Raw genomic sequence first — 72,089 nt, forward strand, 5'->3', positions numbered from 1 at the left:
TTCAAAAACTCAAGGTCACTTCGGTCTCCAAATCCGCGTAATATGAAAAATTTAAGTTCGAATTTCCATACAAATTTCTCCCCCTTTTTATAATCAAAATTTGATTATAAAACCTTCAAGGAAAGAGAATGTGCTCTATTCGGAATTTTTCGTGTCAAAACTCCCCTTTAACATGTGGCATAAACTTTGTGCTTTAATCCGGAAAACCCAAGAAATATTCAATTTTTATCTTCGTTCACAGATTGCCTTTGACAAAATTTCTCAAAAATGGGTAGAATTTGTTAATTTCAAAATTCTGCAGTGACCCAGCGCGCCCAAAACAGCCAGATATGCAAAACACTCCCCCTTTTCCAAATCTGGGTAGAAAGCGTCAATTTGCACAAACTACATGGGCTTAAAATGCATACTCTTTAAATTCTCTGCAAAAACAGTCCTTTTCGAAAATGGGTATGAACCGCCAAATGTTCGAAACCTCAGGGACTATTTTCAACAATTTTTCCCTTTGTTCTCCAAACATACGAAGAGTACCCCAAAATTCGAAATTTCAGCCAATTTTTGAAGTTGGGTGAAAAGTGTAAAAAATTCAAAACTTCAGTCAATTGTCGAAGTTGCTAAATATTCGAAGTTATAGGTACTGCTTACGAAAGTTTTCCATTTGTCTTCAAAACATACGAAACATTGTGCCAATTCATACAAAGGTTTTAAGTTTTGTCAAACAGTCGAAAGTTCAACGGCCATATACAAAATTTTGATTTTCTTCTTTAATTCATACGAAACACAACCCCCTTCGTACAGAATGATCAACATCCTTCGCATGAATTCTTTCTTCCTTCCCTTGGTACGAAATCTTCAACCCCCTTCGTTAGATTGAATTAAACCTTCGACAATTTCACATCCATTTTTCATTTTCGAGCCGCTTATGTTCGATATTCAAGTAATTAATCCCAAATTGTATCACGACCTTCACTTTAACTATCTACTCCAACAAACCCATTCCTTCGATTTATGTTCCTCGTCCATTATTTTCCACTGAACAATCATGCCTTTGCATATCGCTTTTTCATGACATCAACATACAAGTCATATTTCCCCTTCGAAATCAAAACCATTCAAAGCTAAGTCGATTCTAAAAGTCAAGACCTCATTATCAGTTCACATCTTTCGATCTCACCATATCCAAAAATCCTTATAGACTTCGAACAAACTACTAACAAAAATCAATATTCAAACATCAATTTCCAGCCACTTGAATCGAACAAAAGCAGTCTATCATACCTATATTTTCTAACCCATTTCGATTTCAAATTATAGAAATGCTTGATTAGTACGAATCATGTGAAAAAATATATCATCGAAATTGAAAGGTAACACTTAACTTGAACTTAGAGACAACACTATTGATTTTGACTTCAAACTTAACCAGTCAAATTTGACTTTAATTTCACATGAATGATTCTCGAGTCAGATTAACAACCAAGATCATGAAAATCAAACAAATACTCTCAAAATCAAGTTTGATTTTAAACTTTATTGACTCAAATCAAGTTCGATTTCAATCAAAATTGATTCCACACAAGTCAAAAGCGAAGTATATCTCTTAGACATAATTGATTTTGAACATGAACTCTTTAATATTAAAACTTGAATTAGACTCCAATCAGCTCAAATCAAACGACTGTGAAAAAAAATAGCAACCGACTAGAATAGATTTTCGACTTCAACTGTGAAATGGGAAGAACATATTTATGAAGCTAAGTATTGTGAAGACAAAAATGATCAGTTATGGAAATCCGTGAACAGTAATAGATCAAGCAAATTGGGCTGAATTAAATCCAATGAACAATGATTTTATCAAAATTAGATTTCAAAATGGGCTTATTTGTGAATAACAACGAGTTCTTTTAGATCTTTAAAATTTTGGGCTCTTTGATCATCGATTTCGAAATTTGGATAGAAAATGAGTTTTGATCTAATATCCGAAAAATGACAGAATTACAATGAATTTTTGGACTTAAAACTCGATTCAAATGAACAATTTCTATTTGAAAATCATATCAAACAACAAATAGGATTGGATTTGGACATGATCAACAAACAAAAAATTGGATCACAACAAATGGGTTTTTCAAAAGAAAAATTGATCCAATGAATCAAAATGATCAAAAATCAAGAATGCAACGCACGATTCAATGAGATTAAGAGAGAGATCATAGAGACAGACTCACTAAAATTGCTCCAATTGTGACAAATGTTGCCAAATCGAGAATCGTTCTTCAAAAATCACTTTAATCATTGAAGACCCGCTCTGATACCAATTTTAGTGACAAAAGAACATGATTTGGCATGCGGAATTAAAGATTGCACAATGGCCATGGTGATTTGGGTGTTCAAGAGATGTGTTGATTATGTATGGTGTTACAAAAAGGGATTTAGATCACGTCTACATAAATAACACACACTTACACACTCACTTTTACATCTCTCAAGCACACCTCTACAAGTGGACTAAACCCACCTTATATAGAGGTGTTTACATGTCTCTCTCTCACTCTCTAACTATCATTAGTCTAAAGGCTAAAGCACCACATGCAAGTGGGTTTTACAAAATTCAACACATTACAAAGTCAAACATGAATAATTTTGCACCCCAACAAGTATAGACACTAGTATTAATTTCCCGCTTATTCTAAAGACCTTGAACTTTCAGTTTGTTCAGTCTATCTGCTGTCAAAATTTTCTTATTTTGGTATGATGTAAGACCTACTTCTAGGTCATTATTCCCGACATTGTTACATCATTAATGCCAATATTATCGATAGACATCTAGTCTTTGGGAAATCTGTATCCAAATGCTTTCATCGTTCTACTGTTAGTTCTCTATTTCAATTATACTATCATCTGTTTTGTTGGGCTATCGAGAGTTAGTCCATGGATCACTCTCATTGTACTCACAATTGATTCTTACTATCATCTTCATCTTTTTAATCTTTTAGTTGAAAGATTCCTCCACACCAAACACCAAGATGAAATCCACTGATAACCCCTACACAACCACCGCCTCCTCCACAATACAATCCGACAGCAATCCAAGCTGTAGTGTTTGTGGCTGTTTTGGCAACCTTAGCCTAATTTAGTGCTACTAGTACTAGCGGGAGTGGAACAACAGTTCATTCCACTCATGATGATGCTCCAGTGTACTCCAGAGAGTGCTCGTATAAGGACTTCACCAACTGCAAGCCCATGACCTTTAACGAGACTGGTGGAATCATTTCCCTCTTGCAATGGTTCGAGAAAATGGAATCGATATTCGAGATCTGTTCCTATCCGGAAGGGAGCAAAGTTAAATTTATTACCTGCGACTTCGCAGACCGAGCCCTGACAAGGTGGAATAGCCATGTCAAGTCACTAACTTTAATATTGGCAAATGTTATGGGCTGGGAAGCTCTGAAGGAGCTTATGATCGAGGAATACTGCCCGAGGGGCGAATTTCAGAAACTTGAACGGGAACTATGGAGCCTAACCATGAAGGGCTCCGACATAGTGGGCTATACTTTCAGATTCAGCAATCTGGTGGCACTATGTCCAGGAATGGTCCTTATTAAGGGAAAGAAGATAGAGAGGTATATATGGGGGTTGGTGCCTCTATTTCAGGGGAATGTTTTAGCCTCAAACCCCGCTACCTTCGACAATGCCAAATGATTGGCACAACGGCTCATTGATCATGGAGTCCGTAACCCAACAACAACAACAATCCTAGCCATCTCAGAACCATCCAAAGCTGCTGACAACAAGCAGAAGTTCTGGGAAAACAAGAAAACCACGCACAGAATGCTGCCAAAAAGCAGCAGGTCGTGGTTGTTCATGTTGCGATAACACCTACTGCCACTGCGCCATTTAAGCAGTATGTTGGGAGCTTACCCAAGTGCAACAAGTGTAGCTTCCACCACATTGGACCCACCGGGAAATGTAGTGTGCTAACTGCAATAGGAAAGGACACACTACCCATTTCTGTATGTCTCCAGTAAGGCCAATCAACCAAGTCCCCGACGTTAGTGTGGGCTAAGCTTGCTACGGATGTGGCGAGGTAGCCCACTATAAAAGGAACTGCCCAAAGGCAGGGAATGCCGGTGGAATGGGAACAGTTTTGGCTATAGTCCACGAGGAAGCGGTAGCCGACCCTACTTTGGTCACTAGTACGTTTCTCATCGATAACTCATATGCATGCATACTGTTTGATAGTGGAGCAGAGAGGAGTTTCGTGAACCAGAAATTTCCTCACTTACTTAAACAACAATCATATGCACTTAAAGAACCGTTCACCATAGAAATGGCTAACGGAAAGATAGAGAGCACTAGTTGAATATACATAGGTTGTACTCTAACTCTAGATAGTCATTCATTTCCAATCGACCTCATGTCAGTCTCAATTAAAAGTTTCGACGTCATAATCGGCATGGATTGGTTGAGTCTTCGTTGTGCTAACATCATGTGTTATGAGAAGGCCGTTCGCCTTAATCTACCGTCTAGTGAAACCCTAGTGATCTACGACGACAAACCTGGCACGAACCTTCGTATCATCTCGAGCATACAAGCCTAGAAGTACTTACGAAAGGAATGTTATGCATTCCTTGCTCATGTTATCGATATGAGCCAAGAGATAAAAGGCATAAAGAACATCCCACAAGTATGCGACTTTCCAAAAAACTTTCCATAAAAACTACTAGGATTACCACCAAAGCGTCAATTCGAGTTTAGAATCGACTTAATTCCAGGAGCTACCCCAGTAGCCAAATCTCCCTATCGTCTAGCACTAGCTGAGATGCAGGAGCTATCCTGTCAGCTTAACGAATTTCTCAACAAGCATTTTATTAGACAAAGCTTCTCACCCTGGGGAGCACCAATCTTGTTCATCAAAAAGAAAGATGGATCGTTTTATATGTTCATTGACTATAGAGAGCTGAACAAACTTACCGTTAAGAATTGTTCCCCTCTACCTCACTTAGACGATTTGTTCGACCAACTGCCAGGGTTGCATTACTTTTCAAAGATAGAACTGAGATCCAGGTATCACTAGTTACGAGCGCTAGAGGAGGATGTTCCCAGGACAGCCTTCCGAACTCGTTATGGACACTACGAGTTTGTAGTGATGCCATTCAGATTGACCAATGCGCCCGCGGTATTCATGGAATTAATAAATAAGGTGTGCCATCCCTACTTGGATCAGATCAATATTGTGTTCATCGATGCCATACTTATCTACTCTCGAAGTAAGGAGGATCATAGTCAACATCTATGTTAGGTCTTAGAAACATTACGATCAGAGAAGCTCTATGTGAAGTTCTCTAAATGCGAGTTTTAGACTTGAAGAGTCGAATTCTTTGGTCAGGTTGTTAATGAAGAGGGAATTCATGTGGACCCTTCCAAAATAAAGGCAATTGAGAACTAGCCATCAATGAAGACGCCTACAGAAATTCGTCAATTTCTAGGCCTCGTTGGCTACAATCGCAGGTTCATTCAGAACTTCTCTAAAATCAGGAAACCGCTCACTACATTGACCCAGAAAGGCATGGCCTTTGACTGGGAAGAGAAACAAGAGAAAGTGTTTCAAACGCTAAAGAATGACTTATGCAGCGCACCGATACTATCCCTCCCAGAAGGGATAGAAGACTTTGTGGTTTATTGCGATGCATCCAACCAAGGGCTTGGTTGTGTTCTGATGCAACGAGGTAAGGTTATCGCATATGCCTCAAGATAGCTAAACGCACGAAGTCAACTACACCACACACGACCTTGAGTTAGCAACAGTGGTATTTGCTCTGAAGATCTGGAGACACTACATGTATGGTACAAAAAGCACTATCTTTACAGACCACAAGAGCCTTCAACACATATTCGACCAGAAGGAGCTCAATATGAGACAATGAAGGTAGGTAGAGCTACTCAATGACTATGAATGTGAAATTCGTTATCATCCCAACAAAGCCAATGTAGTAGTTGACGCCCTAAGTCGGAAAGAATACTCTGGTCGTAGAGTTAAATCATTGACTATGACTATCTGATGAGATAAAAACCTTTAAGATCGAATAGATCTTTGAAACAGGTATATAAAGAATGTAAAGCAATACTCAAGAATGGATTTGAATCTGTCGAATGATTAAACTTTCAATCCTCAGCAGAGCTCGATGAAGAACTTCCGTTGTAGAGGATTCTGGGGTTACAAAAAGATAACTTCTATAATTACACCGTAAAACCCTAATCAATCGGTTATGTAAAAGATGCATGTAAGCATCTATAAATACACAAACCCTAGAATTTAAGATACGGATGGAGAGGCCCATACCGCACAAAGAATGGACTAGGAAGCGAGCCCAAGACGCAACACCAATAACCCAACAATCTCCCCCTTTGCGTCAATTGAGGCGAGACTTCACTCCAGCTTGCTTGCCCCCGCAGCACTGGCTTTCTTGACTGTCTTGAACAGGCAGAGGATGATGGCAAGAAGTGTTTGATGGAAGTGAATGTACCAGTTTATCATATCATTGAAGTACTTTTTGTCACTATCCGTTTTCTGCTTGCAACGATTGATTATACCCAGAACATGCTCTAGACAAGTGGTCGTGTAAAGATGTTTGTCAGCCAAAGCAAACAGGCATTTCTGGCCTTCTACTCTAGTGAACATGACTGAGTTCTGTTTCTGGTCAATCTTTCCCATCTTCATTTGGTTTATGTCGCTAGCAGAACCCACTGGAGTAATGATGGGCTTCTTCCTCAGGATATTAGCAATCTCTTGATCAAGCTTAGCCACCTCCAAAATATAGCAAACCAACATTCTCTTGAAATGGTCTATGACCGGACCATATTCAGCTTCATTGACAAGAAGAATGTTGTGCAGAACGATCCAATCGTGAGGGTTGAGGTTGGGAAGATCAGCCAGAGAGATAGAGTGCTCAGATTTTTCAAATCCCCTCAAGACCTTGAATCTGACATTAACAAAGTTACCTTCACGAACAAGCTTGAGTACCCGAACGTTGGTTATCTTCTGTGCGCTCCAAGTTTGGTACTGAGGTTGACCAGTCCTCAGGTAATAGTCTATAAGCTCCCTATCCACCTTCGGGTGAGGATGGGGAACTTCAGCTATATGAGCGAACGCATGGAAGATGAAGGCCTTTCGGGTCAGGGGCATGTCGAACTGGGAATCGATTGAGTTGACACGGTCTAGTGAGATGACCGGTTCTATCCAAAGAGTGCAAGGAGACTCAATGGCTTCTTTGATGAGCACCTCGAGGGTCCAAGGAGGAAATAGAGTTTTCTTGCTTTCAAGGAGATCATGAGCCTCCTTCATCTTCCTCTCCTTGGCCTTGGCTTCCCTGACTATTCGAGCATTTTCATCTAGCTCTCTCTCTCTCTCTCTGGACTGCTTCCTGACCAAGCTGACAATTGGCTCTTGATCATCACTCTCATCACTGTCATCAGCAATTTGTTTAGCTTTGGCTTGAGCACTCAAACCTGATGAAGGACCAGATGTTGTTTTGGGTGCTTTTGGAGGGACAAGTGATGAAAGTGGAATTGATTGAGGTAGAGAACTTGGAGGGGGTTTCTGTTGAGCTGTGGACTTCTTCTTTTCTCCCCCTTGTTTCGGATGGTCCTCCTGCTCAGGAATGCCTTCAATATGGCTAAGAAGGGCAAGAGCAGGAGCGAGCTTCTCTGTAAGACTTCGCCTCACCGAATAGTTGAGAATCGGATCATGGGCTTCAAGGATATTGGACGAAGCTCCGTGGACATCTGAAACACAACTCCTGACCATAGCTTTCTCGGATCAAAGAGAATCGATTTCCTTCTCGGCCTGGGAGAGCTGATGAGTTGCCAAGGTAAGCTCGGAAGACTTTTGGGCAAGCTCTTCCTTTGTGGTAGATTCGGCGGCTAGAGTGACTTGGAATGAGAGAAGACGATCTGCAACCGAAGACACAAATGATTGGTTGTCTTCTTTGAGTTTTTGGCAGAAGCTGGCAAATTGATCTTTTTCCGTCTCGAAGGAGTGAACCAGCTTCTCCACAACGGTGCGGATCTTCTTAGTGTTTAACTCTGAAGCCGCCTGTAAAGACTCCAGCCAGATCTGGGCGTCCTGAAATAGTTTTTCGACTTTTTTGGTCGCTACCGCACTGGCCTGCATGGATTTATCAATGGTAGCAGCAGCTGTGCTGATAGAGGCTTCATGAGCTTTTGTAAGTGACTCCACCATACTCTGAAGAGAAGCCTCTGAAAAGTGAGATGTTGAGGAGGAGGAAGAAGCCACAAGATTGTCAATCTTCTCGTGGAGCTCCTTGATGTGCTTTTTGGTGACCGGAGCATCATCATCATCATCACTCTTAAGTTGATAAGGGCTGTAGTAGATGGAGTCAAAAACGGTATCCTCCCCTCCCAAAAAGGTTTCGGTTTCAGTAGATGGAGTGGGAGATAAGGGTGCAGTGGGGGTTCGGTGGTTATAGTGGGTTCGGGTGCAGATGTAGGTTCGGGTTGTGAAGTAGAAACCCCCGTATCAGATACATTGGTTAGAACCTCACGGGTGGTAGTGGTGGTGGCTTCTGTAAAAAGTGGTGGGGGAAGGGTGGTTGATGTGGTTTGAAGAGGAGTAGTTATGGGGGGAATGGAAATAGGGTCAGATATAGAGGGAATGGAAATGGAGGAGGTTATGATGGGAATGGAAAAGGTGGGTATAGGAGAAGGTGAAGGAGGTTTTGATGAAAGATGTACTTCATGATCAGGGGAGTGAGGTGGGGTTTCGCCACGAGCTGACTCATCGGAGTCAGAGTGGTTCTCTTCTGAGTCGCTGGAAGAAGAGGAGAGAATGACTTTTCTCTTAGGTTGGACTCTCTTCTTCTTTTCTGGTGGGGAAAGATCTGGTTTTGAGGGTTTTCGCTTCTTAGGAGAAGGACCCTTTGCCCCCTTTGCTGCTTTCTTTATCTTCCCTTGCTTAGGTTTCTTTCCGCGAGCAGCAGGTTTATCTGCATCATTAATGGACTGAACCATTTCAGCAGAAAGCTCTCTTGGGCCCGAAGGACGAAAGTCCTTGTAGGCTTTCATGATGATGCTCTCATTTGACACCCCGGCGGACATAGAGTCCGGAATGGATCCGACGAAGGAAAATTTTGTCGGATCGGTGACAATAATTTTGGTGGTGTGGAAGACGCTGATGTTGGAGAGAAGGGAACCTGCAACAGTAGGAACATGGAGTTTATCCATGACCCACTTGGTGATGAGCGTCCAGAACCTGGCATAGGATACCTCAGTGTGGCGAGAGGAGGAGGCAAGGCTCTGAATGAGTTGTTGCCATAGAACCGAGCCATAGTCTAGGTTAAGGCCGTGATAAAGACCATAGAGAATGGTCATAAACATTTTGCTGGCCCCATCAGAACCAGAACTACGCTCGGAGAGCCCTTTGAAGAGAATGGTGAAAAAACCATTCCATGGGGGAGGGAGACACGATTTCTTGAATTTTGTAACTGTTGTGAGAATCTCCGTGTACCCCATATTGTAGAACATCGAAAATAATTGGCCGATGGTAATGGTGTCGGGATTAACCCTAGATTCATCGGCTTCAAAGCCTAAGAGCCAACAGAATCGTTGCTTAGAGATGGAGGTCTTGTGAGAAAGAAGATCAAAGTAGATGCGATCCACTGATCTGTCATAATGAGCTGTTGAGAAGACCTGGGAGAGGCATTCCATTGCTACAAGCTCGACTTTGGAAAGAGCGAGCACCAACGGAGAGTATTTGAGGCACTCCACCATGGGATACATGTAATTTTCGTACGCCTTAGGGTTGAGATCAATCACCAGACTTTGTTGGGCACGGATTGGAAGAATGTTTGTGCGGGAAGAGGTTTCCTATACTGATGAAGAATCCGCCATGGTTGAAGGAAGAAGATGATGAACAGTAGATGAGAAATCGTCCGATTTTGCTCTTTTGAGTTTTGAATGTTGTAAATTGGGAATGAAGCAGATGAATTCCTTTATACCGTGGGTAGAGGAGAGAGAAAGATCATCCCCAAATCTTCTTGATACAATAAAACGGTTTCGGATTTGACTGAAGCGCGACGGTTGGCACCCCCGATGATTACGCAGGAGAGAGAAGAACTGTTCCGTTTTGCACGCGTGCCCATCACCTCACTATTGAGGCCGTTACTCTGTCGGCTGAGTCAGCATCTTATCTGTTTAATAGCTGTCATCCAAACATAAGATTATAAAGTAACCGAACGAGAAGTTTGGAAAATCAAAGATTTTCGTGCATAGAGTGTAAAAGATAAGGAAATAAAGCGAGATATATAGGGGAAGAGTGATGTCAAAGTAGACACAAAACTGATGATCCCGGGCACGAATCACTTTCTTCAAGGTCAAGAGAGACCTTAAAGTGTTTTTATGGATTCCCGTTGAATTACGATCAAGCACTTTCTAAGAAGTGTTAAAAGGCATCTTTTTGTTAGGCATAATTGGGTGGCTTTCGCTTCAATTTAGAAACCCGGACCTTGACATAAGACCGAGACTAAATGAAGTACTTGTGAGACCGATGTGGTCTGTTGAACAAGTAGGCTGGATAACAGATATAGTGACTTGTAAAAATATATGATGATGAAATCTCAAAAAAAAAAAAATAAACTGGATTCTAGGGGAAGAAATGTTATGGTAAATAACAAATTCATAAGAATCGCACAAACAAAGAGAGATTTCATGTTAACCGTCAATTCATGATAGGTATTGAATGTTGGGTTTCACTGAGCACGTAGTGACACGTGGCTTAGATCATAAACACAGATATTGTGCAACCATAAACCTCAGTGGTTAATTCTGAGAGTCTCAAGGGTTACGATATGGGACCGAAATATGATGGAGAAGATAAGGTGGTGAAGAAAAGCGATAGTACCTCTGCTGAAAATAGTGACCAAGCAGTAAACTCTCAACTCATATGAGAAAAGAGTAAGGTAGCTCAGCATTAGAATAAATGGAGCAGCCTTATTGGGAAGACAAGGTTTGTATATACCTAGTCATTAAGGCTTTTATTCAAAATCAGTTGAGGCTTTTGGACAACATGCAGCAGCATGCTTCTAGGGACACTTAACTAGGTAAAATAAAGAATGAGACAAAAATTTAGACAAACCAAACAGAATAAAAAAAAAACCGAACCCGAAATGGACCGAACGGTCGGTTCATTTCGGTTCCAAAAAAAAAAACTTTTGGATTTTTGGAAAACAGCTTTACAAATGAGAAAAACCAATACAGAATAATTAATAATAATAAGCAATAAATAATATTAAAAAAATTGAACCGAACCCGAAATGGACCGAACGCTCGGTTCATTTCGGTTCCTAAAAAAAATATTTTTGGATTTTTAGAAAGAAAGCTTTACAAAAAGTGTACAACCATAGATAACACCTTTTTGAGATTTGAGCGAAAATATGTGTTATGGGACCGAACCCGAAATAGACCTAACGCTCGGTTCATTTCGGTTCCCATGTGAACCGAACCCGAAATGGACCGAACGCTCGGTTCATTTCGGTTCATTTCGCTCCTTACTTTTTAACTTTGGGATGAAGTCTTTGGTACTGATTCAGATTCCATCATTCCTAGACCATGAAGGATTTTATTGAAACTGGCTTCAGGTAGAGCTTTGGTGAAGATATCTGCCAGTTGATCGGTGGTTCGAACAAAGTGAATTTCGACATTACCATCCTCTACATGATCCTTAATGAAGTGATACCTTAGTGCTATATGCTTGGTCTTAGAGTGTTGCACTGGGTTGTGACAGATCCTAATTGCACTTTCTGAGTCGCAATATAGTGGGATCTTTTTCATGTTAAGCCCATAATCCCGGAGCTGGCTTTGGATCCATATTACTTGAGATGTGCAGGAGGCGGCTCCAATGTACTCTGCTTCGGCTGTAGAAAGGGAAACGCATGTTTGCTTCTTTGACTGCCAGCTAACCAATTTCCCATCAAGAAATTGGCAACCCCCTGTGGTGCTTTTCCTGTCTAAACCACATCCTCCAAGGTCAGCATCAGAGAAGGCTTGAACAAAGAAGCCTGAGTTGGATGGATACCAAAGACCGAGAGAGGTAGTTCGCTTCAGATACCTAAGTATGTTCTTCACTGCAAGCATATGAGGTTCTCGTGGGTTTGCCTGAAACCTAGCACAATAACATACGGAAAACATGATGTCAGGCCTGCTAGCAGTAAGATACATCAAAGACCCAATCATCTGGCGGTATAGCGTAATGTCAACTACTGGTTTCTCCAGTGAAGGGGTAAGTTTGGTTTCGAAAGCCATTGGAACTTTGACCTTTGAATCTCCCTTCATACCAAATTTAGCAAGAAGAGTTTTGGTGTATGCTTCCTGGTTGATAAAGATGCCTTCGGGTCCCTGTCTAATATTTAAGCCAAGAAAAAAATTAATCGGACCCATGGAGCTCATTTCAAATTTAGTCTCCATCAGCTTTCTGAATTCAGCTGTTAAGCTAGGATTCGTTGAGCCAAAGATGATATCATCGACGTAAATTTGTACAATCATAAGGTGGTTACCTTCCTTTTTACGAAAGAAGGTTGGGTCAACCGAACCTTGTTTGAATTTAGACATCTTTAAAAACTTTGTTAGCATTTCATACCAGGCCCTAGGAGCTTGTTTCAGACCATAAACTGCCTTGTCCAGAATATAGCAGTGATTTGGGAACTTCTCATTGACGAAGCCGGGAGGTTTCTCTACGTAGACTGTTTCTTCGAGTTCTCCATTCAGAAAGGCACATTTGACATCCATTTGGTATACCTTGAAGTTTTTATGTGCTGCATAGGCCAGAAAAATGCAAACAGATTCCAGCCTTGCAACTGGAGCGAAAGTCTCTTCATAGTCAATCCCTTCCTCCTGACAGTATCCTTTCACGACCAGACGTGCTTTGTTTCGAATCACATTCCCTTCCTTGTCCATTTTGTTCCTGAAAACCCATTTGAGACCTACAACTGATGCATTTTGAGGAGTTGGAATGAGGCGCCAAACTTTGTTCCTTTCGAATTCGTTCAGTTCGTCTTGCATAGCTTGAACCCAATCGGAGTGATCAAGAGCAGTGTTAACTATCTTGGGTTCAACTTTTGAAACGAAAGAATTAAACATATAGAATTCTACTTTGGAGAATAGGGAAGTTTGTTTTTCTTTAAGTTGCGATCTGGTCAGAACCTTTTCAGAAACATCACCTACAACTTGAGAGACTGGATGATTTCTGGTCCATTTGATGAGAGGAGGATAATTTGGATCATAGGAAGGATCCAATTCAGCGTTTACCATTTCTTCTGGTTCGGATTGACTTTCATTGTCAAAGAGCATATTGACATTCTCCCCCTCGAATGAAGAGCTTTCTGAAACAGTCGGACTTTCGGGTATATTGAAGAGTTTGGGTGCTCCTGTGCCTTCAGATGCTGTGGAGTGATCAGATGCTACAGTACCTTCGGGTGATGCATTACCTTCAGGAGTTGTTGTGCCTTCTGGTGTTGAGGAGCGTTCGGGTGCTACAGTACCTTCGGGTGCTGCAGTATCGGCGTGCTCCCCCTCGACTGATGCTCCTGAACTGGGCATTTCTTCATTCATTCGCCTTGTAACATCTTCTACTAGTTGCTTCAAATGATCCACCTTGTTGTCTGCTGCGCTGGCTTCCGAATTAATGGCCTTCTCTAGTTCATCAAATAACTCAACAAACTTCTCAAAGAGATTTGCAATTGATGCTGTGACTTGACCTGTTTGAGGAAAGATTTCACCGGTTGAGTTTATGATTGCTGTTGACTTTTTGACATAACTATCATCAAAGGTCACATAATACGTCTCTTCTATTTTCCTTGAACGTTTGTTTAATACCCTATATGCTTTAGAAGTGAGAGAATAGCCCAGAAAAATCCCTTCATCGGCTTTGACATCAAATTTTTTGCGATGCTCTTTAGAATTGAAGATGAAGCATCGGGAACCGAACACATGGAAGAATTTGACATTCGGCTTCCTGTTGTTTATTATCTCATAAGGAGTGAGCGTGAATCGCTTATTGAGATATGACCTGTTCTGTGTAAAGCAAGCTGCAGATATAGCATCGGCCCAGAAATATAAAGGTAAAGAAGCAAAACTTAGCATGGTTCGAGCTGCTTCACACAAGGATCGGTTCCGCCTCTCAACTATACCGTTTTGTTGAGGTGTGTAGGGAGCTGTGAAGTTGTGGGTAGTTCCTCTTTCCGCCAGGAATTCTTCGAATTCTTTATTTTTGAACTCCAGGCCATTGTCACTCCTGATGTTTCGAACTACTTTCTTCAGTTGTACTTCCACCTGCTTGATGAACACCTTTAGTTTGTGAGTCGCTTCAGATTTAAGCTTTAGAAAGAACACCCATGTAAAACGTGAAAAGTCATCAAAAATAACAAGAATGTACTTGCTACCACCGATACTTTCAATTGATGAAGGACCACACAAGTCAATGTGAAGTAACTCTAGTGGTTCAACAACTTTTGTGTTTATAATTGATGGATGACTTTGACGACTCTGCTTCCCCATTTCACATGCCGCACACAAATGTTCTCTATCGTACTTGAGCAATGGAAGACCACGAACATGACCTCCGGTGACAAGTTTGTTGATGTCCTTGAAGTTGAGATGAGAAAGCCTTCGGTGCCACAACCAGCTTTCATCAGATTGTGCTTTTGATAACAAGCAGATTGCTGGATTCCCTTTGATTGGTTTGAGATTTACGGGAAACATTTCACCTTTGCGCTCTGATTTGAGAATAACTTTGTTCGTCTTCTTCTCAATAATTTCCGAACCCTCATCATCGAACGAGACCTTGAGACCAGTACCTCCAACAAGCTGAGATACACTGATGAGATTATGTTGTAGTCCCTCTACATATGCAACTTTCCAGATTGAGAAATCACCGTTTGTAATCATCCCGTAGCCTTTTATGGTTCCGAAGGAGTTGTTCCCAAACTTGACATTTCCACCGTTTGAAAGAGATCTGAATTCTCTAAGCTCTTCCTTCCTCCCTGTCATGTAACGTGAGCAGCCACTGTCAATATACCATTCTTCATCGAACTGCTTGTCACTGATAACCTGCACAAATTAAACAGATTTAGGAACCCAAATTTTCTTGGGTCCACGTGAGCCTTTCACAGGAACAGGAGCAGAAAAAGAGATGTCAACAAAAAATGTTCTTTTTATCAAAGTTGTTTCATTTTTCTTTTTGATGGTGTAAACCTTAATCTTTGTGGGATCTAGAGCTTTTGGTTTAGTCTCTGATTTAACTGACGAAACCTTTGATTTTCCTTTCAGGTCAGTTGGAGAATTAGAATGAGATTGAGAAGAAGAATGATTGGAAGAATTAGAATGAGAGAAATTAGACTCAGATGATTTCTTGATTTGATATTCTAGGTAACTCTTTCGGTTTTGATTATCAGTGGAACCGAACCTAGACTTTTGGTCTCTTTTGCTCTCAGAACCGAACTCCTGCTTTTGGTTGTTACTGTGCTCTGAACCGAACTTCTGCTTTCGGTTGTTATTTTTCTCTTGAGATCCAACAATATTTTTCTCTGACTTTAAATTTTTGTCACGATGTGAGAAATAGGCATTTTGAGATAGCCAAAACTGTTTTCTTTCAGAAAGATTCTTTTTGTATCTCTGATTCCTTTGTCGTTTTTGATTTCTCATTTGTTTCAGCTGATGATGGATGTTCGCCTTTTGATTTTGACTGGTGTCAACAAGTCCACTTTGAACCGATGTTGATTCTCTTGAATCTGCCTTATCTTTAGGAACATCTTTTGTACCACTGGAACTCGGCACGTCAAAGTTATCAGGTTTGTTGAGTGGCTCAGGAATGTATCTTCCTTTTCCTTTCCAGGAAGTTTGCTCTGATAGACCAACAGTTTCATCAGCATTGTCAATAGGAGCCGACCAGAAGAATTCATCACAACCATCGGCATTTTCTTCGTTTACAATGGCTGTGAGTTCGGTTGTCTGACGTTCGGTTACACCTGTGACTTTGTACACCTGATTTGGTGTTGTCCTTACCTTTTGGTAAACAACAGCTTTTTCTTTAAGTTTCGGGGACTTTTGTTGGGACAAGCGAGCGAACTCCACAGAATTTTCTGAGATGAGATTTTTGTGGATTTCAGGTTCACTTTTGACAAATTCAGAGCAGTCAACTTCGTCCTCTACAGAAATTTCACTCATATCATTATCCTCATTGAGCTCAGATGCATTTTCAACATCAATTTTATTTTCTGAGCTCAACTTGGCAATCAATGAGTCAAATTTTTGTATGGTTTCGATCCTTAGATTCAGTTTGTCATTTTCATCCAAAAGGTTTTTCAGCATGTCCTTATGGTCTTTGGACTTAATGAAGGATTCAATTTTGTCTAGACCATACATATACGTTGGACTAACATCCTCAGACGAAACCACACTTTCACAATTGTATGCATCAGCATCAATTTCATCTTCCTTAAACTCAAGAAAGGGTAAAATCATGCGATGAATCTTTTGCCCTATTTCACAATTCAAATGAAGCTGAGTAATATTAGTATAAAAACGTTTGGCAATCAGACAAAAAACATTTCGCTGTTTCAAAAGCTTTAAATTGTCTCTTTGCAAATAAATGTTTTCATCTTTTATTTTGATTAACTCCGACTCCTTCAGTTCGATCCACATCCGCCGTTCCTCACTCTTCGAAGATGCCCTACTTAATTGGTCAGTTAGGTTAGAATTGGTGACCCGAGTTTGAGTTAAACTACTATCTAGATGAGAGATTCTTGAATTAACACTTTTTAATTCCTTTTCATATGAGCATTGTGGGACTTTAAATGAGACAAAAACTGATTGTACCTTCTTGATCAGTTCATCAAGTTCGCTGAACTGCACGCTGAGTGGTTTGGCAGTAAAGCACAGATTCTATTGTTCCTTGTCATCATTCCCACCATCAGTGTTGTATCCCCTCATCTGAGAGACGTCGGATACCATCAAGCATCTTCCTCCACTGCTCTCTTCTTTCGCTACATAAGCCTTTCCATGTGAAGGCTTCCTCACTTCATCATCTTCGGAGTCGGTTGACCAAACCTCCACGCCACCGAACTCATCATTAGCTACCGAACCCTGCACAATTAAAGCATTCATAGGAGGATTAGCAGCAGATTTCTTCATCCTTAATTCATCAAGCTTTTTCATCAACGCAACTTCTTCATCATTTTCCTCGTCCTTTTCTGCCATCTTTTTGAGGACGCAGTCTTTTGCATAGTGGTTCTTTCCTCCACAATAAAAGCAGCTTACTCCAGAATCTCCTTCAGCCTTCGGTTCCTTCTTTGACTCTGCAGCCTTCGGTTCATCTTTGACTTTTTCAGAGCTATAACTCCCTTGCCAGTTTCGGTTCCTGTTAGTGGGGAATCTCTTCTTGATGAATCTCTTGGGGTTTGACACCATCATAGCATAGTCCTCAGACGTGAGATCATAATCATCCAAGTTGAGATCTTCGTCCTCTATCACCGCTTTGCTTTTCGACAGGAGGGCCAATGAACCAAGACCTGAAACCACGTTTTTCTCCTGTAATACGATCTTCTCTTGAGACTTCAGTATACCCACCAGTTTCGCTAGAGAATAAGATTTGAATTGCTCATGCGCTTTAACTGTGGACACAACAGCTCTCCACTCAACTTCCTTTCAATACCATGTTTAATCATCTTGCTAAGAAGAAGATTGAAGCGATCGAACGTTTGAGTCACAGTTTCTTCGACTTTCTGCATGAATTCACCAAACTCGGATAAGAGTAAGGTTTGAATGGAGTGTTCAAGATCTTCGTCCGTAGAATACAATTCGCGAAGCATGTCCCATATTTCTTTGGTAGTAGTGCACGAACTCACCAGCCTGAAAGTGTCAGATTGAAGAGCGAATCTGATTATTCTCAATGCTTTAATATTGCACTGAAATTTATCTTTTTCGTCTTGGGCAACATCTTTAACATCTTTCAAAAGATCATTATACTCCTTTTGAGTTTTAATAATCCTTGAAGTTGCAGAATGAGCAAAGGGTCCCGAAACGATTGCTTCCCAGATGAGGTATCCATTGTCCTCAGATCCTATAACATAGTCTTCAAAGTGATTTGCCCAGACTTCATAATCTTGGGTGTAAAGGATGGGAATCTTCGTTGTTGATCCAATGATGTTCGAAATATTAATGGGATTAGATGGCGACTCGTCCATGCTTGATGGAATAACCTGTTTGAAAGATCAGACTTGTAATATATAATATTAGGGCAAAACGAACAAGTAATGAGATACGTCAATTATGGGGTGACGGCTCAATAAATATTAGTTAATGCGGAACAAATCCTAATAGCTTCTTTCACAGAAGAGATGTGTATGAATTACACAGCCTCCCGCTCTGATACCAATTGATGAGATAAAAACCTTTAAGATCGAATAGATCTTTGAAACAGGTATATAAAGAATGTAAAGCAATACTCAAGAATGGATTTGAATCTGTCGAATGATTAAACTTTCAATCCTCAGCAGAGCTCGATGAAGAACTTCCGCTGTAGAGGATTCTGGGGTTACAAAAAGATAACTTCTATAATTACACCGTAAAACCCTAATCAATCGGTTATGTAAAAGATGCATGTAAGCATCTATAAATACACAAACCCTAGAAAATAAGATACGGATGGACAGGCCCATACTGCACAAAGAATGGACTAGGAAGCGAGCCCAAGACGCAACACCAATAACCCAACACTATCCATTCACACTTATCCACACAAATTAAGGAGGCTCAACTTGAAGCCTTGAACCCTGAAAATGTGCTGGGTGAACCCTAAAAGGGATGGAAAAGAACTTGGAAGTCAAGGATGGCGGAGCCTTATATCTCATGGATCAGATCTGGACACCGAAGCATGGTGGTTTCAGAGACTCAGTCATGACCAAAGTGCACAACACTCGATATTTCGTCCATCCAGGTTCAGATAAGATGTATCTGGATCTTAAAAAGTTATACTGGTGGCCTAACATGAAACCAGATATTGCTACCATTGAGCAAGTGCCTTACTTGCACCAAGGTTAAGGTCGAATACCAGGACCCCTCAGGTTTACTTCAAAAACCAAAGATACCTAAATGGAAGTGGGAGCGGATCACAGTGGACTTCATAACCAAGTTTCCCAAGACAAACGGGTGGTCTCGATACCGTATGGGTCATCATAGACTGGTTAACAAAGTCCACACACTTCCTGCCTATCAAAGAAATGGACAAGATGGAGAAACTAACTAGAACTTACATTAGGGAGATCGTACTACTGCATGGTGTTCCTATATCCATTATCTCAGATAGAGATAATAGATTCACTTCAAGGTTCTGGCAGTCGCTGTAAAGTTCTCTAGGAACTAGGCTGGACATAAGTACAACCTACCATCCGCGAACCGAAAGACAAAGTGAGAGGACAATTCAAAATTTGGAAGATATGTTGCGAGCCTGTGTGATAGACATTGGGAAGGTATAGTATACTCATTTACCCCTTGTTGAGTTTTCCTACAACAATGGTTATCACACGAGCATAAAGGTTGCTCCATTTGAAGCTCTTTATGGCCATAAGTGCAGATCCCCTCTGTGCTAGGCTGAGGTGGGCGACACTCAGTTAGCTAAAGGACGGATTCCTAACAGCATTCTCACAGGTTCGAAAATCATTCAAGAAATGATAAAGAAGATCGTTCATATTCATGAGCGCTTGAAAGCCTCTAGAGACCGACTGAAAAGCAACACAGACAAGAGAAGGAAACCTTTGGAATTCCTGGTTGGTGATCGTGTTCTATTGAAGGTCTCACCCTGGAGGGCTCGATACGCTTCAGAAACTATGGAAAGCTAAATCCAAGATATGTAGGGCCTTTCGAGATTATCGCTAGAATCAGCCCTGTAGCTTATAAACTAAAACTACCTCGCGAACTCAGTAACGTACACCCTACTTTCCATGTCTCCAACTTGAAAAAGTGTTTGTCTGACGAGACTCTTGTAATCCCACTCGACGAGATCAAGATCAACATGTTGGATTAGTTTCTAAGTCCATAACTATAATTGGTATGTACTTGACCCGACTCGGCATGTTCCATTTGGGTTGCATGGCATCGGAACAGTTGGATAAACTGTTTGTGAGAAGAGGCATTTGTGACATATTGATATATTATAAGTTCTAATATATTAATATGAAATCATGTTATTTAATTAGTATTTATCAAGAATTAATTTGGACTTAATTTAGTGATCAAAAAGAGACTAATTAAATATATGGGGATTGATTGTGTAAATCATTCATTCTTATATAGGTGGGCTTATGATCCAAGATTCCTTATGTTGGGTTTAACCCATGTGGTGACCTATGGATACTCCATGGAGGTTAAAAACTATAGAGCATAAGGAATGGGTAAATTCATGAGTCACATGGTGTAACCCTAATAGCCATACTATATATAGACCTCTTTAGCTCAAGAAATTGGCACTAGTGATACTTGTATGAGGGCTAACCAATTTGAGCATGAAGTGTCTTCTTCTCATGGTTATTCCAAGTGTTGATGATGTAGTGTGAACCATTTGAGGTGTCACACTTGGGGCACTAGGCTCTCGAGCTTCATGGAGTCAAGCTACATCAAGAGGTATGTATTCTAACTTTTTATATTACCCAAGTATCAAAAGATTGTATGCTAGATAGGGTAATACCTTGGAATATTCATATTTGTATGTATAATATAGAAAACATAGATCCAAGGTATTTAGGGTTGCATGTACACTTAGGAGTGTTAGAATACTCAAAACCCAACAGTGGTATTAGATCCATGAGTTGTTTTCTGTTATATTGATGCAAATGTTTTATTTTCAAAGTTGAAAAAAAAAACGGAAAAAAACATGATGTTTGTCAAATGTTAAGATAATTACTTGTTTTTTGTAAAAAAAAAAAAAAAAAAAACTAATTATTTGTAAAATTTGAATCATTTGCTATATGAGTTGAATTAGGTCAAATTTAGTAAAAGATAAAATGATATGATTATTTGTTAGTTTTAAAAGTTTGGTCTAAAGTGTTTTTTTTTAAACCTCCATAAGTTATGGATATGAAAAGGTTTTTAAAAAATTGATTCAAAGTTTTATGGAGTTACAAAATTTGGTGTTAATGTTTTAAAAGAATTCCATAACTTATTCTTAAGTTATGGAACATGAAAGTTTTCATCATAAAAGAAGCATTTAACTCCATAAGTTATGTATTACCAAAAGTTTTATGTTTCTTTGATTTATGAGTTAGTTTAGATTAATAGAAAAAAAAATTGTGTTTTAGTTGTTTTCAATCCTAATTATTCTAAAGGTAGTTCATAAAATGTGTTTTTGTAACTTGTCCTCAAATTACATAAAAGGTCACATTTATGAATCTTAAAACTCATAAAAGTGTCATAGGTTACATTTAAAAGTGAAGAGTATTTTTCATTAAATAGTATTATGACTCCATAACTTGTCCTCAAGTTATGGATGTTTAAGAGTCACTTCTTTAAAAGTGTTACTAAAGAATAAGAGGTTACATAAACAATGAAGAGTCTTCATTTTAATGAACCATTAAACTCATAAGTTATGAAATGAAAAGTTTTGAATAGTTTCAAAAACTTGCCCTCAAGTTTTGGAATTTGTAAAGTTTTCCCATTAATACTTTAATTCCAAGTTAAGCCCTTAGAATTTTAAAAGTTAAAATTCAACTCTTATACTTTATAATATTATAAGTTCATAATATATATATATATATATATATATATATATATATATAAGAGAAAGTCGTCTTACCATTAGTAGGCCTCATTCACGAAGCCGGTCTATAAGGGGGGTATAAGGTTACTGCCTATAAAATGTCAGTTTAATGGGTGTCCATTCTCACCCACCGCTCCCTTGACTGGTGGAGGGTCGTTATCCAAATAAGTAGGACAAGGACTATAGTTCTCTCTTCATTAAAAGTATTAATGATAAATATAAAGTAACTAAATGTTTTTTATAATTCCCAATCTTAGTTACTTTAGAAAAATGTGAATAAGGTGCTAATCCATAAAATTACACTTTGCACTTTGTTTAAGTTGGTTAGTGGAGCGTGTGTGGTTAAACGGCACACTAACTCGTATTTAACAAGGTAGGCAAATGGTAACTTAATGTTTATCATAGTATCGATGGAGTGTGTGTGGTTAATCGATACATCAATTTAGGGGTAAACACTTAAAAGTACCAAGTAATTTTCATGGTTACTCCACACCTTGTTTTGTGATCTTCAGTATCCCAGTCACAAAACCTGAATGGCGCACTCGAGATTGAAACATGTCATTGAACATTTCAATGAATCTCAAAAGATCTAGGAGTTTCAAATATTCTATAGCTTGGATTACGGCATCCCTCTTCCAAGTTATAAAATATTGTGTTGGGTCCTAGCCTTAATATTTCATATTGGGTGTTATATTAAGGACTTTAAATCAACTATCTTGAATATCTCCCAAAAGATGTCTAGTTCAGACATCTATGATCTTCCCAAATCTCTTGGAACTTCACTTCCTCCACCTCCTCTAATTATCCTCCCTAACCCACAATTTCAAGGTCACTCAAGCCCTATTGGCAAGTAAGGTCTATGTGTGATCGCATCTTCGAGATGAAGGAACATATTGACAAGCCGGGAGAGTTGGGTGTCAAAGTCTTAAGAAAGTTGGATGTTCAATCACTTTCTAAGTCACATAGAGAGTTACCTTTAGGACTACTATGAAATAGACTATGACATGACCCTTAATGATCTTATCTATTTGCTTGGTACTTCTGAATCAACAATGATTTAGAGCTTTGGTAAAGCAAATTTGATTAGAAGATCAACTTCCCAAACTTCCATGGACACTGACAATGGTACATGGTAAAGAGGCATTGGCTGTGAAGCTGCAATATTTACCTAAAAGATCATAAGGCTGGGAAAGCCAATAAGTGTGACTCTACATCAGGTAAAGACCACTATCTAACTTGATTAAGTTTCAAATATGAGATTCTTATTACATGATGTGACTGGGTCGCATGTTGATGTTTTAAGAATCAAAGGAAAAGTGAAGGAAACTTAAAGAAAGAGTATGATGAATCTGATCGCGAAGATGGATTTCTATAGCTTGATTGAAGATTGGATTCCTGAGCTACTCTTATAAGTTATGATAGATTTCTAGAAAACATGTAATAGCATAGTTTTCATTTAATGTTGCATTGTAAGGAAAAGTTTTTTCCACATTTTATAAATAAATAAAAGTTTTTTTTACTTTATTTTATATCTCCTTGTAATGGCATTTATGAAAACTTGATGTTTGTATGTTTCTAGCAATATTGAAAATATGAATTTGACTCTTTCATTTGTGGTAGTGTCTAAATTTACCAAATAAGGAAAGCTTCTCATCATCCAAGCTTTCAGTTGGATAGAAACTTGGAATCATACACGTTGTACAGTATGATGAATGAGAATTTCCTGCTTTGGAAAATTAAAACTAGTTCCTTGTTCACATTTATATGTGAGTCAAGTGAAGGACTAAGGGATCAAGTACACATTCTTGTGCACTGATCAAGTCCACCACAAAATATCTATAAGACTATTCGTCATGATTTACACTTACAAGTTTAAGTGTAATTATGATACATTGGAAAATTTTTGATATAAGGCAAAACGGATGAGAAGAGTCAAATTAGGCAGAAGGATAAAAGTTTCTCAAATATGAAAAGATGGGAGAGTCTTTAGTATCATGTTTTGTGTTCATCTTAATGATTAAAGAACCATATCACAATTGGTCCTCTAAGGAAATCTTAGTGCATTCTTTTGACTGAGAAGAGGAATCTTGAATTGTTGGAATGGTTAAATCAAGAAGATGAGTCATACTTCGTTCCAAAACAAATTATTGGAGTCATACTCCATGATTGTAACTTGTATGACATATCTTAAAGGAAGGTTTCTTAACACTAGTCAAATGTAAGAGTAAATGTATCCTACTCTTGTACATTTGAAATTTGTAAGTTGTGATGTTTTGGATAAAACAAAGACCACCAATTGTGTGAAGTGTTTGTCTTGATAAAGAATCTGCACTATCTCTTGAATATTTGGCAAGATAGTCTTATATGTCAAGAGGATAGTGAGAGTCTTAAAGATCCTGAAAATAATTTCAAGATCTAATCAAGAATAAAGAACCTGTAGTTTAACACTAGCATACGACGTGAGGTTTATAACCTATCATGTTGACATATTTCTACTTTTGTGCCCATTCCAGTATAAAAGTTAGCTTCGCATATGAGTTCTTAGAGTTTTCAATTGGTTGCATAACAACTTGGAAGCAATGGCAAACCCTTGAACTGCTAGGTGGCAAGAAATTAAGATTGAGTTCAGTCCATATGTGTTTGGATTTGTCATTATCCTTGTCTTGTGACTATGGTTTTGACAATTCACATGGATAAGAACACATGCACCATGAAATCTAAGGGTCATAAGGTTTCTCTCCGATTCATGAAAATTATGGTGAGGAAACACTTCCACCAAGTAGATTTGAAGCAGATAGCAAAGGTCCAAACAATTGAGACTATGATTATGGCATCCCTTTTCATAGTTCTGAAATTGTTTAGACACATATGTGTGCTATCTAAGGAAAGGTGTATCATTTCGAGTACATGTCAAAGCTAGTGGGAGCATAAGTGTTATGCTAATACTCATCATGTTAGTGGGAGCATGATATTTATGATATGTTGCAAGTTAGCAATTTTAATTATAGAAAAACAAAAGTTCAATTGGGAAAAGTTGTTTTGCTATAATTAAGCGAGAGGAAATTATACTTCATTTAAATTCTAAAAGCTTAGATTGAGGTTTTAATCACCTTTAGTTAAGGATATATATATATATATATATATATATATATATATATATATATATATATATATATATATATATATATGAATTTTTTGATGGAATGGCTCAACATAAGGAAATTCTATATGTAGGTCTATTATTTGCGTTCTAAAATTCGATTATGATTACGGCATCCCTTTTAATAATCTGAATTATGAGAACTTGGCAAATAGAAATATTGTAGCAAAAGGACTGGTCTAGTATCATGTCTTTATGTGAGACATCATGAATCGTGTCCCATATGCTTCGGATATAAGATCCATTGCATGTGCTATAATATTCATCCTTTCTAAAATTTTCCAAACGCCTGAGGCATTAGGAAGGGAAAAGGTATAGAATTGGATATGACTAAAAGGATTAAACAATTGTCGAGGAAAATCTAAGGTTTACCAAAGATTGGTTGCTCAGGGACAGTTGGAAGTATAATGTTAATTTTTGGAAGGACCATATTGACATATTTTGAAAAGAGGAAACTCTTGTTCAGAAGTGATAGTCAAAATGGGAATATGGGAAGGTGGAAGTTGTTCAATAAATATGTGTAAGATTACGAAACTTAATGCAAGAAGGATGTTTCCAAGGAGTTGATCTCCTTTGGAATGCTCTGTAATGTTTGTTGTCAAGTCTTTGTGACTTTGTGCATAATCATTATAAGAGGATCAATGCATATAAGTTTAGAATCTAACAGATTTAGGTAAATGGCAGGAGTTTGGAATTCTTGCATTTGCGGTAAGGATTCAGGACTGTGAAATGAGAATCATTGGAGTTATGTTCAATCGATCTTGTTAACAAAGTAAGGATCATATATAAACATAGAGTGCATACTTTGTGTATGGCAAAGCTATTGTTTAGAAAACATAGTGTACATGCTTGGAGCATGGGACAACTATTGTTTTAATTCAAGTATAATGTTGATAGTTTGAAACAGTATGCAATGAATGATGGGTAATCAATATGGTGATAAATAAAAGATGTGTTATTTATATTCATAAGTTCTGAGACCATATTGGATTCGATTATTCTTGTGTTTCACTTTTCATGTTTTGACTTCCAGAATAACTAGGTCATTCTTCCTGAATGACTAAGTTATTCAAACCATCCACGGTCGGTCATATGTTGGAAGTAGACATGAATCAAGACTGTCATGGGTTAGCTTTTAGAGGTCTAAGATGTTGGACAAAGTGGTGCTACAACATTCATGAGTGCTCATAAGTTCTGAGTATTGGATTAAACCCACGCTCATTGGAATCACTTCATGGATTTTATCATGAGTGATCATGAGACGATAATATCTTATATTCTTCAAACCTAAAGATATAGTTGTTACTATGAGTTGGTTATACGTTGATTGCACGAAACCGCATTGTTAACTCGATGTTATAAAATGTGCCTTTGTGTATGATTCAACAAGTAGTAGAACAATCCATATGAGTCGAAGTTTATCTATTCATTTTACCTTCGGGATAAAAGCGATATCTATGGGCCCCTCGATGATTTAATGATGACACATGTGAGTGCTTGGCCAAGCCAAGACTAATGTGATTTGTTCACTTAGTCAGTCGTCATAAATCAGAAATCGGGAAACAACAAATGGACAGAGAGAATGATTTATAATCCATGTCTCAGTCCATATGATATCCAGAATGGAGGAATATATGATCCCTTATCTAATGGACAAGTCATTGAAAAAGGTCAGAGTTCATCGAAAAGGTCAGAATTCGACAATGGCTTTTGAGAGCTACGATTGCCAGTTAGGTTTTGAATTCATACTCAATAATAGTATTAGACTTATCCAAGTAGGAGACTGTTGGATTAGTGTCTAAGTTCATAACTATAATTGGTATGTACTTGACCCGACTCGGCATGGTCCATTTGGGTTGCATGGCATCGGAACATTTAAATAGACCGTTTGTGAGAAGAGGACATTTGTGACATATTAAAATATTATAAGTTCTAATATATTAATATGAAATCATGTTATTTAATTAGTATTGATCAAGAATTAATTTGGACTTAATTTAGTGATCAAAAAGAGACTAATTAAATATACGGGGATTGATTGTGTAAATCATTCATTCTTATATAGGTGGGCTTATGATCCAAGATTCCTTGTGTTGGGTTTAACCCATGTGGTGACCCATAGATACTCTATGGAGGTTAAAACCCATGGAACATAAGGAATGGGTAAAGTCATGAGTTACATGGTGTAACCCTAATAGTCACACTATATAAATACCCCTTTAGCTCAAGAAATTGGCACTAGTGATACTTGTATGAGGGCTAACCAATTTGAGCATGAAGTGTCTTCTTTTCATGGTTATTCCAAGTGTTGATGATGTTGTGTGAACCATTTGACGTGTCACACTTGGGGCACTAGGCTCTCGAGCATCATGGAGTCAAGCTACATCAAGAGGTATGTATTCTAACTTTTTATATTACCCAAGTATCAAAAGATTGTATGCTAGATAGGTAATGCCTTGGAATATTCATATTTGTATGTATAATAGAGAAAACACAGATCCAAGGTATTTAGGGTTGCATGTACACTTAGGAGTGTTAGATTGCTCAAAACCCAACACAACGATATCCTCAACTATGTGGAAGAACTAGTAGAGATCATGTACTAAGAGGTCAAGCAAACGAAGCAAAGTCGTATCCCGATAGTGAAGGTTTGCTGGAATGCCAAGTAAGGACCTGAATTCACTTGGGAGCGCGAGGATCAAATGAAACTGAAATATCCTCATTTTTCGCTTAGTTATTTGTAATTGATTAATTGCTTAAACTCAAATTTCGGGACAAAATTCTCTCTAACGAGGGGATAATGTGACAACCCGAAATTTCTATCTTGTACAGTCATTCAATTCAATCACAGTCAGACTTGTTTCTACTATCTTTTAGCCTTGTTAGGGGTCTGTTTGAGTGTTCTAAGCCTAGTACATTCAAGGTTTGGGTTTAGGGATGAGTTAAATTAAGTTCATCAAGTTGCATTCGAACCAAGAACTCCATCAAGAGGAGTTTAGGATCACAAACATGAGTATACAGCCATAAACTCAAGGTGGCCGTGAACCCATGCCCATATATATATATATATATATATATATATATATATATATATATATATATATATATATATATATATATATATATGTTATTCCTTCATTTTTTCACCCTTTCATACACTTCCAAGTCTAGAAAATCGATTCTCTCTCAAGTATCATCAAGCATTTTCATCTTGTTCTTCAAATTAGTAAGTGTTTCTTCCATTGTTTAGTTGATACCTTGCTTAATCTAGTGAAACTCCATGATTTCATCCATGAAATAACCTCTTTTGGTTAGATCTTCAAGATCATCATCTTTCACCAAGAACACACACTATTTCTTGATGGCCGTAAACACCCCCTTCAAGCTTCAAAAACATAAGTATCCTTTCCATATACTAGTTTCCCTTTAGAATCTTGAATTACACCCATGAAATCAACCACTTTTGATGGATCATCAAGAATTTACGGCCACGAGCATCTCCCTTGGCCGTAAACCCTTCTCAAGAACACGATGGGCCGTGAAAAACATTAAACAAAAACCTTTACCATGATCTTCTTAGGCTGTAAACTCCCATGGCCGCAAACTTCTTTGGCTATAAACACCTTGGCCGTAAACACCATGGTCGTGAACCCCTTAAATGCAATGATATGTGATTGTAACACTTCAATCCAAGTGTTTCCTAGTCCTTAAGGTGGTTCCATATCATGATTAGTTGTTATATACACTAATTATATGCATATATGTGTGTCATTAAATGTTTAATAGGATTCGTTTGTGCTTGAGACTTCACTTAACACTTAGCATCCTTTATCGATATTACATTCGAATCACTCACTACAGGTGAGTTCATACCCCTTAAATTATCTTTTAAATGCTTTTACCAGGGGGGATACAAGTTGAAAACATTATAGTTATTGTATCAATCACATGTGATTAATAACTATCAAACAAGTAGATTTCTTATACTTCAAAACAATGTTATCAAATGGTTAAAATTCATTTTTATGTTTAAAACTCTTTTATATGCTAAACTCTTTATCAAACTCTTTTAAACTTATATATTGTCGAAATCATGTCTATATAGATATAGTTATATAAGTAAGGTTTAAAGGGATTAGGACTGATAACTCACTTTATTTCATGTTCCTTATTTGGATGTGGACTTAGGGTATCCAGTTGTTTGTTCGAGTGTCATTTGAATCTTAGTTATATATTATGTAAATATGTATAAATATAAAAGTTCTTACATCAGTTCAGCACCTTCGGTTAGCAAAGGTGTACAAACATACTCAGTCTCTCAAACAACGTTACTAGTAAACTATAATAGGTATAGTTAAGAGGATTACTACACACTATTTCTAGTATAATGAAACATACAAGAGTCATTTTATTCATGAGTCAGTTCAAACTTACTATAATGAGAAACAAAAAGAACATACTATGATGAGAAATAAAGATAACATGCTATAATGAGAAACAAAGAGAACATACACTACATTATACAAAGAGAACATACAATACACCAGAATAGAGAGAACACACTATACAAATACAAGAACACTATAACATTAATGTGAGCCACTACTTCATGGAATGGCAATATACTGCTATGTCACGTTTTGTAACCAGAGTCTCCTGGAGGGAGAGCATGAATATGTGTGTGAATCTATACGGGATTGACCATCCTACACCTTGCTGCTAGCTACAGTGGGAGCTACAGGTCTACGGGCGACAAATGTCTTACCATTTCAATGTCTTCGAACATCGTGTTTTATTAGCAATCAAGTATGGTTACAACTATATCATATTTTACCTTAATTAAAACAATTGTTTTAAGGTATTTAGTACAACGGTAGTAGCTATATACAAATACTACAAGTACATCTTTATTATTTTCCCATTACATTCAAATTGTGATCTTCTCACATAAACGGTAATGTAAACTATATTTTTGGTAAATGATAGTTAGTCTTTGAGAAAACACTCACTTTTACACAAGTACAAACATACGGAACAGTCGTGTCTTGGTAGAAGACTACATTTCAGTTAAAGTATAAAAATATATGATTTTCTAGGAGATACAAACATTTACAAACAAACATTTACAAACACTTTCATTAAACATATACAACAACTGACACTAAATATTTATGAACTCACCAGCTTAAATGTTGATCTACTCTTTCAAAATAATTTGTATTCTCAGGTCACCAGTAGTCAGGTACGCTGGACCAGGTTTTGAGAAGACGGAGCATATACAAGACTCGTCTTTTATTTTGATACATATTTTGGTGTCTTTCAAACTATACACAAAACACACTTGTATTAAATTATATTATTAATGCGATGGATGATGTTGTTGCTTGTTTACTATTATGCATTGATATGATACTGTACATGACGTCCTCCACCCCCGAACGTTTCCGTCGTTCTGGTTTGGGGGTGCGACATCATATCACTTGTTAACATTCAAATTTAGACTATTGTTCAATGACTCACCAAATCATGTTGTATAAGAAGCAATCCTTCACTCATAAGCCCATTGCAAGAAGCAATCATTCAATCAAAAGTCTACTATTGAATGTAAGTATCATGCTCTAGCCAAAAATACTTAGGAGCTATAACTGTCACAGTGGCTTCTTTTTTATATGGGTGCCACTCAGTCATCTCCTATTTTTCTTTGGTGTGGCAGCTGTAGTGCGATGCTTATTTCCCATAATGAGGTTTTTACAAGTGCACAATTCACATTGTGATCGATGGCCATTTTATTTGCCAACATGTTGGCAGTCACTCGGTTGGCCTTATTTTAGTCTTCTCTAATGATTGGATTGTTGATATTTTTTCCAAGTCTCTCATTATCGAACAATGAATTTCCCCAAATGCCCTCCATGCATTGACGTTTGAATTGATACAGCGAATTATGGGCGATCAGTTTGGAATTTGATAGCAAGAAATTAGGAATTCCATAGCAAGATCAGTCATATCCAAACTTAATCATCAATTCTTGAAGGTAGATTCTTTTTTAAACCCTAATCCTCCCCCTCTCCATCAATGGTTTGTTGCAAGAAACGTTCAAAATGCTACATCCAAGTAATTAGCCTTTGATTTTGGATTTTGAACTAAGCTACAACAAATTTGGGTGAAATTTATTTTATGTAATTGGTTTTGGAGTTGTGGTTGAATTTTTGAAAGGAACTTCTGCCCCACCGATTACTTTCGCTTCACATTCCTTGATTGGTTGTCGTCTTCATCACAACTCGGTAAGCCTGATTTCTCTAAAAATAAGTTTAACATTGGACTATCTTTTCTTTCACCTCCATTTCCATCATCATGATTTCTTCTAAAGAACATCAAGTCACCTTAATATTTTCATAGTTTTGAGAAATTAGGGAGTTGTGAAAGGAAGAAGTAATCAATGTTGAACAACATCTAGAACTAGGAGGTCAACAGTCAATTATTAAACCGATTGTGTGTGTGGCTTTGTGATATACATGTTGAAGAATTATGGATTTAGGGGTATATGTGACTGGTCAATTGAGGAATTATGGATTTGTGACTGTAACTTTTTCATTGATTTTATTTTATATTTCTATACCCTAACTATTTGATGAAATTCCAAGAATACTTCACTATTTGTTTGTCATTGGTTTATTTTCATTTTTGAAGGATTTCCAAGACAAACATGAGGAACCTATGTTTAATGGCTTATACTTTGCTTTCCCTACTTCGGTTGGAGTTTCTGATTAGCTAAAAGGTAATGCCAAATTTATTCCAATACTCAGTTACCTAATAAATTATAAATGACCATGTAAAGTAAGTTTTCGGAGTGGAGACTTTTCCATTGTTGATTATCGAATTGTGAAATATCAAAAGGCGGTCTTAGTTAATAACAATATTTATGGAAATAATGAGAAGTACAAATTATGATTTTTTTTCTAACAAAAGTTTGATTGATAGAGTTCTAGAGTTTAAGAGTCGGATATATGAATTAAAGTTAGCAAGAGGAGATGATAACAAGGTGAAAAATGGAACATCCAGTTTATATAAGAAAGAAAAATAAAACCAGAGTTACAATACAACTAATAAAAAGAAACATGTGGATAAACGTGAAATGGAGGGGCATCCTATCGCAGGGTGGGAAAATCAACAATACTTAATGATAAAGGAGGTAACTTCACTAGAACTCGCCAAGTGATCAACAGCAACACTAATTTTAGACAAAACAGATTTGAGATAGTTTGAAGATTTCAAACCATTCGATGGAAGGCCATGAAATAGTTGGTAATGGTAATATATTTTTCCAAAGCCCGGCAACAACAATGATTTTTAACATCTACGGTGAAAATCTATGATGAAAAGTCCATCTCAGGGGAGGCTTTGAGCAGGGGCAGATTCGTCAATCCAGGGCGAGAAGCCCTATAGATAGGAATATCAAAATATAGACCATCCACACACTCTACCACACCTTCAACGCAGCAAAGCAATAAACATGTGCAATGGTACCACCGATCCTTTGACGGGGGTGTTTTGGTCCAGATTTCCATCAGCTGTGGGGCCATGGTTCCTAGCACCAGATTGTTGGTATAACTATCTGTATTCTTCTTTTGGTTACTTCAATTGACCATTAATTCAATGTTGACAGTTTAGAGGAACTTGGCTCGACTGTGAGTATCCTTACTAATAACTACATTTTTTTCTATGATATCAAAGGTTAATGTCATAAAATAAGCTGCATATATGCCAGTTTTACCCTCCATGTTATTGGCTGACAAAGGTATATTTTTCTAACCCCATGATGCCATGACTGATTAAAGTGCAGGAAAAATCTTTGTAAACATATATATATATATATATATATATATATATATATATATATATATATATATATATATATATATATATATATATAGATGGATGGATTTTTGATGACATGATTACAAGATTCTCTGTTAAAAATGCAGATCATAATCGAGATCCATTTATAGATGAACAACTAAACCTTGTCAAATAGTGCTTATCATTTAGACCAGAGTCCATGTTGATGTCCTATACCTTCAAAAAACATAAAACTATTTTATATAATAGTAGATGAAATGCAAATTTCTTATTTAACAGGCTAAAAAACCAATAAATACAAGGCTAAAAACACAAGAAATAACAATGTACTTCTATTAATTTGTTTAGGATAGTATGATTTTCATTTATTATTCTACTATAACATTGTACCTTAAACAATCTACAAATTATAGCAAAAAGGTAGTTACGTAAAATTTTCAAAGTATAATGTTCAAATAAGAAAAAGTTCAAATTGCATTGTTATTTAATTTTCAAAGTATAATGTTCAAATAAGAAAAAGTTCAAATTGCATTGTTATTTATCACTAACATTCATGAGTTTCCATCCCCCTTTTTTGTCTCAATTGATAATCATGGATGTCAATTTTTCAAACTAATCTTTGTTTCAGTATTCATGACATGTATTTGGCTATATTGATACTTTTTCTGTACAATGATTACATTTAGAAGCCATTTAGTTATTTTATTTGGATATAATGATGATAGAAAGAATTTTTTTATGATTTCTTCAAAACGGTATTTATAATAGTTTACTGTTTAATCATTGTGATGTATGGTTTGAATTTAGAAGATTTATGGTGTAAAGTAATTTTCATCAAAAAGAAATTGTAATTTGGTTTCTTTTGTTTAGGGACCATATGAATTTTTAACCTCCTTTGACTTTTGATACAAATTTGTGATTTTTACTTCCTTGGAGGAGGAAAGCAGAGATGCACTTGTATTACCCTTAAGATTTATTGTGAATATTGTATCATGAAATATGCATTGCTATAATGAACAATCAATTTGTTCATATTTGTTATTAGTTGACTTTTTTATTAAGTATAGAAATTTATTTTGGCTTTTACTTTTCGTTCTAAAATATTAAGGGTTAACTTTTCATTAAGTAGTTGTAAGTTGGGTTATATCTTTATTTATTTATTTAGATAAACACTAATATTATATTGTTGCTTTTGTGGTTTTTATAAACTTTGTCTAACAAATGAATAATATTATGTTATAATGGTTGTAAACAATCAACCTTAAAACTTAAAACTAAAACTCAAAATTCTAAACTGGAATTCTTAAACACTAAAACAAACTATTCATTGATGCTTTGTGTGTAGTTTATACTACAATGTTAAAAGAAAAAAGTTTTATTTAAGACCTAACAATTCCAATAAAATTTATTTTTAAATGGATACCTCTTCGAAAGACAAATACAATAGCCAAACTAAAGCTTATTTTTCTATTTTATTTGTCTATTTATACGGTTTATTTTATTTATTACAAATGATAGTTTTTTGAAACCGGCAAACGAAATATATTAAAACCAACGAAAAGGAAACAAGCCAAACAGTGGTATTATTGTTTGTGATGAGAAATTTATGCATGAAAGTAATATAATAAAAAAAAAATACAACATGTTATACATATCTATATTTCATATTAGTTTAATCTTTGTCATTTTTTTTATTACAATGATATAGGAAAACATTGTTTATAAATATTTAATCTTCATTCATTTCTATTTAATATTTCTTTTAAACTATGTGCATACTATTATTAAAATAGCATCAAATGTTTTAAAGAAGTATTTGGAAATTTATGATTTATAATTAGCTTTTTTCATTTTGAATATTATTGCTTATGTATTTGTAATTTCAGTTATATCTTATTTGAAAATATTATTTAATTGTCTATTTTTTTTCGATTATTTAGATTTGTTATTTCATTGTACAATATGATAATTTTATTATTAATTTAGACATAAAAAACATTGTTTATATCTTCAAAATATTTTGAATATTAATTTAAAATAATAATTGTATAGTTACAAACAAAACATCTACATATCTTTAAAAATAAATGCTTGCAAATCTATAATTAATATTATATTTTTAAAGTCTCAATATTATTTTACAAATAAGAAAACCTACTACGTTCAAAATAGAGAAGTAAGAAAATTAGGAAAATTATATTTAGATAATAAGAAAATTATCATATAACAATATCATTATCATTATTTATTGTGTTTTTAACTCTATTTAAATTTATATTGTATTGTATAAAATCATAATTTTATCAAATGTCTATACATACAAAACGTAGATCGGTATTCACAACAATATATATATATATATATATATATATATATATATATATATATATATATATATATATTAATTTTAACTAATAATTATAAACTTATAGACAAAACTTTTATCTTTGCAATTTAATATTTTTTTATTTTTTTATTATCAAATTATAAATAGTGCTTTTCTTTTTTACCTGTGGTTTCTACAGGTTTTAACCTAGTGTGTTATAAACTAAACCTACCGTTCTTTCACACACACAAAAAAACAATTTTTTAGCAAATAAACACCAAAAATACATAGAAAAATAATTTACAAAAAAATGCAATAGTTTATTAACCAAAAATACACCAAATAATCAATGGTTTTCATCTTTCCCATGATTTTATCTATAAAAATCAAAATGGAGGAACATATAATTCAATAAAAATAAAAAATTAGACAAACAGAAGCAAGACGCATCACTCATCAGTTTATTTTAGACAAAAACTAACAGAAAACTCCAACAATTCGTTAATAGGTGCAGCAGGTTTGGTGTAGATAGAAAAGTCAATAAATGATATTTTCCCTTCTAAATCTGTCTAAAAATTTATCGGTTCGAATGAAAAAGAATTTTTTTTAATTTTTAAAAGAATTCTTACTTCTAGAATGAGGTTTTATTGGAACGGTATGTTTGTCTATATGCACAAATGGAAAACTTTTTGATCTTCTTGATTCTTGAAGTCAATTGTTCTACAATTAGAAATGCATATCAATTTTCAAAATCTTTAAGTAGGGATGAACATATTGGAGTATCCGGCCAAATTTAGTGGAACCGGAAACGGCGGTTCCAAAGATGTTGGAACCGGAACCAAAACCGCTTATATTGATTCCTAAAATTTTGGAACCGCTCCTAGAATCACCAGAACCGGTTCCGGGTACCCGGTTGCTAAAAACTTTTAAACTATTTTAAGTCAAAGATCATGGAATTCTTTAACAATTATCTCATAAATAGAGACACGACGATTTATAACGAGCATATCCATGATCACAAATAAGATGTAAGATAGGATGCAAAGTTATCGACAATTTGATAGTCATTTGTATTTTATAGCTTCTATTCATTCAAATTCACTTAGCCCTCGGACGATATGGGACATGGGATGTTTGGGTACTTCTAGTTATATCAACATTGTAAACATTGCCAACCTCTACAACATTAAACCCTTCTGCAGACGACAACTTCTTACCGAGTGCGGACGATATGTCATCGGCATAGGGTATACCGACGACATTTCGTCGGTAGAGGCCTGTCAGGATAGGTCAAAATAGTCGTTGGCATCAGTGTCGTCGGCATAGGTTCCCCTATGTCGACGACTTGTCGTCGGTACAGGTTTTATCGAGAATATTTCCGAAAAAATAAAGTTCTATTAATTATCTGTGGCGACGACAAGTCGTCGAGATAGGTACCATGTGTGTATGTGTGTTTTTTTTACAGATTCTGTACATTTTCATTCCTACATTTTTAAGAAATCCAAACACTTTGCAACATATATCAATTGAGATACAATAACTAACTAGTATTGTTCAAAATCAAAGCATCAAATTTAACTCTAATAATACAAAACATCAACCATTATTTTCATCATCATCATCTTCTTCTTTTCCTTTTACTTCCATCCTCTCGGGCTCGACAATTTGTTGAGAGGTACTTCCTTGCTGGAGTTGAATAGAGAACTCGGAAATGGTGGTGGTTAGAATCTTCACAACGAGAACAACTAACACAAGAAAAAGACAAATATACCCCAAACTCGACACCGAATAAACATTGGATGAAATCCATTAGTTGATGCTTTGCCCATTCTGAACGCATGTAAGGGTTATCTTTACATGATGGGTGTTTTCAAGGGGCACCAAATTGTAATTTATCTTTGATGATTTTACCCTTTTGAGCATCAAGAGCAAACTTTTGCAGGATTGACAGTGCTTTATGATTGACAACAGTAGCCTGTAAAGAGGGAGAAGAATTGACATAAATTTCTAACAAATTAGAAAGACTAGAAATTTGTCTTGGATTATTTTTGAATCTATGAAATCCTGAAGCATAAAACTTACTTGCAAATGTACTATATACGCATCTATAATGTCCTCGAATGTACGTGGATTTGGCCCAAGCATCTCAACAATCAACTCCCACTAGAAATTTAAATAAACAAAATGTATAAGTTCTTTAAATTTTAAAGGCATTTAGAACCAAAGGTTTATATACTTTGGCTTGTTATGGAGCTCCATCCAAATATCTTTTATATTGAATGAAAAGGGGAAAATAACAATCTTTAATGTTTTATATGGTTCAAATTTTCATAATTAGAAACAAGAAACAAGATATCAAATACGGGATTTAGTTACCTCACGTGAAATGAAACTATCAGGAAACCAAAAATCTGTATAAGCTGCATATGAATAACAACTTCAAAATTATGATGAATTTCACAGGAAATACATAAAATTAAAAAAGAAAAAAAAAACGAGAGAAACCCCAAATTCTTACCTGTTGTGGCGGTGAAGGAGAAAAGTTGAAAGGAGAGTGGAGTCGCCAGTGGTGAAGGCCGAAGGTGGTGAACGGTGGACAGTGGTGATCAGCTGTAACCAGGAAAAAAAAAACGCAAATTCGTAGTAAAAAGCTTCAACAAACACTAACAAACAACAAATTCGGAGTATAAAGGTTGACCAAGAGTGTATCTATTGCTCGTCGCCGGTGAAGGAGTGCCCAATCACGATTTTCGTCGGGAGAGAAATGGGTGTCGTCTCCTGCTGCAAATGAACGATGGACTGGACTTCTGTTAGGGTAAAACCATATGCCAACAACAAGTCATTGGTATAGGGTTTACATAAACGACGTCGTCCCTAATTTTGCTAAAACATAAAAAATTAAAAGTGAAAAAACTATATCGACGACTTGTCATCGGGATAGATATTTCACACGGATCGTCACATGGCTTGCCAGCGACTAGTCGTCGACATATCTTACAAAAACTACTTCGTTTTGAATTTCTGTACCAATGATAAAAATTAAATGAAAAATAGTTTTTTTTGTCGACATGTCATCGGCACAGGTTTTCAAAAGACCGCGAATAATTTCATCATTCCCGCTGAAATTTATAGCGATTACACGTTGTCGGTACAAATCTTCTAGTCAAACAAATTTGGTTGAAGTTGGCAAAAGCTATACCGACGACAAGTCGTCGGCATAGCCCGACTTGTTGCGACAAATTTTGATCGTCGGGATAAGTGTCGTCGCCATACTTGTAGTGGTTAGTTGATTAACCAATATTCTCATATATAGATGTTAACTTTCATTGTCATTTTAATAGTATAAACTAGTGTGAGAACCTGTGGTGAACCACAGATCACGTTATCGGTGGACGTTTACCCATGCAAATCTTTAAAACGTGAAATAACTTTGTTTATGACGTGAAATCTTGAATGAATTAAAAATCGAAGAATGTCGGAAAGGTATTGCTTTTGCAACGTATAACATACATCTTTTTTTGTACAATAGAACAAAAATGGTTCCATAGATGCTAACACTTCTCACATACACGACTATAAACATGAACAATAAACACACTAAAAACTACAAATTGAAAACTAAATGTCATTAGATATCAAACAAATCTATAGAAACAATAAAAGATTACTAATGTTTGGAAATTTTTTGTCTGAAGATGACATAGTTATTAAATATTTACAGATTATTGTTTATAAACACAATGTGTTGAATGTAGTCTATAAAATGGGCATAAAACTATAATAATTAGAGTTTAGGTTAAGTCTAAGTATGTTATGAAAAGATCAAATAGTTTCATTGTTTTTTGGCATGTGTTCCTGCGTTTGCTTTGCTATGGTTTCTGTATTTCTCATGTTTGGGACGTTGTTTTTTTGGTGTATCTGTAAAATGTAAGATGTTCATTACGTGTATGCAATAAATAAACTGCTATAAGTTGTTTTTACCTGTATTTTCCATTTGGAGGTTTTCCGGTTTCACGTGATTTAGTAGGGGTGAGGGATTCCATAGTTGTTGTGGTTTGTTGTTCCATTGGTGTTGATAGTGTAATTTGTGTTTTTTGTGTTGATAAGATTGTTGGTTGTGTTGTTTTTATGTCACTGGTTGTGGTGACTGTGAAACAGATATTTCTAGTGGAAGAAAGTTTTGTGCATTCTACATATACATTCTTTGTCAACCCTTTACTACGTTCGAGTGGTTCAAGTAAAGTTTTTGAACCAGTTATCATACATTGAATATTAGTGATAATTTAATACATTTACTGTTTATAAATGATTGCAAACAATCCACAATTACTTGACCGTGGTTGACGACGGGTTCAACACTACTTTTTTTTAGATACACTATTTATATAACCATTTAGCATTACAAAATACGGTAAAGTGCATTATGTCGTTATGTAAAAATGCAATATAAAATCATAGAATATGATAATGGTTTTTTCTTAGCTTTTATTAGGTAAAAAATCAGATTAAAAAAGAATCTACCTTTTACTAAACTTTTTTATTCATAAATTTACTATTGTGTATGATTTATGTTTTGGCTAAATAGTTTTAAAAGGTATTGAAAACTTTGTGATAGAAAAGCTAAGTTGTAAATTTTCCGTCTAGCATTACTAAATACGGTTAACGGTATTATTGCCCTTTCGTGAAAATGTAATATAATTTTTTTTTTCAAAATAAACTACTTGTAAACCCATTTCATGCTGAGACTTTTACATTTGAATTTGAAAATTTCTATTTTTTATTATTTTATTATTATTTTTTTCTCACCAATGATGAAACAGTGAATGATACAAATAACTCTGGTGATATTTTAATGCTTGACAATTTGAACCCTTATAAACTTCCAGACGTTGTAAAACTATCAGGAGACATGAAAGATTGTCCCAAGGGCACAAGGATCATTAGACAATCCCAAGGGGGTTTAATACAGTTACCGTTAATAAACGATTGTAAACAATCCACACTTATAGGACCGTGGCTGACCACGGGTTCAATGAACATAGAAGGAGAGGATTCCTTTACTTTTTTTGTTTTGAGTAATGGTTATGGTTACTACAAAATCTAATGAGAGTGACCTTTTTATGAGTTTTCGCATAAATTTAATTATATGTATGCTTAATTTTTAGCTAAATAGTTTAAAAGGTTTTCAAAATTTGTGACAAAAAAGCTATAAAGGGTAATTTTGTCATTATTACTTTATATGGTTTTTAGAATTTAGTTTTACATTGAATGAACTTGTTAAAGGTTACATTGAATGAACTTGTTAATGGTACGTTTTGCAGATTTTGTGATAGAAAAGCTATAAAGGGCAATTTTATCATTTTTTTGTTTAGCTTTTGTTAAAGGCTTTGCAGATTTTTTGATAGAAAAGCTATAAAGGGCAATTTTGTCATTTTTTTGTTTAACTTTTGTTAAAGGTTTTGCAGATTTTTTGATAGAAAAGCTATAAAGGGCAATTTTGTCATTTTTTTGTTTAGCTTTTGTTAGTTAATAATTAAAAAAAAAATGAAAAAAAAGGGTAAGTGACATTAGTGTATGGTTTTAGAATTTAGTAGCATTCAATGAACTGGAAGGAGAGGAGCCCTTTACCTTTTTGTTTTGAGTAATGGTTACGGTTACTACAGAATCTAATGAGAGTTACCTCTTTATGAGTTTTTCCGATAAATTTAATTACATGTATGCTTATTTTTAGCTAAATACTTTTAAAGGTTTTGAAAATTTGTGATAGAAAAGCTATAAATGGTAATTTTGTCATTATGACTTTATATGTTTTCACTGCTACACTAAGCAAGCAAATTTTTAGAAAGGAAGCGGAATATTACAGACGAATCGGTTGAAGGATGTTAATCCCTTGAGATTCTACGATGATGATATTTTGATCAAGGTACTATTGAAGATAGATAAGTTTCTAATGTCCTTTTGGCATTTCATTCTTTTTAGTTTTTTTATTAGAATAATGCTATCATAGGTTTAGTTTGCAATTAGTTGTGGCATTTTTTTAAAGAATATGCCATTCTTTTTATTTTTTATTAAGTATAATGCTATTTTTGGCTTAGTTTGCTACAAGTCCTGACATTTTTAAAGTATTATTTCTTTACTTTGTGTCATTAGTCTTGATATTGGTTCACTTGATTGAATTTAAATTACTATTACATGATCTCCATGTTGCTAATTTCCAATTTTTAATTACCAACTTCTCTTCTATGGTCAGCATGCCTCCAAGATTACAAGATAACTTCATTACCATTTATTTATTTTTTCATTTTTTCAAGAAAAAAGGGTTATGGGATCATTTTTCAGGCTAAAAGATTATGGGGATGTTTGGTTCAGATACCACCATATCTTCACAAATTGGGCAATGTATAAACTTACTTTTCTTAATGTTTAGATGTTAATGTTTGCAGAACTTGAACAGCTACGTTGAACAATCAACACAATGCCACTTCAGGCCATTACCATCATCATCGCCACCCATGTTCCCTCTTCACTAAAATAGAAAATTACATTATTTTAACTTTATTGTTAAGATGCATGTATGATTTTTAGAGTTTAGTTTTACATTGAATGAACTTGTTTATGTTTTGTACTTGTTCAACAGGTAAAGAAGACGCGGGTAGTCAAAAGAGAGACGAAAAAAGTGAGTTAAGGGTAGCAAAAGGCGACAATAGAGGGAGAAAAGCAACTACTCGGCTCAATACCAGCCGATAACCACCATATATAAACTTATCGTTGGATAATTTAGAATCCGGGACAAAAAGAATTCCAAGGGTATTTTGGGAAGTTTTTTATTTTTATTGTTAACAGGAGGCAGAACATTCGATTAAAAAAGTTACAATTAATATTTCAAATGATTTGAAGAAATTTTGCATGAAAATAGAGAACCTAAAAAGTTATTCTGTGATTTAGTTGAAAAGCAGTTCCAGGGGCATTTTGGGAGAAATTTAGAGTTACAGGGCTTATGCATCTTTCCAGGGGTATTTTGGGAAGTTTTTATTTGTATTGTTAACAGGAGGCAGAGCATTGGATTAAAAAACTTACAATTAATATTTCAAATGATTTGAAGAAATTTTGCATGAATATAGAGAACCTGGAAAGTTTTTTCTTTGATCTAGTTGGAAAACAGTTCTAGGGGCATTTTGGGAGAAATTTAGATTTACAGGGCTTATGCATCCTTCATAAAATGTAAGACCCCTAAATTTAACAAGAGCGTTTCACACCTGGATCTAGTTTCTTTATGTTTAATACTTGATTTATTTTCCTTCTTTACAATAAAAATATACGTTAGAATCATTTGACATTTCTCCTATGGGTAACTATATTCTTCTAATGGACACAAGAAAACTATAATTATGGACTCAGAAATTTGATCAACGAATATATACATTAGTATTGGACTTACCATTATGTTCATGTTAAAGTATTTTTGTTGCTAATACAAATCGACATGAAAATAATAATTTGCCACAATCATTCAGGAAAAAAGTTTTAAAAAAACCTAATTGATTAAAAGTGGTCAAAAAACTGAAAGAAGAGCAACATAGAAAATCAATATCGATTACAAAAAAAATATATGACATACCGTAATTCCAATCAACAACAAAGAACACAAGCGATTGGTGGCGATAATTGAGCGTAGAGGTTGTTGGCGACAGAAATCGAAGAAATCGAAATCCTGATTTCTTAGGCGGCAAATCGTCGGTCGTCAAACCCAAAAGTTTGAGACATCGCTCAAAAAGACGATAGGATTAGAAAGAAGTGTAATTGAATGAGAATCATAATAAAATTGAAACAGCCAATAACATACCGAAATTTCTTACACAACAGGGTACAGTCGCTTGTTTGCAAGCATTCGGTGACGACAATAGATTGCAAGAGGTTTTTAGCGAGACAAATTGAATTCCTATATTCATGGACGATAAGACATGATGGCGGTGGAGACGGTGGTGGAAAGACGCTGCAATTTAGTGGTGGCAGACGAAACTTACCTTCAATACGTCAATGGATTCTCGAGTTATCGGCACTCTTCTGGAATCAAACGATGTAAGGGTTCAAGGGACGACACATTTTTAGGGTAAAGAGGGACCAAATCTTTAATATTAACAAAATGATGTGGCTGAAATCTAAATTGCATAAAACATACTGTTCGTAAACACGATGCCTTTTAATATATAAGTATAATTATAATGATTCCACTATAACTATTTTTAATGGTATCAACTCTAAATATTGCCGTGTAACTATTGAGTTGTGTTTTTTATAAAAGCATTTTTAAGTTTCTTTTTAAGATAGCAATGATATTTTAGAATTTAGATAATCATATTATGTATGTATTGAACAAATAAATAAATAAATAAATATATATATATATATATATATATATATATATATATATATATATATATATATATATATATATATATATATATAATTTAGGATGAGTCCAGTTAACCTTAAGGTAGATCACTTGACCTATCTAATTTTAAATTTTTTATTATTAATTATATATAATAATCCTTTGTGACCTACCCTAATTCTTTTTAACGACCTACCTAATAAGTAATAAGAACGGAAAGGCCACACATTTTATATTTCACTTATTCGTTAGCCCAAAACTGAATTTACTTGGCCCAATGCATTTAAAATTTTTTAAAAAAATAAAAAATAAAAATAATTAAATAAAAAAACTAATCGCCACTTCATTCCTACGCAAGTAGGCAACAACCAACAAACCAACAGACGCCGATCAAGCAATCACTGCCGACGGCGTTTGAAACTGTTACACGCCGGCAGCCGACGATCATCCCTTCCGCCACCGACCATGGTAGCGGTTCCAATAATCCAATTTCTTCACAACCCATAAGCTTCTAACTTCTTCATATCAGGTTTGTAAATTGTAATTGCCTAATTTCGTCAATTTCCATTGTGTTTGATATTTTGATACATGGTTTGAAATTAGAAATTAATAGTTTATAATTAAGTAATTTATGTAATTTGAATTTGTTTGATACTTTGATAAAATGTTTGAAAATTGATACAGTGGTATTTATTTTTGATATTTTAACATAATTGGATATTTAGCTCGTCTTTGCAATTAATACTAGTTTTTTATTTCTTTGAAATCAATTTTATTTATTTATTTATATAGTTTGATACTTTGTAACAAAACATATACAATATTTTTGATTGTTATTTGTCAATTGTCCTTTGTTTAAAAATTAAAATCAATTATTGTTCAAGTTTTAAAAAAAAGGTAAATGAAAAATAGTAGATAAAGATAATGAAAAACCCAAGCATATGATAGTTGATTTAAGTTCTGTTGATCCTATGGAATGACTATTTATGAAAGTTTTATCATATGAATCTAAGAGTAGGGATGAGCATCGGAACCGTTCGGTCGGAACCGAACTTGGTGGAAAATAAGAACCGAACAGCCAGTTCTACTGGTTCTTAGAGAAACATAATTGTAAAAAGGTTTTCAGCATAGTTTGTAAAGACCTATGTACACAACAAAAAGAATGATAAAATTTTAAGTGATAGTTTTGTGTCATATATTGAAAAAACGTGTTTTAAAAAATATTAGTAATGATAGAATTATGAAGACAAATTAAAATATAAGACTTCATCCGGTAGAATTGAAAAAAAAAAAATTGCTTATACGAACCGACCTAGAACCCCAACTAGTATTTTTTGATTTTTTTTATATTGGTTTTAATTAAATAGTGAACCACATGTGTTAAAGTTCTAGACTCACTGCTATATATATATATATATATATATATATATATATATATATATATATATATATATATATATATAACTGGTTCTAGCGGGTATCCATCGGGTAGCGGTTCCAAGAAAATAAGAACCGGAACCGAAACCACTTATGGCGGTTCCAAAACTTAAGGAACCGGAACCGTGCGGTTCCGGTTTGGGAACCAAAGGTTCTACAACGGTTTCGATTCCGAAAGCGGGTACCCTATTTCGTTGCTTACCATAAATTGGTCAAATCTCAAATATGGCTCCATTAAATTCGAATTCTTTCTGAAAGGTTAGATAAAATGCTATTTGTATTTGATTCTGTTAACATATAGTTTTTACTCTAAATTCGATCAAAGTCAACGTATTTGTTTTCTTTCTTACTTTCAAATTTATATTAACAGAATTGGAGAAGAAAAACGAAGAGCATACCTGATTTTTGGTGAACTGTGGACAACGACAGTGGTGCTACGGTGGTGTCTAGGTGCAGGCATCCAAATGATAGCAAACGAAGATTGTCCTCTTCTTTTGGGTGGGGGGAGGGGGAATAGGATAATTTGGATTTATGTATTGTTGAGGGACCAATATTGACAATTGTCGATTAGGTACTCTAGGGTTATATTGTCCTCTTCTTTTGTTCTACACATGTACATACTCATGAAATCATGGGGTGACTTTTTTATTATCTAACCATGGATCGGTTCCATCAACTACTTCCTCCTCTTAGTGAATCGAAGTCACGCACTGAATAAAATAATACCTGAATATATTCAAACTCGAAACCACTTGAGCTCACGTTCGCTATTAGGTGAGAACGACAATAATGGCGTTGAATTTCGTTGACTTCTCTTTTTGTCTCACATGCATAATGATTTATTATGCTTCCTATTAATTATTTACCATACAATATTTATTCATCTCTCATTAAACGAATAAATTATGTTTATCATTATTATGTTTATGTTTATTGTTGTTGTTATCTCTAAAGATAAGATTATATAGAAACAATGAATGCAATCAGTAATAATTAAAAACGATTTAAAACATGTGAATAATAAATATTGTGTGCTTATATATATGTATGATTTGACTATTGCTTCAAAGAAAATCAAGATAAATATTTACAAAAAATCAAAACAAACAGTAGAGTAAATTTCTAATTTTTCTCTCTATATATATAATTATTGAGTAATGATAATTAAAAAAGAGTCTGCCTTATTCAAACCACAAAGAATGAAAAAATCTATTACTAAAAACAAAGAAAAAATGTGTGTATAAATTAATGACCGAATAATTAAAAAAAAAAAAAGGAAAAAAAAAAAACTAAATCCTTTTAATTGTAATGAATTAATTGCCTTTATTGTTTCCATGGCTAATATTATTACTAGTAGTTGCACTGCCATTGTTGTTGCTGTTGGTGGTAGTGACGTTTCCATTATTAGTATTGCCACCGTTGTTGGGCTGAGCGCCACCGCCAAAAACAGATGAAATCGCCGCCGCTAGAGCTGCAGAGAAGTTTGGGTCAGCAGTGAGGGCGGTGACAGTGTCAGCCAAAGCTGCCGGTGACGCCCCTTGGTGGTGCAACGGCGGAAGACCGAGCTGGGAGCTGGCTCCAGCCGCCTGATCCATATCCTGCGACATTTGTAGACCGGAAAACTTCGACTGGTTGTATAAAGCCTGCCCGAATATCTGGGGGAGGAGGGCGGCGTTTGCTCCGGTGAAGTTCTGTTGTTGAGGGTTGGAGAAAGGTACCTGAAACTGACCTGGGCTACGTAACTGTAACGGGTTCGGAGTTTGAGTCAGGTCTAATGACACCGTCGGGAAGGGGGCGGAGGCGGAGATGGTGGCCATGCTTGAGGAGCAAGAAAGGAACGTTCTCGCTAGGAAATTGGAGTTCATGAGGCCGTCGGAGCTCGGCATGGACCCGGAGAGTAGCATTCTAGCGGCGGAAGAGGTGGTGGAAGCCATAGCCATCGCCGCCGGTGGTAATGGGTGGTTGTGGTTGCCTTCGTAGGTGGTGATCAGGATTGTTCTATCTTCTGCACATCGTTGTACCTGAAATTAATCATATATAATCAATTATTTACTTTAATTAATATAACAAAATCTCAGTCAAATAATTAAATACTGTTCTTGAAATAAACAATCGTACTTGTTTCCTAACTGGACAACCAGCTGCCATGGTGCATCGATAATACGCTCGTGGACAAGGATTTCCTTTTGCCATTTTTTGTCCGTATTTCCTCCATTGACACCCATCTGCAATCTAAAAAGCTTACGAAATTAATTTCGATTTCATATAACGAAATTAATCAAGCTCAATCGCGATTATCAACATTTATATACCATGGGAGCTTCTGATCGAGCTCGAACGGAAACCCTAGCTTTTCTAATTGTTGCTTCAGTAGCTTGATCGATGTTAGTGGTGTTGTTATTCTTCGAAGAACTCAACCTAGGAACCTTATTTGAATTACCAGCCCTAATCACTTGCTGATCCGGACTCTCTTCCCTTTGATCGATGTTACTGTTAGTATGAAGTGGTGGTGATCTTGAATGTTCATCAGATGATGACTGTGAAATTTCTTCAGTTTCAGCTGCAGTCGGAGCTGCTAAACCTAGATCCATAAACGGTCTCGGAACCATCGTAGCTGCTTCACTTCCTCCACCTTCGTTACTGGTAATTTTATGATCTTCGTTAGATTGTTCTTCATGACTTTGTTTTTGTTGCATCATCGTTACTAGATGTGTTTGAAGCGTGTTGTAATTCATCGTCACTTGATCCAACACTTCTCTCAATCGTTGATTCTCCGTGTTCATCCTCTCTAGCTCAGCTTGAACCACTGCTAACTACATATATTTCAAATTTTAGTTTTCAATACGATTCAGTATGAACATGTAAAATTTAGGTCAAAAATTTTAATTAAGACCTCATTCTTAGCTCGTTTATCCTCAGAATTGGGAGAGTTTCCGTCATCAACTACCGACTGATCACTACTTGTGTTCCCGGTTACGAGATGTAAACCAGTCTGTAGTACGCATCATAAACAATCAAATTCAATCAACAAACACGAGAAATTAATCAAAAAAACGGATTCATTTGATTACTCTGGTAATTACGTACGTTGATATTAAAATCCAATTCGGTGACAGGAGGCGGTGGATCGGAGGAGGAGACAGGCCGCAACCTGGAACGATCTTCTTCTTCTTCTACATCATGTGTTTTGTCGGAAAAGAAATCCATTTCGCTTATCTGTTTGTGAGGATGATGATGATGATGATTATGATGCTGGTCATGGAGGTTGCAGTTGAGGTTGAGTGGGAATTGGATTGTGGTGGGTGGTGGCGGTGGTGGTGAAGATGAGGAGGTGTTGACGTTGCCGGTGGCGGTGGCGGCCTCCATGTGTCTCCACGTGGTGGAGCGGTGGTCCGGGAAGGAGTTGATGGCGGTGAGTTTGTGTGGAAATAGTAATCTGATGGGATCTGAATCAAAGGAGAGTCCACTTGATCGTTTGGCCATTTATGAAGAGAGAAACAGAAATCAAGTCTCAAAGAGGCAGTGGACTCGGCAATAAAAAGGGGAAGTTGAGACTCAAGACTTAATACTAAAAAAGAATATACAAATAAAAACAATATACTTTCGTCTTAAAAAATAAAAATCTTTTATTAACATATTTATCTAATTAAAATGGTCAATAACTCAACGTCATACATAAAATTATTTAAATAAAGAAATAAAATTAAACAAAAAAAGTAATTTTTTTTTTTAATTTTAAATAATCAATATTTTATTTTATTTTAAAATTTAAATTGTAAATAGGACTTTATTGGAATAAATTTGAATTATATTTATTGACAAATAGAATTATTGATTTTTTTCCTCGCCAGAAACTTATGGGATTTGATTTTGTTTTTATTCTTTTATTGGAAATTTCTTGTTATTTAAGTAAGCATTAGACCACAAAATTCAATTCAATAATACATAAATTTGAAAATGTAAGGAAATAATGGAGAAAGAAAAGGGCACAAGAATGAAAATTGACCACACAACTTGGATGTAATCGTTTTATTCAACGCGATGGCCAATAGGAACGGAAAATTGTTGTGGTTTTATTTTCAATTAAGTAGTTATATATATGGGCCAAAAGATTTTTAATTATATTTGTTTTTTTTATTTTTAATGGCCACCTTTATGTAGTTTTCATGATTTAAGACATTTGTTACATAGTTAATTACTTAATTATATTTGTTTTACATTTAAATATTTATTTTATAACAAAACATTCTCATATTTGTGTTATTCTGTGATATGCTATGATTGTTATAATTTTACTACGTAGCTATCTATTTACTATCAAAAAATAAACATATTTATGTAACTTTAACAATCGAGAACAACTAGTAAATATTAACTTGATTTCAATTTTGGTTTAGTGATAATATTTAATCTTAAATTCTTAATTAAACATTAACTTGATTTCAATTTTGGTCTTAAAAATAAAAGCCTATAAATTGAATTGAATGATATTCTTAACTAAAATTATTTTAATGAAATTTATTTGAATATATTAAAATATTGTTATTTAATAATAAATTTAAAAAAAAAAAACGAAAAAAAAAAAAGAACAAGAGAGAAGATTGTGACAGGTGGCATGTGGGACCCACAGGAGTTACGAAAGTGACATTGATTGCGTCTGAGATTTGTCAAAGATGAGATTGACGCGTTCCCAAAAAATTCACCGCCCCAAGCGGTCCGGCACTTCCTCGTGACGACGGGTTACTTCTATTAACTTTCATTTTAAACCCTAAACATTTTGCTATTTACACTTTTAACTCCCTACTCTTCTAGATAGTCTTAAGCTTAGTTATAATAATAGAATAAAAATATAATACTATTTGCAAAGTAGAGAAAAAGTCAAGGGTTGTAAGACGTGATCTTTTTTCATTATACTATTATAGTAATTAATATAAATAGTTAAAATGATTATTAAAATCGTTAATTTGATTGCAAATCAAGAGGTGATGGTATCGGTTTATCTCCAATAAATGATTAGCACTTCTCATTTTAGTCAAAGTAATTCATTAAGTTACTTGAGTTTTAATATAAAAGCAAAACGAAAAAAAAAAAAAAAAAAAAAAACTGCAATAAAACTGCAAAAACCGAACGGCATAAAAACCAAACGGTGCGGTTTTTAAATTTCAAAAAACCGAAGTTACAGTTCTCAGTTCGGTTTTAACCAAAAACCGTACCAAACCGAACCATGCTCACCCCTAATATTATATGTATGTATGTATGTCAAACTAGACCTTTGAACACATTTCTTTTGTGGATTTCAACTCCTTTTATCCTTCTTTGGTAATAAAAATGTGAAAATTTAAAAAAAAAATGACAAATAAATACTTATTGATATATTACATTTTTTTTTTTTGAAAAAAAAAACTATTATCAAAAAAACATAACAAAAAACTAATGGGGAGATACATGATACAATAAATTAAAATACGTTCTTTTAAGTCAATGATACCACAAGCCAAAAACTTATTATAACAAGATGAACCCCAAAAATATATATATATAATAATAATAAACGATATAAAAGTTATTCCAAACACATTAAAGAAATCAACATAATTTACTAAATATTTATTTTGTTTTTTAATTAGCACATTTGTAAAGTTATTTCAGGTGGAAAAAACTAAGAAAAGCCAAAAGTATAGGGAGTGAAAAGCAAATTGACTCATGGGGAAAACAGAAAAGAGATATTAACTCTTCTTGCAGGGATAGTACCCACAAGTCAACGAATTTCGTGGACCGGAAAGGACCGGTTTGATCCGATAAGTGGGGCCCAGTGACGACTTTGCGGGCCATGTGTACCCTTTTTTCTTTTACGACCTTGCCACGTAAGACTATTCACCGCCTCTTCCTCTTCAAGCGGTCGTAGAGTGACTTCGTTCGTTGACTCGCTCTCATTTTGACCGGGTTCCGTGCTCTAAAGCTAGATATAGAAAGTAGATATAGAAAGTAGAAACACAATTTTTTTTTTAAACTATTATTATTATTATTATTATTATTATTATTATTATTATTATTATTATTATATTTCGTTTTTTTAATCAATAAAAAACTTACTTATCACAGTACAATGAGTGAGAATACAAACAGTAACAAGTTGCGCCGCTAAGACCTGTCCGTGCACCCTCTGTCGCACATCAAGGCCGGGCCAAGACGATAGGAGGCCCGGGACAAAATAAAAAATGGGATCCTTTTGAAAATTTTATGTATTCGTATATTACACTATTTTATACATACATAACAATACATTTAAATTCGTACACCATAGAATAGGGAAAACTAAAAGTACAATGTTATTAGAAGTACAAAAATACTAAAGTCTCATCCCCTTTGTTTCTTCATTAACTTGTACATAAGTTGTTAACCTCCAACTGAAGTTGATTTATCATCGACACAAAGTTGTTAGTTGAATTGCTTAAATCCAGAATACTTGTTGTTGTTAATAATGTGGAAGTAGTTGAAAAAACTATATAACAATAGAAAATTCTATATATATATATATATATATATATATATATATATATATATATATATATATATATATATATATCAAAAACATAGAAATAGAAATAAAAAAAGAGTACCATTCACAAATCAAAAATAAGAATATTAACATTACAAATCGAAATTAAGCAATAACGTTCAAGAACTGTCTCTAACTAAAAAATATTAAAATTTGATTATGTCTCTAACTTGAACAACCTCATAAAAATCGAATTTCAAAAAAGAATAAGAAATTTTAAGAGCGATAGAACATAAAGAGATTCATAGTCATATTATCAGAAATCAATTTCACCTCTAACAGTCGATTCTAAAAACTGAACCTTCAAATTTCTAGAAATTGAGAGAGAAATCCAATTGAGGCAGTGACTGGAACTCTCGATTCAAATCTATAGGCCAGATTCCTAAAATAAATCAAATAACCTGATTAACTTCTCATTGGTGCTATATCAGAAAAAGGAAATCGACAACAAGAAGAGAAACAATAGAGTTTCCCGTTTTCTGAAATCGTGAAAAGAACGAGACACGATCAGTCTCTCAATTCTAAAATAACATTTGATTCACTAATAGTTGTTGTGGACGAATTCAGAAAATCAGAAAAGAATGAAAGAAATCGATTAACTTGAAATCTTGAATAAGAAATAAAAGAATGATCGTTAACTCTTACTTTTGGAGAAGACGTCGTTTGGATTTTCCATGACAATGTTTGGATTTTCTATAGAAATCTGACTGTTGAAGAGTTACGACGCCTTGGAATTAGGACGCACGCCAGGTAAGTCTCGTTCTCTCCCACGCTTCATCTTTTGGAATAGTTTCTGGATATTGGGATTTGAAGTAGTCCAATAGACTAAAAAGTAATGGGTTGTTAATATATAACCAAAATAACAAGTTAAAAATTGGGACCCTGTAGCATTTGGGGGCCCGGGGCGGTCACCCAGCTTGCCCATGCCCACAGGCCGACCCTGTGGCACATACCAGTTGTTGATTTGGTGTCGTAGTGTGCGGCGAACAGGGGCGGATTTAGGGGGGTCCAGGGTGGCACCAGCAACCCCTGACTTTTCCGACCGTAGTGAAAATTTTTCAAAATTTTTATTTTTTCAACTATTATGCAACCCCTAATTTTTCTGTATAATCTCTACTATGAAATCTTACGTCTGCCCTGACAGCGAACACAACTCCGACCAATTTTCTTACCGCACCATTTTTCTTTCTTTTTCACCGTTGGAGTGTGTGTATGCGTGTGTTGTGTGTGGTATGTATGGTATGGTATGACATCCACCGGTTTTGTGGAATGAGAAGACAAATAATATGGCTTTGACGTGACACTACAATATTCTGGTGAGTGTGGTATGACACTATATGGCTTAAGTTTTTTGTATGATAAAAGAAAATTTCTTTTGAAGATGATATAAATTACCATGGTAGTTATTAAGAAATTGTCATAAAATGTTTCTTTTGAACTATTGTGTTTATTTGTCATGTAAACTTATATTATATAGAGAATGATTACTTTACTGAAGAAATAATATAACGTTTTTTTTAATTACATAAACCAACACTTTTTGAAAATATTTTAACAAGCCTAGCTATTATTATTATTTTTTGCTTGCTAATGATTAGTACATTAAATCGACAACTTTGATTGTAGCCCAAAATTTTCATCTATTTAATTATTTATTGAAGAATATATTAGGTTGTTTCTTTATGAATTCTTGGTGCACATGTATTGGCAATTCGGCAGAATTGGATGAATAAGTTGGTGCTGTATTATTCTTTTATTTTCCTATTTCGGGCTAATACGAAAGTTTAGGGGTGATTGGTGTGCAAAATGTTTTGAAAAAAATAAAATATATCAACGGAATTGAAGTCTAATATTTATAATAATATGTGGTTTGTTTGTTTTGATACCAGAAAATGAAATGGAATTAACTTGATAATAAATATTGCATCATTTTTAAAGTTTCACTTATCGTTAAATATTTAATATTTATTTATTGTAATATATATATATATATATATATATATATATATATATATATATATATATATATATATATAAGAAGAAGAAGGATGTTTTGGTCGTTTAGTATATAAAATAAAAAAAGAAAATAATTTAGTAATAAAAAATTAAAATGTGAGGTAATTCGAATAAGAAATTATAATTTGTAATGTATTTGGTTGGAACTGCAATAAGAAATTGTAATGTGTCATGTATTTGGTTGATTGAATAAAAATAAAATCATTTGTAAAGTTTTGTTTATTAAAATTTTAATTATTTATCTATTCTGCTAAAGAGTATGCTTCAGAATGGTTGTGGTTGTCCTTACATTTTTTGCTATACATAATTGTTGTTGAATTGTATTTTGTAGCTACACTCTAAATAGCTACAAGACTTTGTTACATAATGAATAAGTTTATTAATTGACATGTTTTTCCACAAAATAGTTAAAATAAATAAACTTTATACACATAACATAAGATCAAGCATACTAAACAGATAAAAAAACGCCAAAACTCTATTAAATTGCTTACAGTGTTCAAGTTCCAACTTCTCACTAAACTATTCTTTTTGCCAACTATCAGAATAGAACCCTCTAACTTTTAAGGGATAGACATTTTTCAAACACTTTGATACCGTTAAGCCAAATGTTTTTTTAATAATAAACAGGTAACTAGTTAGCAAAGAAGCAAAGAAACAGACAAGGATATTGTTTAAGAAATGAAGAAATGACAACTCTGTTAGTCTAATAAGATTTTGGTTTTCATTTTGTGTGGATATTATGTTGGCCCATTAGCTAGGAAATCCTAATTAGCTAGTCTATAAATTATGTCATTCCCTTTCATTGTAATTGTACTTCTAGTTTGATAATAACATGAAACTCTAGCCATTTTATGTCTTTTACTTGTTTCTTCACATATTAGAACTACATTTGATCCTTTGTTCATGATAGTTGGAGCGAGTTATATATAACATGCTGACATTTTGCAATTTTGGGTATGGTTTTCTTGCTTGTTTATGTATTCCGTTTGACAATTTGTAGTTTTAGGTATGGGTTTCTTACTCGCTTATGTCTTCCGTTTGATTTGATTTATTCATTTACGTTGATTTCGAGGGTTTCATTTTGCTTGTTGGTTTTGGTGATTATTGTTGGAGTTTTGTTTTACTGTTGTTTGGTTTTGTTTTTTTGTCTATAGGTTTTGGTTTAATGCATATGGAAATATGGCACGAGATGATTCTCTTCAGTCGATTAGTACACAACTCGATAAAAAGGACTATGCCTACTGGAGTTATGCTATAAAGAATTTCTTACGGGGAAGAGTATGTGGGGTATTATGATAGGTACCAAGGGCAAACCAACATATAACAATACTGAAAATTATGCAACTTTATTGGTTTCATGGGAGACTCATAACTCTAGGATCATTACTTGGATTAACAATTCTATTATCCAATTTATTGGTACTCAGTTGGCGAAGTATGACACAAGAAAGGAGGTTTTGGATCACTTGAATAGGCTATATACTCAGTCTAATATTGCAAAGCAATACTAGCTAGAGTTTGATATTAGGTCCCTCCAACAGAACAATCTTAGCATTTAGTAATTCTATTCAGTTATGTCGGATTTGCAGGATCAGTTGGCTCTTATATAACTTGCTAAGTTGAAGGCTTTTAATCCTTATAATGATAGAAAGAGCAATATTTGGTTTAGTTCTTGATGGCCTTATGTTTATATTTTGAAGGCTTGCATGGATCAATATAGCATCACACACCTCTTCCCACTGTTGATTCAGTTGTTCATGAGTTGACTGCTGAAGAAACTCGTATCAATTCCCATGATGACAAAGGTCCCAAGACAGCCACTCTTGTTGTCTTCTCTGTTCCACAACGACCTCATTCTTTAAACCAGAATCGTCCCAAAGTTGCATTTGATGAGTATGCTTTCAGTAAGAAGAACCATTGGAAGGAAATTTTTCCTTTCCTGTTAAGCAAGGGAAATCTTCAGCAACATCAAACTAGATCACATGTACAATCTCATCCTTCACAACACAACAACTCTTCTAGACAATCCCATCCATGTTCCCTGTTTCCACCTATTAGGCCACCACAATACGTTGTTGTTACACCTTCAATCGAGAATAAGATAAATTTTACACATTCATGTAAAGTCCTAAAAATTCAGAGTAAAATTTTCATGTTTAAAACTTTAGGCCATATAATTAAATTGTTCCAAAACCAATCAAAGTAATTACATCATGTAAACATCAGAGTAAAAATCATAAGTAACTAATGCATAAACTCTAGGGGATGCAGTGAAGTCACGTCAGACCCTTCCCTTTAGAACTAAAAGTACATGAAACCATAAAAATAAAACCGTAAGCACAAAGCTTAGTGTATTTTCCCAAAATACCACATAACATACATACAATAGAGATTTCTATGTACAAATCATAGTCCTAGAATTTCCATTATACAATGAGTCATATCATGGTCTTTCCTTGACAAGTTGGGGGCCAAAACCCGTGTCTTACAAACAAGTTCCAAGAGTCACCTGATGGTCTTCCATGCAAGTATCACAAAGACAACTAACATTCTTGTGACATCCTCATTTTCACAGCCAGAAAAAACCGATTTTTCTATTCTTTGTTTTTAAAATCATAGTACCATTTTAAAGAAAAGTATTGCAGAATTTGTATGATAAGGATTTATCAAAGCATTTTCGAAGAAATGTATTTCATTATATTAAAACCTTGGGATGTCATGTTCGATACATATCTAAAGCATAAACAGAACAACATAGGTCTTACAACATTTATTTATATCTACTGGCCTATAATCCGTAATCCCTCATCAAGTCATCCAACTATGCTATTGTGCCACTACCTATAATAAAAAAACTGAGTGGGTCAGGCTTGGGAGCCTGGTGAGCACATAGGGTTTTCAACCCACAATAAATAGTTTATTGGTTTCATCATAACAATCAAGCCGATTACCCATTCCCATATCCTCACTTTACGTCCCTAAAACATCTATCATAAGGGACCTATCCTAAGGATTTTCATCGGGGTGGACACTACTGCAAAAGGGGTTCCTTAGCAATAATTGTCCGTAAGGCAACCATGAGGGGGATGAAGTACACCGGTGAACACATCGTTCATAAACACCTACAGGTTGCGAGCCTGCTAGCATTCCACTTGACTGTCTAGAATAGTCCATGGTCGTCATCTATACTCCGCTAAATGAATGGATCATCATTAACATCGAAACCTCTCATCATTTTATCAAACATCGTCTATTTCATCTACCCATGTTTTAGCCCAACATTTTTGTAGATATTGTAGGGTTTCAAAGCACTCCATGGATGATGACAATGGGCCCCTTGATGAAGTGTAGGTTAAAAGCCCAAGACTTGTCTTTTCCCTATAAATAGTCATGTATTATTCATAATTAGGGTTAAGAGTGAGGCAAAATGTAGCCGCCACGTGAGGTTTCTTATGTAATGTTCGATTCTTTAGTCTATGCTGAAAGTGTAATTTATTCCTCATATTTGAATAAATCGAGTGATCATTCGACCTAATCTTCATATTTGTGTTTGTTCTTATTTTCTGCATCTTGTTCATCAAATCTCAATTAGGGTTTTAATCCCAACAAGTGGTATCAGAACGGGTCTTTGAAGATCTATTGATTTTTGAAGTATCGGTTATTGATTTGATGATTTTCTTCACAAGTTATTAAAGATTTTGGTGTTTTGGCGGTTTGGAATCAAGGTTCTTGTTCGTTCTACTGTTCATGAAGATCTATAATTTCCTTCTACTGTTCATATGGAACAGATGCACATGGTGATGGATTTGATTGAAAGTAGATTGTTGATCTGGAAACAATTTGAAGAAGATGACTTTCGTGTTTGTCAAGTACGATGAAGGGTTTCGCTATCGAGGTTAGATCTCAGTCGTAATGGTTGTGTGATTAACTCACAATCGTTAATCAATTGAGACTGTTATGTATAGTCAAACCAAAAAGGTCAAAATCAATGATGAAATTAAATTGGTGCTGCTAATATGATCAGAACAATGAAAGAAAAGTGAATCTTGACACCTTTTGCAAGTTGAATCTGTCTCGCTTTCGAATTAGCTTCAATTGGGAATCTTAACATTCATCTGCAATCGGAAACGTTTTTGTGCTCAGAATATTGGGGTTAATCGGAAGTCCTTGTCACTCGGAACTTTCAGTATTCAAAATTGAAATCGGATTTGGAACTCAATCGGAACAATTTGAGCAGATGTTGTTGGTGGTCAATGCTAATAGTCAAAATTGAAAATGGATAAACTGCGAACATCATACCTGTAAACGTTCGCATTGGTTCTGTGGACGATTAGGAACGAAAGGGCTTGAATAAAATGTAGAGTGAGAACATTAAACGAACCTGTGAATGAGTTCGTGTGATTGTACTTGGAATGAAAGAGGAAAGGACCGAAAGCGAACCTATGATTGGGTTCGTTTTTTTGCCCTGGAACGAAATTGAGTTCGGTTGGTACCTCTTGGAATGAAAGCACTTGGAACAAAAGTAATGGAACGAAAGGGGGATGAATCGAAAGCGAACTTGTGCTCGGACTGAACATAGTTTCGGTTCAACGAACCTGGATTGAACCTAGGTTCGGTTGGTTGTGCTTGAAACGAAAGTGACTCAGATTCGCGTCTTCATGATAGGAAGCGATGGAATTGATTGGAATCGGTACTTTGGTTTTCGTCTACGATTTGATTCATTCCAATTGTTCTTTTAATCAGTCGATATATGGGAAGAAGACACAATGTTACATTTTTGGTCCCTATAACTCCAGCGAATTGGCACTTTTGGTCCCTGTTGTTTTCACAGTTTGATATTTTTGGACCAATCCTAGAAATTCTTACAAATAAATGGGTATATTGATGCAAAATTACCATTCCAACCCCTGTCTTTCAGCAAGTGACAGTTTCGGCCCAATATCCAGAAAAGTTTATTACTTTGTGGGCCGGTGAATAGTTTTGAATTCTTTAATGCATATATTTTTTTTCGTTAACAGAAATTTATGGATTCTATCAAGTCTTGGAGGTTTGGAAAGTCGTTTTTCATGATAACGTCAAATTTTCACAACTTTTTCGGATTTTGTACTTCATCGTTAATATCATTTTGTTACAGGGGAGCTTAGTAAATTTTTATCCATTCAAGATAATTCTCATGACCATTTAAGGCTTTATAATCACGTTTTCGATTATAAATCGGGGGAGAGTTTGGTATGGCCATTCGAAAATGGATTTGTGAATTTTCAAAGTTGAAGATTTTTGATAAAGCTTGTGGTAAAATTATGAAGATAGCTTTTACAGCGTAAGTTCTTCATCGAGCTCTGCTAAATTTTTTACAGAGAAGTATCCTCACAATGAAAGTTCTTTATCGAGCTCTGCAAAGGACTTGTTATATCTCTAACTTCTAGTATTTTCTCGATCAAATGGCATTACGAATCTTAAAGTTTATGTTGTTACATGATATTTTTTGATGGCTTATATCATTAGCTTATTTGAAGATCATTATGACTTGGAGGGGGAGCTCTTCAAAGACAAGAAGTGATTCGGTTTCTTTGTTCTGAAATGAATTTTTATGGCGGGTTTGGTTTTCATGAATATTTTTTTGGATTACATTCAAAAATGAAGTTTAAATACATTACTTCAGTGCTTGGTTTATATATCCTAGAGCCCGTGTTTGAAGACTATTCAAGAATCAAGATTTGTGGATTGCTTCATATATTCCTCGTTGCAAGATCTTTTTATTCGCTAGATTCTTGTTTTGGAAGTTAAAGCATTGTCATCCATTCCATACTTTGAGGGGGAGATTGTAGGGTTTCAAAGCACTCCATGGATGATGACAATGGGCCCCTTGATGAAGTGTAGGTTAAAAGCCCAAGACTTGTCTTTTCCCTATAAATAGTCATGTATTATTCATAATTAGGGTTAAGAGTGAGGCAAAATATAGCCGCCACGTGAGGTTTCTTATGTAATGTTAGATTCTTTAGTCTATGCTGAAAGTGTAATTTATTCCTCATATTTGAATAAATCGAGTGATCATTCGACCTAATCTTCATATTTATGTTTGTTCTTATTTTCTGCATCTTGTTCATCAAATCTCAATTAGGGTTTTAATCCCAACAGATATAAAATACATATAAAGTTTAAATCATTTAAAACTTGTATAAAAATGTCCATCCAAATAATATGCACACATAGCATGTAATTTATATAATATACTTCATATCTATGTGTAAGCTAAAAGTAACTATGCACTCACTTGTTAAAATGACGAATCAAAATTTGAGCAACACTTCGCTTCTTAACAATATGATTTCCTTCAAGGAAACCTAGTATTATTACCACCAGATTGTAGTCTAATATGTACTGCGACTAATTATTAGTCTAGATTCGTCATTAACTCAGAGTCTACTTCATGATCTATCAAGTAAGGAACAACCAAGTAGGATCATATCGGAGGTAGTGTCCATTTGATATACAAAGTATATTGTTTGGAAGTCCCACTTTAAACACACCTCAGTAAATCACAGCCTAGGCCTCATTCCCATAAGTAGATCAATTAGTATAATGACTTTGAATCACTAATAAATCTTATTTAGAGGTTCATAATAACGATATTATATATAAATATAAGCTATATTTAAAGTAGGGTAGGTGTAACTCACTTACAACGGGTTATACTAAAAACCGGGCTCCATTGGAGCAGAGCTTCTGAGCCGAAAAACTCTTTTTCTCGAAGCTGTCGAGCGCTCTAGAGCTTTCTTCTAGCGCTAGGGGAGTTTCCTAGGGCTTTAGGGGGTTTTGGGAGGTTTAGAGAGAAGTTAGAGAGAGAAAGAGAAATATGGAGGTGTGAATAAATGAAGGTGGAATAGGTTCTATTTATAGGCTAAAATATGGCTCAACTTTGTGCCACATGTCACCATCTGGCGGTAAGACTTAGGGAGAAAGCAATGACCCAGATTCAGCTACGTCACCCCCTTTGTAGCAACACCCTTCCAACTTCTAAACCTCAGAAATTTCGCATAGAAGCTCCGTTTTCGATGTTCTTTATATCCACACGTAGGAGGAGACATAATCTACAACTTTCGTTTGGATTCAGTCGGCTAATTGTTGACGGATTTTAAATTAAACAGTATGAGAATATTACATTGTTAATGACCTTGTAATATTCATAACTTCTACATACGGACTCCGTTTTCGACTGTCGTTTTATATTTGAGCTCCTATTAATGAGATATTCAATTCTAATTTAGGTTGTGTCAGCTAAAAAACGTTCGATCTGAAATTCAAATTCCGAGTTGTATACTGCTATGCGAAATCTTAAAAAAATCATGACTTCTTCATACAAAGTCAAAATTTGATGTTCTATTTATGCACGCTCTTGGTTTAACGTATACTACAACTTTCATTTAGATATCTAAGGCTAAAAAGTAGTTTATCAAAAATTCACTTTTTACGATTCCCGATGTTGTGCCGGTTTTGTCGTAAAACTTCGACATGTCATAACTTCTTCATTATAACTCGGATTTCGGCGTTCTTTATATTTCCAGAATCCTTGTCACGACCACTACCACTTTCTTCATAGATATTGGGTTTATCTACACTTTTATTTTGAACGCTTATTTTCACTCTTAATTTATTATATTTTATAAATAAGTATAATGCACATAAAATCACATAATACACATAATATTCAAGTAATTCCTCTTTATTACTTCAAAGTGGGTTACAATGGTTGACCCTAACTATTACATTATCACATTAATGATTAGCCTAGAAACACAGGCGTTACAATTCTACATACGACTGCTACCCTATTCTTGCATATAAATTGTTGAGAGCCATATCCAAGTCTTTCATGCAATTACCAGGTGCCACCACTTGGTGTTTCTACATAACACAATCCAGTGGGCCAACATTGGTGCCTTCAACCCCTATGTATAGTGAGGAAACTCACAAGAATCATAAGGCTGACTAAATCCCAGCTCAATGTCGCGCCGACCATGGTTAATAGCTCTCACCACCAAAAGATGGGTGTTAAACACCTCCTATCATTCCACATAAGGAAAACCTTAAGTCAAATTTATAAAAATATAAATTTGACAAAAAGTCAACCCATTCCAAAAGTCAACAGTCAAAGTCAACGACCAATGTTTAATTTAGTCAACTACCATGTCGTGGCCTTCATTGGCCACGTCGTGGCCCTCATACGATCAATTAGACAGGAATTTCCCATTCAACACATCTTAGGGACCCATGGCCACACTGTGGGCACTGAGATTTTAACAGCTTAATGGATTAAGTTGTTTCCTTCGATTCTAAGAGCTCCAAAGCTCATATCTGGTCGATTCTATAGTCTAAATGGATAAAGTTTCCAACTTTATCCATTAAGACACCCAAACCCAAGAACAAGATTCCAAAACCTAAGTTCATATAAAGACAAAATCCATAATGTCTTAACCATTAAGCCCTTAATGTGAAAAAGTCTTTAACACAACCACTCCAGAAGGGTTTATAATATTATATCTATCATAAAGGTGGAAGCTTTATATACATGTATGTCCAATACATGTCTAGAACCTATTTTAAGTCAAAATGAGCTCTAAAGACCAAAAGTGAAGAAAATGACAAGAACTTCTACCAGAGGCTACATTTATAACATATGATGCTCTTAGGACTCAGGAGAGTCATAAATTTGCGAACGTTATGAGTTCTTTCCTTCCAAACTTGCTGAAACATGAAGAACATGGGATAATATTCAAGATCTAACCACTTTAAGCCATAAAGCAAGGAACTTGGACACTTACAAAGATCTAGAGATACCCAAACGAGATCTTCACTTCAGCTAAGATGCTCCACAATCCTTTCCAATGCCTCTTCTTTCTTCACAAGCAACCAAAGTCACCAAAATGGACTCACAACTCTTAAGGAGGAATTAGGGCTAGGGTTTCTGAACTTGAGGGTGATAGAGACTATTAAGGAACCCTAAAAATGAATTAGATGGTTTTCAATACGAAGGGAACCTTAAAAGTGTCATGGGCTTGGGCCATAACAGCTGCCACCCTGTGTCCTTCCTTGGCCACGCCGTGGCAGTCCAAATAATTCGCAATCCATCCAATAATTTCCATGTCGTAGCACAGAGTCTCTTCCAAAATTTCATCTTCGATCCTTGATAAATGTAAGATTAACCAATATGGAACACTGGTGTTACAATTCTCCCCCACTTAAATTGGATTTTTTCCTCAAAATCGCTCCTTACTACTTACCAGGCTAATCGGACAATCCTACCAGGATCCTGATTCAAACTAACAAGTAGACTCTTACAGACTACTACCTTTCAATCAAAACTCAATGTTAGAAGGACTCACATACCCCGATGATGAACGAATCCTTTCCCCACTTAAATTTTAACCAAAGAAGGATAACCATCACTACTCTGCCCAATATCCATAAATCCAATACTTTGTCTAACTTCCCAACATACAAAACCATTCTAAAACATCGACAATACGACTCCACTTTGCAACCCAAATCGAACAAAACCCTTCGGACCCTGATTTATCTCGCAATTACCAGAGAAAATAACCTTGATCATTTGTCGACGCCTTTAACCTTGCACTCGAAAACAAAGGTGACCCACAACACAAGTCTCAGTAACTGGTGTCCAACTGATGCATAATCTCGTCCTGCTAACCAAACATTTTCATTTTTGATCTACCCAATATCTCTGGAGCTCCGAGTTGGTCTACCAATTATCTGAAGTGTCGAATTCCCGACTGGTCGCTGAAACCAACACCCTCTCAAACAACCATACCATGAGACTTTATCCAAGAGTCTATCTGGTAGAAGCTACTCTGGCTTGCTTGCATAAAAGGCTCCAACAGCCCTCCTATTCCAACCAGCAACAACATGACCAACCTTCACATGGATGAAAATGGCCCACTTTGCTCTAAGTGAATGCTACCGGCCCAACTATAGTCTTACATAACAATCGACCCTAATTTGGCCTACAACCTTTCCTCAATACCATTAATATTGTGGTCCTCCCACATTATCACAACCCATAATGCCAGGGTCTAACTATACTTAGAGAAAACTACGAGCCAAATCATAGATTCACAACACCATCACACTTGCTCATTGACCAGGTGAATGCTATGATCCACCCCATAGTCTTACAACACCTCTACCACTACCTGCCAACCTAGTGAATGCTACGTCCATCCCGCAGTCTTACAACACTTCTACCATTACTTGCTAACCCAGTGAATGCTACGTCTATCCCATAGTCTTACAACACTTCTACCACTACCTGCCAACCTAGTGAATGATACAGATACCTTGTAGTCTTACAAGACTTCTACAATTGCCCTGGTCCCAACCCATGGTCTTGCCAATTAACCACAAGGAATCTTAGCCGAGAAGCAATACAAGCCAGAACTCTAATTTTTCGAATCCTAACAGGCATTCGGGAGTTGTTTCAAAACTTAAGGCCTTCATCAGATAAGAACAGGTAAAGAGGTCATAACACATCCCTCATCCCAAGACTAGTCACTAACCCAAAATGCATTACCACTGGTACTCTATGCTCTCAGAACAAGATAACCAAAATTTTCATCATATTCTTTTTTGATAACAACAGACCGCTTCACATAATCACTTGAATAAACCTTAACTCAAACCACCCCTAGAATTGGCTCTCCACTTACCTAGGGTATGGAACCCCCACTCCACCCCTCCGTTTCACGACTGGAACCATTCCAATTAATCTAAATGGTTCTCCGCCACTTGGAATTAACTGCACTCTGCCGATCCCATAATCATTGGATTTTCGTACAATCTTACAACCCTAACTGACAACAAGCACGACTAAAGTCTTTATTGAAGTGGATGGATCACCAATTCTACAACTCACTTGTCAAACTATTAATGTACTCAAAATATTTACAACGATAAAATTCGATTTTGATGACAATCCCAACGTCTGAAACAAACCCGTACGAACAATGAATCACCTTAAACCAAGATTGATAGGTCACCACCGCTCATAACCTACTAATGGTAGCAGTCGACAACCTGTGATTACAAGAACTAACATTCCTTGACCATCCAACCTTAGTGTACACACACCTTCCAAAATCAGATAAATATACCCTAAAATCTCAAAAAACTTAAGATCCTCAAGCACCTTCCACTGATTCCACTTCAAAATTATTGAGCGACCTTAATTGATAATAGAGAACTACCAAATCAATTATTGATACGGGTGGATAGCTAATCAAATGACCTACTTACTATGGAGCCATTCATATGAGAATATGAAATCGACCACACTTGAAGGTATGAATTTGAAAACTACCAATCTTACACCCACGGTCGTCACAATGCTTCATTACATTGTATCCACGAAAGATTCCTACAAGCCCTGAATTCAAATTTGGCATGCTCACGATGCAGATTCCTTGGACTCATTGTTGAAACCACCAAAAATCAAACCGACTGTTGGTCTCCCAAGTGGAATACTCAATTTTCCTCTAAGCACGGGTCTCGGTATGCAAAATGGAATATGAAGATTCTCAAAATATAATGTCTACACCATCATGAGGAAAATTTTGATTTCTAGTTGAAGACTTGATAAACCAGACATAGTGTCTCACAAACAATCATACAATCATAAGAAAAAAATAATAGTAAGAGAATGATAGAAATGAATACAGCACATACCTGCGATGCTAGTGATGGGTTTTAGCCATAAGAACTTTCCTATGTGCGCATGCAAAACCCTAATGCTTGGATCTAGGCTTTCTAATCAAACATGCTTTGAATCCAAGACTTCTAATGACTATTTAGGTGTAATAACAATATTGAAACAGATCTAGAATCATACATTTGAATTCCTTGTTGATCTTGTTGTCTTGGAGCTTCTAGAGTCACAATTGTCACTCCTCTAATGGCTTACAAACACCAAATAGCAAGGAGGATGATTTGGGAGAGAGGAGAGGGGAGGAATTCGGCCAGAGTCTCTCTACTTTAGATGGGATGCCGAATTCCCTCAGCCATAGGGTATATATATACTTGTAGACTCCTTAAGGGTTACAGCTTAAACCCTAATTGGATAACTTAGACTTTAAGTTAATCCATATCCTTTCCTTGATAACCCTATGGATGATTTTGGCTTATCCTAGCCTTAGAAATCGTCCAATCCTTTATCAATAAGGATTTACAGTCTAAAGTTTAACTATCAAGCAATTGACAATTTATACCCTCTTATTTAATTAATCTCTTTAAGTCACCAAATTAATTCTATGACTTATATTAATATAATATCCTTTATATTATTCTCATAATATACTAATAATATTTACTCTCTGTTAATAAATCATCCTATCAAGTTGCTATGGTGAAGGCAACCCAAAAGGACCATGCACAATCGGGTCAAATACTTGCCTAATATAGTTGCAGCCTTAGACACTATTCCAACAGTCTCCTACTTGGATAAGTCTAGTAACTATATGCGCAGGTACATTCCGATTTGCAATCGTATCTCTCAAAGATGCTGTCAAACTCTGATCTAATCAATCTTGTCCTTTAGATAAGGGATCATATAGTCCTCTGTTAGATATCATGCTGACAATACTATGGAATAGTTAGTCTAGCATTTGGTTTCTCGATTTTCGATTTATTTGACATAGAACTTAATCGAACACATCAATTCAGTTCTGACCGGGCCCGGCACATAAGTCAAATCAAATCATCGAGCGGCCGAGATATCACTTTTTCCTTCTTAGGATAAAAGTTACAGATAAACTTCGACTTATATGCATTTACTTATTCATTAACCAACTACACACAACAATGCGTTTTATAACATCGAGTTACCAATGCGTTTTCTCATTATCATTGTACAATCAATTAACCAATAAAAGACCATATATCTAGGTTTTAAGACTATATGATATTATCATCTTGCGATCACCCTTTTATATCATATTCCATAAGGTGATTACAGCAAGCGCGGGTTTGTTCCAATGCTCAAACCTAGTTCATAAGCACTCATGAACGTTGCAGCAATCTTTTGCTATGTCTAACACCATTTAGACACTCTACATACCTATTCATGACAATCTTCATTCATATCTACTTCCAACATATGAACGATTGTGGACTATTTGAACAATTCGATTATTCTTAATAAACTCAATTATTCTGGAAGTCAAAACATGCAAAGTGAAACAATAGTTAAACAATTAACATAAGACAGTAACATTACTTATAAATAAAACTCCTTTATTTAATCATCAAATGTTAATTACATTTATCTATTACACGTTTCTAATACTATCTAATCTATGCTAACATCATCCTTCAACCCAATACTCCTAGCATGCTGCAAGTGATTAACCATACTCAGTCCCTTTGTAAGCGGATCTGCTGGGTTATCTTATGATGATATCCTCTTAACTACAAGTTATCCTTCTTCTACACGATGTCTAATAAAGTGATATTTTCTGTCGATATGTCTTGATCTACCATGATCCCTCGGTTCCTTGGTCAAGGCAACCGCTCCTTCATTATATAAGAAAATCTCCATGGGCTCCTTTATGGTAGGTACAACTCCAAGATCACCGATGAAGTTCTTTAGCCATATTGCCTACTTTGACGCTTCGCTCGCTGCGATGTACTCTGATTCGCACGTTGAATCAGCTACGGTTTCCTCCTTGGAACTCTTCCAAGTTACTGCTCCTCCATTTAGGGTAAAGACCCAGCCCGACTACGAACGGTAGCTGTCCCTGTCGGTCTGAAAACTGGCGTCGCTATACCCTCGCACCTTCAAGTCATCACTCCCTCCAAGGACTAAGAACCATTCCTTCGTCCTCCGAAGGTACTTAAGGATATTCTTCACCGCAACCCAATGGGCTCTGCCAGGATTCCCTTGATATCTACTAACCATGCTCAAAGCAAAGGCTACATCAGGGCGAGTACAAGTCATAGCGTACATGATTGAGCCAACTGCGGAAGCGTATGGAACTCGGCTCATTTCAGCTATCTCGGCTTCAGTACTCGGACTTTGAGTCTTACTCAACTTGTCATTGTTTTGTATCGGTAATTCTCCTTTTTTCGAGTTTTCCATACTAAAACGTTTTAGTACCTTCTCTAAGTAAGTGTTCTAACTAAGTCCTATTAGTCTCTTACTTCTTTCTCTTACTATCCTTATTCCCAAAATGTAGGAAGCCTCTCCGAGGTCCTTCATAGCGAAGCACTTCCCGAGCTAGGACTTAACCTCCTGCAGAGTCGGGACGTCGTTTCCTATGAGTAATATGTCATCGAAATATAGAACGAGAAAGCTTACTACACTCCCACTGGCTTTGACATATACACACGATTCATCTTCGCTTCGTACAAATCCAAACTCTTTGACTTTCTCATCGAAGCAAAGATTCCATCTGCGAGATGCTTGCTTTAGTCCATAAATGGACTTCTCAAGCTTACACACTCTATTCGGATGCTTCGGATCCACAAACCCCTCTGGCTGAGCCATGTAAACATCCTCAGCCAACTTCCCGTTAAGGAAAGAGGTCTTGACATCCATTTGCCAAATCTCATAATCATGAAATGCGGCAATAGCTAGCATCACTCTAATAGATTTTATCTTCGCAACTGGTGAGAAGGTCTCTTCATAGTCAACTCCGGGAGTTTGAATAAAGCCTTTCGCAACTAATCGCACTTTAAACGTGTGTACCTTTCCATCCACGTCGGTCTTCTTCTTGAAGATCCATTTGCACCCAACGGTCTTACGTCCAGGCACATTATCAACCAAATTCCAAACTTGGTTATCATACATGGATTGGATCTCGCTATCCATTGCCTCTTTCCATTTCGCAGACTCCGGGCCTGCCATGGCTTCCTTATAGCTATTAGGTTCATCAAGATTTATTAGTGTACTATCACTAATATACGTGTCCCCTTTGGTAGTAATATGAAAACCATACAACTGGGGTTGAAACCTAACTCTCTCGGAACATCTGAGAGGTAATGATATGTCAATTGGTTCAACCGGAGTTTCCTCCTCGGGTTGAGTGCCAGCGGTTGAGGTTCCTTCATCCATCGACTCTTGAATCTCTTCAAGATCGATTTGCCTCCCACTGTCTCCTTGGCCTATGAGTTCTCGCTCTCGGAAAACTCCTCTCCTTGCAACAAAGACAACATTTTCCTTCGGTCTATAGAAGAGATATCCAAAGGATTTCTGTGGGTAGCCGATGAAAATACATCGCTCACTACGAGATTCGAGCTTGTCGTGAGTATCTCGTCTTACGAAAGCCTCGCAACCCCAAACCTTGATATGTGCTAACGAAGGAGCTTTCCCCGTCCACATCTCGTGAGGTGTTTTGGCAACCTTCTTAGTAGGGACTCGGTTAATGTGACAACCCGATATTTCAACTCTTTGTAATGACCTAATAGGTCAAGTATTGTAAACATCTTTGAGTTACTAAAATTAACTTTGATAATGAAATGTCCAAAAAGTTTCTATTTAAATTCTTCTATGCTTAGATATCATCAAACCATGATCGTATGTAAAAAGAACGCCCAAATCCGACTTCGTATATTGAAGTTATGATATTTCAAGTCCAGCTTAGCAACAAACGGCAAAAAAAAAACTCGAAACGGAGATCGAGCGACATTTGGTCGGAATGATCTAAACGAGAATCGAAGGTCTCGACAATGGTAGTTCAACGGTAAAAAGTCTGGCAAAAACCGACGTCAGATAAAGAAGTTATGAATTTTTAAAGAAATTCCTTAATCACGTCATTTTAATAAATAAATAATAAAAATAATTTCGGAATTTGCCAACGGAATCTAAACAAAAGTTGTAGATCGTAGTCTCACCTTCGCGGGGATATAAAGAACGTCGAAAACGGAGTTCGTATGAAGGAGATATGAATTTTTGAAGTTTGATAAATAATTTATATATAAATTTTATTAAAAATTCGGTATTATCCGAAGAGGAGTCAGCCTAGGGCCGAGGTACGCACCGCGTACGCTCGTACGCCCCGCGTACTCGAAGGGCACGGCCTCGGAACGTCCACGTCGCCCTATGCGAAGCTATCCGACCCGCTGTCCCGTCCGACCCACTCCGTCCGAAATACGTAAGCGATGACGTACGGGTACGCGCTGCGTACGCCCGTACGCCCCGCGTTCGGAGGCGGTTCAGCACCCCTATAAAAGGGATGCGAGCCTTTCCGAAAATGTTGTTCATTTCCTCTCTTTCTCTCCCGATCTTGCCTCGATTTCCGTGCCCGTTCAAACCCGAAGCTCTGGTCTTTTTGCTCAAATCCCAAGGGTCGATTTTACTCCCGAGATTCCCGAGAATCCCGTGAAAAATCCGTTTCGCGAGACCAAACTCTGCCCGGTTTTCGATCTCGCTATCTTCGAATTTCCAAGTGAGTTCATACCCCTTTATCCAACCTTTGAAATGCTTTTAAATGTTTTAAATACTTTATGGGGGGGGGGGATACAAGTTAAACACTTATAGTTATTGTTTCGATCACATGTGATGGCGTTAATCACATGTGATTAATAACTAAGAAACCAATGATTTTATCACTGTTCAAACTGTTTTACTTCAAAAGGTTTTACAAACTCTTTTACTTATCAAATGCTTTATTGTAAACTTTGTTTTACTACCTATAAATTTGCATGCCTATATATGTATAGCTGTATAAATAATGTTTAAAGGGCTTAGGAAAGCCACCTATCCTATTTCCTTTTCCTCGATTTGGATGTGGTCTGGTGGAATTTCGGGTGACTATCCGAGGGTCGTTTCAATATTAGTTATATGTCATATATACGTGTATAGACATAAAGGTACTTCCATATTCATGCTTATCAACACATCATTAGTAAGTTACCATCAGGGTAACACGGGATCATACTACTACGATTTCTAGATCAACGAGTCAGTTCATTCATGAGTCAATATTCATTTCTAAGAGAACATATACAACGATACTAGAACAAGTAATATTATATTACATATACACGAACACGTTAACAATTGTGATCCACTGTATGGGAGCATGTCTTAATTGTCATGACCCGAGTTGTAGCCAGAGTCTCTTGGAGGGAGAGCGTTGAGTTTGCGTATAGATCTATACTGGATTGACTATCCTACACCTTGCTGTTAGCTACAGTGGGACCGACAGGTCTACGGGTGCCAAACGTCATAACTTATTTTTCGACTACACGTTGTCGATGTTACCAGTCGATAGTATGGTGCAATTTATCACACGATACCTTAATATAAACCCGGTTTAAGGTAGTTAGTACCGCAGTAGTTCATATAAAACGAAACTACCGTACTACAATAATTTACCCATTACATTTTGGTGATAACCTCACTTAAACTTAAATGTACAAACTATATTTTGTTAAATGATAGTTACACTTGGGAAATTACACAGTTTTACATCAAACGAGCATACAAACAGTTAAGCCTTGGTAGAGGGCTACTTTAAACAGAAAATATAGGTTTTTCTGAGAGATTCAAACGTTTACAAACACTTACATACATTTACAACTCATACTTGCGACAGGTTCAAAACGTTTTGATAACGAACCTCGACACTAAAATACTTATGAATTCACCAGCTTAATGCTGATAAACTCTTTCAAAATAACTTGTATTCTCAGGTCATCAGTAGACAGGTACCGATGCTAGCTTTTGAGAAGATGGAGCGCATTCAAGACTCATCATACTATTTTGATATACATTATATTTTTGGTGTCTAAAACTGTACGGAACACGCTTGTATTAAAACTTTATATTTAATGCAATGGATGATGTTGTTTGCTTATTTACAATTACTGTGTTGTGATACTCTACATGACGTCCTCCGCCCCAGAATGTTTCCGCCATTCTTGGTTTTGGGGTGTGACAGATTGGTATCAGAGCATTGTTTATAGTGAAGCAAGTATATCAACCCATAAAAGATATACTAAACTATAAACCCATTTGGGATTAAAACACTCTGACCAGGAGTTTATACTTTAAATAGTTAATTAAGTATACTAGTCTGCATTCATACTAAAACCAGTGTCACAACGACAAGAACAAAAGTATTACGATTGTTAAAATATCATAGGTAAGGTAGGGGATGTATGGTCAGTCCTGGGAATGGCATAGCCTGATCAACTATGCTGGTCCGAGGAGTGATTAGCATATGCCCTAGAATAGTTGTGATGTGTTAACAAGTCTAAAAACTTACCAACAATGCCACAAAAAGATCAGTGGAACTTAAACTTAAAATACTATAGGCGTATTTTGTGCTATTAACTACGTACATACTATATCTTTAATACCTCTCTTCTCGCGTAGATTTAAATGGCTGGATTCCATCACGACGACCCGTACTTTCCAAATGAAGGCAACATAGGAAGGCTCGAAGCAGAGTCTGACGATGAACACCAAATTCCGTTGGATGATCATCAAGCTGAAGGCTTCTCAGATGG

The 72,089-nt window shown here is 35.7% G+C and overlaps 1 protein-coding gene and 1 long non-coding RNA gene across 2 annotated transcripts; both read right to left on the reverse strand.

Annotated features, from left to right (window-relative positions):
* Positions 1-36,672: 36,672 nt before the first annotated feature.
* LOC145006065 (uncharacterized) lies at positions 36,673-45,584 on the reverse strand. Its single transcript, XR_013662762.1, has 5 exons — positions 45,388-45,584; positions 37,679-37,967; positions 37,537-37,580; positions 37,243-37,323; positions 36,673-37,135 (listed from the first exon to the last, which is right to left on the reverse strand). It is a non-coding gene; the product is annotated as an uncharacterized LOC145006065 (long non-coding RNA).
* A 605-nt stretch (positions 45,585-46,189) lies between these two features.
* Positions 46,190-48,531, reverse strand: LOC145004659 (WRKY transcription factor 6-like). Its single transcript, XM_078963622.1, has 5 exons — positions 48,077-48,531; positions 47,883-47,981; positions 47,302-47,802; positions 47,108-47,221; positions 46,190-47,010 (listed from the first exon to the last, which is right to left on the reverse strand). The coding sequence occupies exons 1-5, from the start codon at positions 48,470-48,472 to the stop codon at positions 46,303-46,305; spliced, it is 1,818 nt and encodes a 605-aa protein (XP_078819748.1). The 5' UTR covers positions 48,473-48,531; the 3' UTR covers positions 46,190-46,302.
* Between the last annotated feature and the right edge of the window lie 23,558 nt (positions 48,532-72,089).

The sequence above is a fragment of the Lactuca saligna genome, chromosome 7 (assembly GCF_052625555.1).
Source record: "Lactuca saligna cultivar CGN05327 chromosome 7, ASM5262555v1, whole genome shotgun sequence".
Classification (NCBI taxonomy): Eukaryota; Viridiplantae; Streptophyta; class Magnoliopsida; order Asterales; family Asteraceae; genus Lactuca; species Lactuca saligna.

Excerpts from the sequence above, each read along its gene's own strand:
- LOC145004659 (XM_078963622.1), bottom strand. The coding sequence starts at position 48,472 with ATGGCCAAACGATCAAGTGGACTCTCCTTTGATTCAGATCCCATCAGA. Across the intron at positions 47,982-48,076 it reads AATTGGATTTTAATATCAAC|ACTGGTTTACATCTCGTAAC; the intron begins GTACGTAATTAC and ends TGCGTACTACAG. Across the intron at positions 47,803-47,882 it reads ATAAACGAGCTAAGAATGAG|TTAGCAGTGGTTCAAGCTGA; the intron begins GTCTTAATTAAA and ends AAATATATGTAG.